General features: G+C 43.5%; 2 protein-coding genes across 2 annotated transcripts; one reads left to right on the top strand and one right to left on the bottom strand.

The window, feature by feature from the left end:
• Positions 1-1,970: 1,970 nt before the first annotated feature.
• Positions 1,971-21,117, top strand: LOC136571802 (opsin-5-like). The gene is made up of 7 exons (XM_066572430.1): positions 1,971-2,011; positions 10,552-10,866; positions 12,746-12,936; positions 13,822-13,921; positions 15,888-15,992; positions 17,319-17,542; positions 20,725-21,117. Exons 2-7 carry the CDS (start codon positions 10,761-10,763, stop codon positions 21,115-21,117), a joined length of 1,119 nt encoding a protein of 372 aa, XP_066428527.1. The 5' UTR covers positions 1,971-2,011; positions 10,552-10,760.
• Positions 21,118-47,690: 26,573 nt separating this feature from the next.
• Positions 47,691-50,645, bottom strand: LOC136571801 (protein kinase C theta type-like). Its single transcript, XM_066572428.1, has 4 exons — positions 50,418-50,645; positions 48,612-48,865; positions 48,365-48,427; positions 47,691-48,213 (listed from the first exon to the last, which is right to left on the bottom strand). Exons 1-4 carry the CDS (start codon positions 50,643-50,645, stop codon positions 47,691-47,693), a joined length of 1,068 nt encoding a protein of 355 aa, XP_066428525.1.
• Positions 50,646-53,397: the final 2,752 nt, after the last annotated feature.

The following is a 53,397-nucleotide window of genomic DNA, read 5'->3' as shown; positions in this document are numbered from 1 at the left end:
TGGCCGGCCAGCTGCCCAGCGTACAGCCATATCGCTGACTATCGTAACAAACTAACCAGATTCTTATTTGGCATCCCCAAATTTGTAAAACTACCAATTTTGACCATTAAATCCGTAAAATTTCACTTTTGTCCAACTTTTAAGGTATGCTGGCCCACTGTGCAGTAGTGGGCGGCAGTCCAGTTTCATCGTTAACAACACCTCTGCAAACGGAGGTGACGGTGGATGGGTGTCAAAGGCAATACATATAATGAGCGCTGTGAGACCAAATATCCTTCAGCCAAATGCCTGGAAATGGTTCGCACAGACACAGGGGCTTGTAATGATGGTGCCACCTGTCTCTGGATGGCAGACAGCAAAAGTTGGAGCTGCTCATGCTTGTTGGTTGTTCAGATGATCCCTTCTTCGGGTCTGTCAAGGGCATTCTGAGCTTGGTCACCTTGTATGTGTGCCCTCACGCATCCACTGTTCCCAACATCTCCTAACAATCTGGTCAGAAAGGCTCAGGTGGGGGCAGTTCATCAATGGGATAATCCAGCTTCTCACATTCCAACAATGCCCCCCTCTAAAACTCTGTTAACTGGGCAAAATTTCTTTGAGTGCATCTTAGAGGCATGTCTGGTCAACAAGCTCTACACAAGCGGAAAAAGGTCCACTACACACAAGTGGTTTATGAGAGCCTTTTTATAGGCCAACGGTGGAAGCACCTTCAGGGCCTTGTGACAAGACTGTTCATTTAATCATGCCATAACTCTAATCATTTTCATATCTGCATGAGATGTAACTGCATGCCAAGGCTTTTAGCAAAATGACAACTCTTAGATGCTTGATTTTTTTTTATAGATCTTACTCTATATAGAGTATACATATAGTGACAGCTCTAACTGTTTAAGGCCTCCTTCACATGGGCGACAAAGTCACGTGATTTTGTATCATTGCTACGATGCTACAAATCGCATGTATGAGAAGCCCATGGTTTCCTATGGGTTCCTTCACACATGAGATGTTTTGTAGCATGCTACAAAACGACACACAAACTTCGCAGGTCCGGCGATAGGCCCGCGACTCGTGAGGTATTGTAGCCCATGGTTCTCTATGGAGCCTTCCTCTCTGTTGCATTGCATCGCACGGAAACGCGGTTTGCATGCGATGCGGTGCAACTTTGACAGTAGCAGATGCTACAAGGTTGCGTGATTTTGTAGCATCACATGCGACTTTGTAGCGCTACAAAATTGCGGTATTGCTGCGAGAATATCGCAGTGATATCGTATGGTGCAATGATGCGATATCGCTGCGATTTTCTCGCAGCAATGCGGTGTCGCTCGTGTGAAGGAGGCCTAAAGGTACTAATGCCCACCATTTTAACTTTTTTCTGCTTTCAAGTAGAAAAAAAAAACCTTTTGTATAGTGTAAAACTTTTATAAAGCAGGTTAAATGAACAGAAAACAAGAAAAGAAAGTCATAAAGACGGTTGGATATATAAGCTGAATATTAAGAAATATTTGACAAATATGGAGGAGTTCTATAAAAATAGCTTTCAGGTCCTTGGTTGTAGACGTGTGGCACCTTGCTAAATCTGCCTCATTGTATCTGGTTTTCTGGGCAAATGCAAAATATGTTCTTGTTCCTCAGCACTCTCAGCCAGGATGATGTCATATTATTTGCATCTGGCATTCATGAGATCATCTTTGCTCTGATACAAGTTGCACAGCTATAAACCACTCTCTCATGAAACTAATACTGTCAACACTGAATAGTAATGTGCTATTGTCAAACACTTCAGAGTCCTTGTAATCAAAACATATGCAGGTACAGTTCCTCAGATTTCATGTCTATTGCCAATAAATCAGTCAGAGCAGAGGTTTAGAACAGGAATAGTGATTACGGCTGCCCCTACACATAAGATGCTTGTCAGCTAAACGCTCCTTCAGTTAACAGCTGTCTTACCGACACCTCCATTCACATGTACATTCAGTCAGAAGAAGAAGAAAGCCCGGAACAAAATGATCAGGTAATTGAAATGCAATTGCCCAACGCTTACTCTCCCCGGCATCTACCATTGGGGGCCACAATACACATTAGATAATTAAACCCACCAGAATTGTCTGGTTTGGCTAATCAAAATCTAGGGTTTTGCCGAACATTTTGTTTTTATATTCGTTACCCCGATTCATGTGAAAGTCAGTGTTTCCATTGAAGAGAGCCATTAAAGTAACAATAGGTCTCTTCCTGGTTCCCAAAAGTCACAAAGAAAAATAACACCCAGGGGCAGCAGCAGCCATCTTCTTCGGAGAATTCCTTTGGGGGAAGTACTATTTAACTTCTGTAGGCCATTAGGTGAGAACTTTGGGCATCCTTGACTATGGCACTTTGGCTTTGACACATACTTCGTACTGCTACTCTTTATAGGCTATGGTCCAAACCATGGGCGTAACTATAGGGGATGCAGAGGATGCGATTGCACCTGCGCCCAGGAGCCTTAGGGGGCCCATAAGGTCGCTCTTCTCCATTTAGCGAGCCGAGTACTATGAATAAAGCATTATAGTTGAGGGCCCTGTTACAGATTTTGCATTGGGGCCTAGAAGCTGTGATTTACACCTCTGGTCCAAACATATTTGGGTGCTACCCTACGAACAGAGCAAATAATTATTAAAGGGGTTTATGAGATTTCAGTCTGTTTTGTTCCAAAAACAGCACTACCCATGTCCACTGGATGTTTTTGGAGTTGAGCTGCAATACTAAACTCATCCTAAGGATATGAATGGTGGCATTTCTGGGGGGGAGGGGGAAACATTACTTTCCAATCTTATGCAAAGCCTGTGAATGGGAAACTCAAGTTTTAAGTCAGTGATGCTATAATATTACATTAACTTTCACCAGATAATTTTAACCCCTTAAGGACATGGACCTTTTTTTCCCATTTTCGTTTTTTTTATCCCCCATTTTAAAAAATCATAACTTTTATTTATCCATCGCTGCCACTGTCTGAAGGCTTGTTTTTGGATTTTTCAATGGTGCTATTTAATGTACCATATAATGTACTGAAAAACTTTCTTTTTTAAAAAAAAACCTAAGTAAAGGGAAATGGAAAAAAAAAACGAGATTCCGCCATTTTTGAGTGCATCTTGTTTCTATCGCCAAACATTTCTATACCAAACATTATAGTTTTTTTCAAATGTTTTTAATTTTAAAAGTATTTTTTGACGACATCTTTTGACTGCAATAACTTTTACTTTTCTGTCCACATAGTTGTGGGCGGGTTCATTTTGAGCGAGATGTCCTTTGGTAGAATTTTGAATACATACGACTTTTTGATCGCTTACACTGTGAACAACTTTTTAAATATTTTTCGTAACAAAGTAATTGATATGTTTCTGTAAAATTAAAACCTGCTGATTCCACTGGTAAAACTGAATAATAGCAGAACATCTCACTTTAAAGTTATTTAACCCCTTAGTGACCAAGCATTTTTTTTTTATTTTTTTTTTAAATCGTAACTCCTTTCGACATAGCTGTATGAGGGCTTGTTTTTGGGGGACGAGTTGTATTTTTCAATGGTACCACTTAATGTATCATATAATGTACTGAAAAACTTTTTAAAAAGTGGAGTAAAATGGAAAAACCCCCCGAAATTCCACCATCTTTCAGTGCGTCTTGTTTCTACGGCCCACAAACTGCAACAAAAATGACATAATAACTTGATTCTACTGGTCGATTCACTGGAAGGACACTCTGCATTATTACTGATTTAGAACCTTCAGCTTGAAATCACAAGCTGAATAACCGGCTGCAGCCTGTGTAACGGACTTTCAATGATATACACTCTGCACTCGGCTACATTTGAAGAACCCCGAAATGTAGTAAATAAAATTCCTAGAGACACCCCCAAAATCGGCCAGGGCATTTAAATTCCGCTGTCAGAATTGACTGCAGCATTTAAAGGGGTTAACAACTCCGATGAGCGGCGCGGCTTATAGGAGCTGTTGCAGGCAAGTGTTAGTGCCTCGCGATCTCCCCCTATACATACCCCATAGCTGCAGGACATAACTCTACGTCTTATAGCATTAATGGGTTAATAGACTTCCCTATGTGCCACTTTCAGTCTACAGTCTTGTGTTTTTACTGTGCTAAATATTTAATGACACCTATACAAGGTTAGAAAATCGTAGTTGCATAAAATGAACGATGAGCGAAAAGCAAATGATTCGTTCGTCCGGTCATTGGCGCATGTTTAGACTGAATGATTATCGTTCACTTTAGCTTGTTTGAACAATTTTTTTTGAACAATAAACTTTCCACCTAAAAGCATTTTTATTTGTGATATTGCAGCTAAGCCCTATTCACTGCAATCCATATTAATACAGCTCACAGTGAAATTAATAGGAGCAATACATGTATGCAGGAAGTTGACCCTGCTAGTAGTTGCTTACAGACTTTGTGGAGGCCTCATCTGTTGTGCCAGGAGTTCAGGAAACTTCCCCTATTTTGAGAGACTAAATGTGATCTATGGTAAATGGATAGATTCCTAATAATGTGAACAAAGCATCATGGGAAATTTAGATAAATCCACTTCGGTGAGATGTCACATGCAATAATCTGAAATAACTGATGTCCATTGTCATGAGTCATTGTCCTAAAATAGACTAAGGATTGACCAGTTCATTTTTCTTTTTAATTCAAATAAAATCCCATTGGCTGCTGACCAGTGACATTTGTAAGGGCTCAGTCAGACGAGTGACTGTTGTCGTGTTTTTTTTTGTTTTTTTTTAAGTGAATGTATAAGCACGTTAAAAAATCGCATCTGATAGAACTAATGGTAGTGGTCACATGTCCAATTTTTTTTTTTTTATTGTTTTTGCCATTTTACATGCGTGAAAAAAATCACACCTGTAAAAAAAAAAAAACAACAAAAAAAAAAACCAGGGTTTTCGCATATGACCGTCGGACAGAGAAAAATGTGAAACCCTTGGATGCTGTCACATTCAGGGGTTTCACCTTGTTGCTTTAAATGGAGTGGCAGCAGTGCAGGCCCTATTGAAAACATAGGGAGTACATCACGCTCCCCTGCCACCGTTGTGAACGCTATTGCAGGGGATTCCTTCATTCCTGCGGGGATAAAGGAATCCACTGCCACAGCTATGGCAGAGATCTGCGATGCTATCACATTGCTTTCAATGGGCCTGCACTGCTGCCGCACCATTGAAAGCAATGGGATAACATTAACCCCTGCAGCAATGATTTTCAGGAGAGGGGCTTGAAAAAAACCCTACCCCGAAAATCATCCATAGCTGTAGAAAAAAAAAACTTTCCTAGAAGCACTGTTCGGCTCTTCTCCCTGTCCCCGGCAGTCTTCTCTGCATTCTGGTAGCCAGGGATTGAAAAATCCCTGTATTCAGAAAGTGCTGCCTCTGATTGGCAGAGTGTGGTGACCAATCAGTGGCAGCGCTCAGTCATTCATTAAAGAAATCCCCTGCCATAGCTGTCACATCTGTGTCATGGGAGCACGATGTACCCCCTATGTTGTCAATGGGGCCGCCGGCCCCATTGACAACAAGGTGAATCCCATGGATGTGACAGCATCCAGGGGTTTCACATCCAAGGAATCCCCTGCTGCAGCTGTTACAGCCGCAACAGGGGATACCGAATGCAATATTATGTGCGTCTTAAATCTTTTTTTGCTACAGTCACGTGAGGCACAGTGTTTTATTTTCGGGAGGAGGGGTGGGGGGGGGGACACCTTATACTCGCCTGGTCCGTAGCGTCCCGATGCCTCCCGATGGTGTTTGGCGGCGCTGCAGCAAACTGCGTCCTTCCTGTCTGACATCTGAGCTGCTTCTTGGTAACAGGGCTTTAAATACCCCACCTCTAGCAAAGCAAGCGCTGTGATTGGCTCATCTAGCCCCAGCCAATCACAGCCGGCGCTCGATGAGCCAATCACAGCCACTCAGTGAATGACATCACTGAGTGGCTATGATTGGCTCATCAAGTGCCTGTTGTGATTGGCTGAGTGGGGCTTGATTAGCCAATCACAGCGCTCACTTTGCTGGAGGCGGGGTATTCAAAGCCCCATCACCAGGAAGAAGCTCAGATGTAAGACAGGAATGTATTCAAATTGGGAACATTTTGAAAAAAAAATTAATTTTTTTCACATTTTGAACTGCAATATGTCAAATATGTGCAAACATACTGTCCAATTTTTTGGAAAGATATATATTTCCATCTGTTTACTTTATTTTGAAAGCACATTGGAAAAACTTTCTTTTTTTTTTTTTTAAATTATTTAGGAATCGTACAAATTTAACATTAAGTATTAACATTTTGAGGAACAATTGTGTTTTCCTACACCAAGCCAAGATTGCAAAGGCTCATAGGTATCAGAATAATAGATACCCCCATAAAAATAACGATTTTCATTTTTTGGCAATTGTGTCATTTTAAAAACAGTTTGTTTTTTTTTGTTCAGCATCAGCACACATATGAATGAAGACTTACACCCCAAAATGGAGACCCCTGTTTGTCCTGTGTTCAGAAACATACCCATTGTGGCCCTGATCTGCTTACTGGATACATGGCTAGACCTATAATGGAGGGGGCAACCTTTGGCTTTCAGGGCACAACTGAATAAATTCCAGGCCCCATTACACACTTGTGCAGAAAAATAATCATTTACTTCCTAAAAATAATCCACCACCACCCCCGCACGCCCTTTTTAGTATTCCCTAAATCTTAGATAAAAGTAATAATGTAAACTGTGTGGCATGTCTGAAAACGGGGGCCTGGTTAGGATGGGCACATGGGGCAATAAAACCAGGTATCCCTCCTCCCATGCTTCCTGCAAACCCGGCACTTTTTTGGGTGGTATTTCTTGACCTCAGTGAGAGGAAAGGGGTGTAAAAAGTGGCGCTCTGGGAAGCTTCATAAGCTTGCTGAGGTGCGGCGGACTCAAACAGAAAGCGCTCAACAAGCTGCTCCTGGAACTGCAGGAAGGTGAGCATTCTTGGGGACGACTTGTAAATTATGTAGGCAACGATCCGAATAATGGTGGGCTCACACAACCATATGTGAAAACTGCTTGCAGAGGCTCACAGCGGATCCCAGATGTGAGCCCGGCTGTGACTGCATATGGCTGCATAATGTACTGCTCATAACTGCGTACTCACACAGGCGGTCCTGCGCAGTATACCTTTATTTGCTTGTTTATATTTCCCTGCCGTCGCTTAGTGATGATGCGGATACCCACAGCACATATGCGATGTAATTGCGTATGGGTTGTGGGTATATCTGCAACCATAGAGCACAATGGGCTCTATGTCGCGGATATCCGCGGTAAAATAGAACATGCATTCTGTTTTCTGCGAGTGAATTACGTAATTCCAACGCGCTAATGTGAACGGAATTGTGTATTCCCATGCATTTGACTGATCCGCGGTTTACCACAGATCAAACGCATGCGGAATCCGCAATTCCTATCCAGTCGAGTGAGACCGGCCTAAGGTAGATTGCAACCTTTTTATCATGTGACCGGGGACCACTCAAAAAGGCCTCCAGTCACTCCTCCAGGCTCTCTGCTACCTTTGGTGGCCAGGAACAAGGACATTTTAAATTTCACGGGTACTTCCTGCCTCCTGCGCATGGACAGAAACCGGGGAAAGTCCATGGAGGATGATCTCGTCGGGGTTCAAATGCGGAGGAGGCCTCTGGTAAGAAGTTTCAGGGAGGGGAGATTGAACTTCAACTCTTTTTAATGTTTATGTTATCACCATTATCCATTGGATAGCTGCGATCACATGACGCAGGTGCAGCCCTCGGTCACTGCTCTCGGCTACCTTTAGTAGCCAGCAGCAAGGAGATTTTAAATTTCTCGGGCCCTCTCCAGCTTCTGAGCTTGAGTCCGCATGCGCAGAAGCCAGGGAAAAGTCTGTGGATAAAGATTCCATCAGGGGACATCGCCGGAGGTATTAGTTAAGTAATTTCACCTCCCCTCACAGATTGGATCCATGACGGGAGGTGAAACTTTTACATTTAACTTTTACTAACTTTTACTTTTACATGATTTCCGTTATCCATTGGATAATGGCAATCGCGTGACCTAGGACCGTGTACTGCGGCACCCTGTGAAATCTCTATCTTTACGAGCAGGGAGGTTTAAAATTTCCTAGACTTCCTGGCTTTCTGCGCATGCACCTGACATTTTAGAATTTTTTTTTTTAATGATTGAATTTTTATTAGAGTTTTTCAAAATAAACAACATTTCACAGTTTTAAAGATGCACCTTAATAGATGAGCAATAATCATAGCAGTGTTGAGATTAAAACATAAACATAAACAAGAACATATATAAGTATAAAGACGTAAACAAAAACATCGGAGGTACATTTCCATATTTTAAAGAGGTGATTATTTTAGGGTTCTGCTAACAGATCATTTCACTTTAGAGTGGGTTCAGAATTTTAAAGCTGTGACTGGAAAAAAAGGGGGGGGGGAGAGGGGAAGAGGGGGTAGTGGTGTAAGGTTGCTTGAGGTAGGAAGGGGGGAAGGGGAGTCGATGGCTTGTGGAAGTCTCCTTTCTATCTATTCTTCACGGCCCCTTCATTTATTTCCCTGGTTCCCTTCCTCTCTATAAGGGGTTTTTGGTTGTGTAGTCCAACCAAGTTGCCCAAAAGGATGTACGGGGATGTTGGGAAACAAATCTGCGCGAGTAGGCTTTCCTCTAGGTGGAAGGTGAGTTCCACCGAGTTTCTGACCTCTGATATGGAGGGAGCTTCTTTTGATTTCCAGTGTTTAGCTTTTGCTAGACGTGCCGCTAGGATAATGTGTGAGGTGATGGCTGAATAGAAAGGGGATATTTTGTCTGTTTTCAAGAAGCAGAGAGCCAGGTGAGGGTCCGGGGGTACGTGCTGGTTAGTGACGGAGTGTATTAGGTTAAATACTAGGTTCGAAAAGGACCGTATCGTGGGGCATAACCACCACATGTGGAAGTAGGTGCCTTTTGCACCGCACTCTCTCCAGCAAGTTTCCGAGGTTGAAGGGTTCATTTTGGCTATTCTTGCCGGGGTAAGATACCAGCAGAGAAATATCTTCTGGGAAGATTCCCAGTGAGAGATGCCATGTGAAATTTTTTTTGGTCCATGATAGCGCCCGGCTCCACTCCTCCAAACTGAAAGTTTGTTTGAAGTCAAGATCCCATAGAGTCATGTGGGTTGATTTAGTTTGGGCAATCTGGGAGAATGAAGACTCGTAGAAGGTAGATATACCTCCAGAGACCTCTGTTGATAATGAAAAGAAGGTGAAGGCCGCTTTGGGGAATGTGGGCTTGTGAACATCTATGGATTGTAATGCGTACCTTAATCTTAGATGCGAGAAGCCTAGTTTATTAGGGAGTTTATGTATCTTACCTACTGTGGGGAAGTCCATAATGGTCCTCTCTCTATAGAGGTCTCCAATCTTTTTAACTCCAAATTTCTCCCAGGTCCCATATTCAAAATCCCAGAGGATGGAAGATAGAAATCTCAGTGGGAGGAGTGTGGCGGTACCTTTTCTGAGGTTGAGGAGACTAATTGGTTCCATAACTGGACCGACGCTTGAATGCTTGGTAGGGCGTGGGGCGGGAGGGGGGGGGGGGAGTAGCTCCTAAGAGGGAGATCAGGGCGGCTCCCAGAGTTGCTGCTTCTATGTTAACCCATTTCTTGGGGGATGCAGGATCCACCAATGTTTAATTTGGTCCAATGTAGCTGCGGCGAAGTATCGCTTAATGTCGGGGGCTTGCATACCTCCTAGCTTATATGGTCTTGCCAGGGTTGAGAATTTAATTCTGGCATGCGCTCCTCCCCAGATAAATTGGTTGATGAGAGCTTGGAGTTTTGATATAAAGTGGGTGGGGATCGGGATAGTAACCGTTCTAAAGACGTATAATATACGTGGGAGAATCATCATTTTAGCCGCTGCTATTCTGCCAGCCCAAGAAATAAAGGGTTTGCGTAATTTACTTAGAATGGTCGGGATGCGATGTAGAAGTGGTGTGTAGTTTTGGGAAAAGGTTAGGGAGCTAGGGAATGTTATGTTGATACCTAAACATGGCAGAGAGCCCTTATTTTAGAATTTTTAAAAAAGTCTTTTTAGTACGTTTTGTGGTACATTAAATAGTACCATTCAAAAATACAACTCATCCTGTAAAAAAACAAGCCCTCAAACTGTTACGTTTATGGATAAATGAAAATTGGGATTTAGGAAAAGGGGGAGGAAAAATCAAAAATGGGGGGAAAAAAGGGCCGCATCCTTAAGGGGTTAATGCTCAATATACTGTAACAAAATGGTACAATATTGAATGCCCTACTGTCTTATGATGTCTATTGCCTGACACAATTTTAGTTATATTTGGATTCAGCACCCTGAATTTGGGTAAGAACACTGATTTTTACACAGGAAAACATACCCTTGTAACAGTGTAATGATTAACCTCCTTCAGCTAGCAGAGTTCAGGAAATTAGCTTAGCTTCCCATGCCGAAAAAAGCTTCTAGAAGATTAAGGTTTGGCTTATGATGTAATTTCAGGTGAGAAAAGGGGTCACTCTGACTGTTCGGCCAGTGCTGAATCCCTGGCACAACAGACAACAGAAGCTTTTAAAGCACAGCAAACATGCGATGAACCTCAACACTGAATAAAGACTGATGAAGTATGGAAATTAGAACTCCCTTCCCAGCCCTCCCATAAACAACCAGCACCTTCTGGTACTTCTGCAATAGACTCACAAGGAGGGATCATGGATGTGGTCCTGAAAGACAGCTCCTTCCAACAGGCCAACACTTCCAACAATGTGAGATCATCTGATGGACAGACAGCAATTGGTATCTACCTCCTGCTCCTGGGTAAGGCTCCTTTTACACTGAGTGATGAATCATTTGCATGAGTGAATGATGACAGAGTTCGCTCATTTGCATGTGCCGATAAATTGCTTGGAATTGTGTTTTCGCATATCGTTTGCAATAATCACTGTTCACACGCAATGAGGAGCGAATGATTATCTTAATGTCTACATAAAATTAATGACGAACGAGAAGTGTACAAATTCTTGTTCAATCGTTGGCCAAGTTTAGACTCAACCAGTGCTGCGGAATAAGTTGGAGCTATACAAATAAAGATTCTTTTTATTCAACGATTATCGTTCAAATTTACACCTTCCAACGATTTTTTTAAACAATAATTGTTCCGTGTAAAAGGGCCCTAAGATAGAGAGGAAACAATGTAGCATAAGAGAAGTCAAGTAAATACGTACAATACAATATGTTAATTATATTATTGAGATAACTTCAGAAGGGTCTGTGATCCAGAGATCATCCCGATTTGCCAGATTGGAGTCAGGAAGGAATTTTTTTCCATTAAATTGAGGAAAATTGTCTTTTACTTCATTGAGGTCTTTTTCCTTTGTTTAGATTAACATTGGAGGGGGTGGGGGGTAATAGGCTGAACGAAATGGATGTCTCTTTTCACCCAAACATATTATGTTACTATAGATTTGGCTATATATATGGATATGTTGTTGCAAAATTTACTTAAATGTTAATTATAAATTTGTGAAGGTGGTGCTAGGTGTTAAAACTTGTATAATTTATATAGAAAAGTCTATCTTTATAAGTTGGGGATATTTAACTTGGGAAGGAGGTTGGGGGACACCTATTACAGGTTCGTGAACAAATTAACGCCTCTGTTTTTAAACAGGGAGGGAAATGTCAAGTATTATCACTAGCTATAAACCAAATAACTGCTTTAAAAGAGCTGTGCTAAGTTATGAAGTTATCCCCGATCCATGGGCTATATGATAACTTTATGATTGGTGGGGGTCTTACTACTGGGATCACCATGTGCACCACCACTCCATTAAAGGGGTTGTCCCGCGCCAAAACGTTTTTTTTTTCAATAGCCCCCCATTCGCGCGCGAGACAAACCCGATGCAGGGGTTTAAAAAAAACAAACCGCATAGTACTTACCCGAATCCCTGCGCTCCGGTGACTTCTTACCTTGCGAAGATGGCCGCCGGGATTTTCACCCACGGTGGACCGCAGGTCTTCTCCCATGGTGCACCGTGGGCTCTGTGCGTACCATTGCCGATTCCAGCCTCCTGATTGGCTGGAATCGGCACACGTGACGGGGCGGAGCTACGAGGAGCCGCTCTCCAGCACGAGCGGCCCCATTCAGAAGGGAGAAGACCGGACTGCGCAAGCGCGTCTAATTGGGAGATTAGACGCTGAAATTAGACGGCACCATGGAGACGAGGACGCTAGCAACGGAACAGGTAAGTGAATAACTTCTGTATGGCTCATATTTAATGCACGATGTATATTACAAAGTGCATTAATATGGCCATACAGAAGTGTATACCCCCACTTGCTTTTGCGGGACAACCCCTTTAAGTTCAATGGGAGCATCAGAAATTGTAACTGCAAGTGCTCAGCAATCTCCAATGCTCCTATTAAAGTGAATGGAGCAGTGGTGCACATTCGTAACCTCTCCTCCATTCATGAGATAACCTTTTGGGACCTCATTCTCAGGATCGGTGGGGTTCCCAGCAGTTGGAACCCCACCAATCAGAAGAAATCTTTGAGTTGTTTTCAAAAAACATGAAAGGTGTTGCCCTGTAAATACCGGAATGCTGATTTGAAAAGTTAAAATGACTTGAACCTATCTAGGATACATAGTCAATTATAGATATAATGATGTTGTGTCTGGGATTAATTCTACTGTCTGCAGGCTGGTTCTCCTGGTTGGGAAATGGAGCTGTAATCTGCATTATGTGTAGACGCAGGAGGACATTGGACTCCCAGGATCTCCTGACATTTAACCTTGCTGTATCCGATGCTGGAATCTCCATTTTTGGCTACTCTCGAGGAATTGTTCATCTGTTTCATGGACTAGAGACAGCTGATTTCTGGACCTGCAGTGTAAGGAGCTATATATATGTTTTTCTGCTTGAAATATCAAATAGTTTGATCTAATTCTTACATCAGGAGCCTTGTCTTCAGAGCCACATGGGTGCAGAAAGTCTTGAGTTTTCTTATTTCCTCCTCTGTAGATAATCTCAGCAACTTCCAATACTTTAAAGTATTTTACAAGCTGTGAGCGATTTAGGTGCACCATTTTGCTACACATATAATACCAGTACCTTATATGTGCCCATATGAGCTCATCAGTGCTACCATGCTCTAAAAATATTTCCTAAAACCAGGCTTGGTTGAATGTAAAAGAAAGCTAGGCCCACAAGATATCAGTGAAGTTACTGTTGCTGGAGATGCATCACAAAAGCAATCTATCTTTTGAGGTATGAGCTTTTGAAGTTACAGGTATAAGGCTTGATGCTGTATTATTGATGGACTCTGATATGTCCCCTTAATTCAAATGAAGGGTTATCATGGGTGCAAATCATATATATATCTGTGTGTGTTTACAAATGTCTACACATATTTTCAACTACTCCATCCAACATGGATGTAATAGTGACTTGAATACACTCAAGGCACGCATGATAACACTTTTTGTGACAGACATCATTTACTCAGTAGCATACACTATTTTTCATATTTGTTATGTTCTCTAAGGGTCCTTTATAGATTTTATTTAGTTGCACCAACCAATATGACATCTTCTATTCCAGCCTCTACCTACTCAGCTTTGGTAATCCCAAAACAATGCAGACAATGGTTCAAACTACATTATTTTGAGCACCAAATACATATTTATGTCTTGGCTAAAACATGGAAATAAACCAAGTATATGACCTTGTCTGAAAGTTATACAATCTGCCCTGATTATCATTCCTATCTTATTAGGTTGATGGCTTTCTGATCCTCCTCTTTGGCCTGATTAGCATTAACACACTTACAGCAATCAGCTTCCTTCGTTATGTCAAGGGATGCCAACCACATCGAGGTATGGTAGTATTATTACTTAAGCAGCAGTTCTGACTTAACCTGTGTCTCCCTATCAGTATCTCCCTTGACTAGAATCACTACTAGATGTGCTTAGCTGTATAGTAACAAACGTTTTATTATCATATTGATTGCAATTCGCATGAGCATCTGGTGTTTGTCATTGAAACTCTTATGAGCTGTACAGTATGTGAGTACATTTTATACTTATTGTTACCCCGAGTCTCTATCAGCTACATCCTCCTCCTTCTCCTCCAGCTTTCTAAAACTCAACATAGAGAAAACCGAATTTATCATATTTAGAAATTGATAGCAGTAACACATCTCACAAAAGGTGGGACATGGGTGATGAAAAGCTGGAAAGGTAAGTGGTACTATTGATAAACACTTGAAGGGTCAACATTTAAATAAGTCACATGACTGTGTATATAAATAGAGCATTCTGAGAGGCAGAGTCTCTCAGAAGCAAAGATGGTCAGAGGTTCACCAATCTATGAAAAACTGCATCTGAAAATTGTGGAACAATTTTAGAAAAATATTCCTCTGTGTAAAATGGTGATGTCTTTGATTATCCCATCATCTACAAAAAAAAAAAATCCTCAAAAGATTCAGAGAATCTGGAGAAATTGATGTGCTCAAAGGACAAGGCCAATGGTCAATATTGGATGCTCGAGATCCACAGGCGTCACTGCATTAAAAACAGGCATGATTCTGTAATGCAAACCACTGCATTGGCTCAGGAAATACTTCCAAAAGTCATTGTCTGCAAACATAGTTCACTGTGCAAGTTAAGGGCGCCCACCCACTGGCGTTCTTTTTTCACTGCGAAATTCGCAGGTTTTTTTTTTCTGCAGGGGGTCTATGGGACTTGTAATGTAAAAATCGCGATCGCGCAAAATCGCGATTTATCGCGATTTTGCGCAATCGCTATTTTATCTTTGCATGTCCCATAGTCCAAAGACCCCTGCAGAAAAAAAAAAACGCGAATTTCGCAGTAAAAAAACGCTAGTGGGTGGGCACCCTAAACCTGTATTATGCAAAGAAGCAGCCATATATCAACAGAATGCAAAAAACGACAGCATCTTTTATGTGTCAAGGCTTATTTGAAATGGATTAAGACAAAATGGTAAATTGTTCTGTGGTCACCTAAGTCAAAATTTGAAATTCTTTTTGGAAACTATGGCTGCCATGTTCTGCGGATCCAAGAGGATAGGAACCATCCAGTTTATCAGTGCACAGTTCAAAAGCCTACATCTCTGATGGTATGGGGTTGCATTAGTGCCTATGGCATGGGCAGCTTACACCTCTTGATGAGCAGTATATAGAGGTTTTAGAACAATTACTCCCATCCACGCGTCTCTTTGAGGGAAGGCCATCCTTATTTCAGCAAGACAAATTTAAACAAAAAACTGCATCCATCACAACAGCATGGCTTTGCAGAAAAAAAGAGTCCTGGTGTTGAACCAGCCGTCTGCACCCCAGACCTTTCACAAATAGAAAACATTTGGCACATTATGAAACAAAAAATCTGGCAAAGACGACCCAGGACTGTTGAGCAGCTAGAATTCTACATTAGACAAGAATTGGAAAACCTTCCTCCTCAAAACTCCAGCAATTGGTCTCCTCACATCCCAGATGTATACAGACTGTTGTAGAAAGAAGAGGGGATGCTACACAATGGTGGATATGGCCCTGTTTCAACTTTGTGAGATGTGTTGTTGCCATCAATTTCTAAATAAGTTAATTTTTGTGAAATGAAATAGAAAAGTGCCTCCCTTCCACCATCTATGTGTTTAATTACATGTTACGCAACTTCGCAACTTATTTTGGAATCGAGGTTGTACTTATACTCATTCATATGTACAGCACCCTGGTGCTTTAATATAAACAAAAAAAAGAATTATTAGGCATTTTCATTCTTAAATGCAAATAACTAAACAAAAGGCTTTGTTCTTTCTATTTCTTAGCTTACAAGGTGGATAAAGACTTCATTTCAGTGGCCATTCTTGTTATCTGGATGTCTGCTCTTATCTGGTCTGGATCTCCAATTTTGGGCTGGGGCAGCTTCATAGGTATAAAACTAAAAATACACCTGGCAAGAAGAACAGAGAGCTGAACTCGAGATCTTTCTTAGATAGTTGATTTTTGCATCATGGTTTGCCTCTGTTTTCATCTAACATATCCATAGACTATCATAAGTGAAACGTATGCTAAAAGGATGCCCTTTTTGGCATACATTTAGCCAGTATGTATTGAGAAACTTTTGCCGCAACTGTATTAAAAAATGTAGTCCGCTTTACTTTTCAATACAAGTGAATGCAAAAAAAAGTACAATATCTGCAAATCTGCAGGGAACTACGCCTGGGTCAGACATTCAGTAGAATTGTCCTGCTGGACGTAATGCCCAAGTATGATCTGATGGCACCTTTTAGTGTTTAGGCAAGGTGACCGTTATGCCAATTCACTAATTCTCTATTTACTGTATAATTAATAAACACTTTTTCTTAAAGTAAGTGGAATGGGGGTGGGAGGGACTTCCTGTCTATTTCTGATCAATATAAAATATACTCATACTTTTTATAATGATGGTCTACAGTTCTGTAGCAGCTGCAACATAGAACTATATGCCACCACTTTTTAGGTAGAGCAAGAAATACTACATGTTCTACAACCTAAGGTGAATGTATAGTAGAAAATTTTTATTATGGTAAGAACAATTTTTCCATTGAAGCCATTATTATTACTTCCATTAAAAAATGATTGTCTGTTGACCACTTACTGTATAATAAGTGGAGAAGAAGAAACCTGAAGGGAATGGCCCAAAGGTGCACTGAGTATTGATCTGGATGCCCAGTAGTACCGTAGTCAAATATTCTGTACCTTTTATGGCTGCCAATGTTCAAGCCATGACTGAATCTCGCTTTGTTTTTTTAATAAATTTTGTTACTATATATTAAATCACTCACAATGAACACATCCGATTGTCTTTGTGACTATTTCTAGCTTTTCACTACATTCCTGAAACTTTTCAACTTTCAGTCATAAACAAGAAGTATTTTTTTTACATATCTCTGAAAATGACTTAACAAAAAAGAGCGAGAGCCACGTATGGTCCAGAGCATTAAGGCAGCAGTATGCAGTCCTAAGCTCTCGCTTACAAGCTGAAGGTTGCGAGTTCAATCCCCGCATGGTTCAGGTAGCCGGCTCAAGGTTTACTCAGCCTTCCATCCTTCCGAGCTTGGTAAAATGCGTACCCAGCTTGGTGGGGGGGCTAATAAATAAATTACTTGAAAACGCTGCAGAATAAGTTGGTGATATACAAATAACAAGATTTATTTTTAATTTTATAGATGTATAAGTCTATTATGAATCATCCTTAGTCCTATTTATCTCTACAGAAAGCACATATGGTACCTGTGAAATAGACTGGTCTCTTGCCACAAGCTCCACACCATACAAATTTTACGTCATTGGCATCTTCTTTTCGGGCTTCTTCGTGCCAGTGATGATAATGATTTTCTGCTATGTGTCAATCATTAGAACTGTTCACCAAAGCCACAGAAGTTCACATGGTGGGAACATCAGTCGTCGACAACTCACAATGGAAAGGGACATCACTCGGGTAATATTAAAATATTATCAATATCATTAGATTATTTGCCATCTTAGACGTAACATGAGAACTATAGTAGAAATGTAAATGTAAATGCTACAAAAATGTTCATTTAGAAAGTCTAATAACAATAGTGCAAGTTCACTCTTGGGATGTTGATCATCCTGTATAATGGTTGAGTACTTTGGGTTCTGAGCTTAAATTTTAGTAACTTCTGTTGATTAATTACACATGTCAAAACTTTTCCTAGTCAAAGGGTATTGGCTGTTAATATCACCTCGCTTCTTTTAAACTACCAATATGTTTATAGCATTCATTTGTCAGTGCATCATTAATATACTCCTTAATGGTTAAACTGGTGAATGTTAGGAACTCCCACTATACTGCTGCCAGATCCAGAATTTGGGAAATCATAGACTATGCCTGGCATTCAGTTGAAAAGGACTTCTGGGGGAGCAATGTCTAACAGCTGCTCTCAGCCATCGAACATTGCTACAAGCACTTCAATATTCTGACTAGTTGAGGGCAGATGACAAATCGCATCTCAAAGATGCGAGTCACAGTATTTAAAGGGGTTCCCCACTTTAGGGTGTGTTTAGAGAGAAGAATTCAATGTGGATTTTTCCATATGAAATCTACCTCTAAAAACTGCAGCATAAATCTGCAGCAACTGGATGAATGGGCAAACCGTGTACGATATTCCTGTCATGGATTGTGTGCAGAAATTACGTGGAATCCATGTCAAGAAGTGACAGGTCCCTACTTTTCTTTTTTTTACTGCACACACATTTGCATGCAAAAAAATCTGCACTGTATACATAGGTTTCTCTTGAAAGTAATAGGATGTGGATTTGCTGCACTTGAACTGCGTTAACGTTAAAAATAACTGGAATAATTAAGTGTATTCTAAAACTTTTGACCGGTAGTGACATAAATTGTATATATAAATAAAATATCCATGAACATATAAATAATGTCACAAGATACTGCACATACAAATACAGTATCTCTATATACCTTACCTACAAAAAATACCACCATATAGTGTACATATAGAAGCCTTTTAATACTGCACACACACATATGACCCTATACTATTTATATATGACATATGACATTTAACAAGATATGAACATTTCAATTAATATCAATACAAAACCTATGGCCAAATAATAGTGTAACACAACAATACATAGCTATTTAAGTCTATATACTGTATGTACACATATAAATAATATGTATATCTATGTATAGGTATACCATAAATGTACAGATGTGTGTGTATATATGTGTATGTATGTGTGTGTGTGTATATATACAGTTAGGGCCAGAAATATTTGGACAGTGACACAAGTTTTGTTATGTTAGCTGTTTACAAAAACATGTTCAGAAATACAATTATATATATAATATGGGCTGAAAGTGCACACTCCCAGCTGCAATATGAGAGTTTCCACATCCAAATCGGAGAAAGGGTTTAGGAATCATAGCTCTGTAATGCATAGCCCCCTCTTTTTCAAGGGACCAAAAGTAATTGGACAATGGACTCTAAGGGCTGCAATTAACTCAGAAGACGTCTCCCTCGTTAACCTGTAATCAATTAAGTAGTTAAAAGGTCTGGGGTTGATTCCAGGTGTGTGGGTTTGGATTTGGAAGCTGTTGCTGTGACCAGACAACATGTGGTCAAAGGAACTCTCAATTGAGGTGGAGCAGAACATCCTGAGGCTGAAAAAAAAGAAAAAATCCATCAGAGAGATAGCAGACATGCTTGGAGTAGCAAAATCAACAGTCGGGTACATTCTGAGAAAAAAGGAATTCACTGGTGAGCTTGGGAACTCAAAAAGGCCTGGGCGTCCACGGAAGACAACGGTGGTGGATGATCGCCGCATACTTTCTTTGGTGAAGAAGAACCCGTTCCCAACATCAACTGAAGTCCAGAACACTCTCAGGGAAGTCGGTGTATCTGTCTCTAAGTCAACAGTAAAGAGAAGACTCCATGAAAGTAAATACAAAGGGTTCACATCTAGATGCAAACCATTCATCAATTCCAAAAATAGACAGGCCAGAGTTAAATTTGCCGAACAACACCTCAAGAAGCCAGCCCAGTTCTGGAAAAGTATTCTATGGACAGATGAGACAAAGATCAACCTGTACCAGAATGATGGGAAGAAAAAAGTTTGCAGAAGAAAGGGAACGGCACATGATCCAAGACACACCACATCCTCTGTAAAACATGGTGGAGGCAACGTGATGGCATGGGCATGCATGGCTTTCAATGGCACTGGGTCACTTGTGTTTATTGATGACATAACAGCAGACAAGAGTAGCCGGATGAATTCTGAAGTGTACCGGGATATACTTTCAGCCCAGATTCAGCCAAATGCTGCAAAGTTGATCGGACGGCGCTTCACAGTACAGATGGACAATGACCCCAAGCATACAGCCAAAGCTACCCAGGAGTTCATGAGTGCAAAAAAGTGGAACATTCTGCAATGGCCAAGTCAATCACCAGATCTTAACCCAATTGAGCATGCATTTCACTTGCTCAAATCCAGACTTCAGACGGAAAGACCCACAAACAAGCAAGACCTGAAGGCTGCGGCTGTAAAGGCCTGGCAAAGCATTAAGAAGGAGGAAACCCAGCGTTTGGTGATGTCCATGGGTTCCAGACTTAAAGCAGTGATTGCCTCCAAAGGATTCGCAACAAAATATTGAACCAAAAAATATTTTGTTTGGGTTATGTTTATTTGTCCAATTACTTTTGAGCTCCTAAAATGTGGAGTGTTTGTAAAGAAATGTGTACAATTCCTACATTTTCTATCAAATATTTTTGCTCAACCCTTTAAATTAAACGTTACAATCTGCACTTGAATTCTGTTGTAGAGGTTTCATTTCAAATTCAATGCGGTGACATGCAGAGCCCAACTCGCGAAAATTGTTACTGTCCAAATATTTCTGGCCCTAACTGTATGTATGTATATGTATATATGTATGTATATATATGTATGTATGTGTATATATATATACACGCACACAGATACTGTTCATTCACATACATACAGTCTTATACATTTACAGCCAATAGAAAAGCCCCAGTGAGAAATAGGGTGATATAGCAATATATCCGAGAGGATAATTTATTTTCTTTTTGCCACAAAAATACCATTTTATGTGTTTCTTCTACTCCATAGGTGTCACTTGTTATCTGCACAGCCTTTGTGCTAGCATGGTCTCCATATGCTGTTATTTCTATGTGGTCCGCTTGTGGTTGTCAAGTACCGGCCCTCACCACAGTGGTAGCCACACTCTTTGCCAAGTCTGCAAGTTTCTACAATCCGATGATATACTTGGGCCTTAGCCCAAACTTTCGACATGAACTCCGTGCCTTGCTTTGTTGCATACAGCAAAAGAAAGATTTGCCTTTACATTGTGAATCACCAGAAAAACCCTATGAAGATAGTATGAGACAGTCCGAGGACTGTAGCCAAACCTATAGAAGGACAGAAAACAGTTTGATCCCTAACAGTTCTTCATCACAAGAGACGGATATTGCAACTGAAGTGTCAGAAAATGTAAGAATATGAAAAGATCTGACTATCGAGAAAAATTAAATATCCTGAGAAGGAATTGCTGATATACCGCTGTGTTCACTTCTTAGGGTACTTTGACACGGACCCATAGTTGTCCCAATGATTACTCAAAAGAGCGATTACGGACTACTGTTGTCCTGTGTAAACATGGTACCTTACAGGGCAAGTCAGCAAATATCTATCACTTGTTGGATTCACTTGGTTGGCTCAGCTAAAAACCAAGCAACTGTCGCCCTGTTTAAACAGGCAGTCATTGATCTACGAATAAGTGCCTGCTTATTCTGAATGGAGGTGGGTGGCTGCAAGAGATCTCTGGCGCGCTCCATTTCCATTCAGGAGCAATAATCTTTGGGATGACAGTCGTTCCGTGTAAAGGCAACCTAAGTGTTTCCTACACTGAGTGCCAACTGAGGTTCTCTGCACAGCTGTGTGTGTGTGTGTGTGGGGGGGGGGGGGGCAAAATGCAGTGCTAAGTCAGCACTGTAGTAGTTGCATTCTTAGGATCGGTGGAGATCTCAGAGGTCGGACCTTCACCGACCATAAAATGATGGCGTAGCCTAAAGATATTCCAAATGAAGAAGATGGAACAATACCTCTGCAGCGCCACCTATTGAATGGCAGCTTTCCTTCAAATCAATGTACAACTCTTTAAACAAGTCTTTAAAACAATGATTGGGAATAGGAAACTAAGCCATAAAAACCATACACAGACAGCTGTTACCGGTTGTTTGCCCCTCATCAGTGTGCAGTAGGTTTCTGGCTTAGCCAGTCAGAGGCATGGGTGGCGTTGCAGCGGTATCGTTCCATCTTTATTTGCATATATTACCCAGAGGAGCATGCATAGCCTTGGAAGTCTCCTCACCCACCTCCCTTTCTGGGTGCTCTCCTTGCAGAGAGATGATGTGTCCCCCCCTTCCCCCTTCCCCGATCCACTCACCTACTAGGTGTCTTCACACACCACCTCTGTGCTCTCCTTAAGGAGAGACGACACCTTAGAGACATTCCCTCACCTTTCAAAATGGGAATAGTCTTTATATATTAGAAAGACCTTAGGCAATGTAGTAAAATAAAATATATGTATACTATTCCTAAGTCTATATTTCATTGTACTTTTGTAATCTTAATCATATGATGAAAAGTCTTTCAACCTTGTAATATAGATTGGGATTCAGTTTCTCACCAGTTTCAAGATTTAAATTTGAATGTAAGCAAAAATGATTTCATTAAGTAATATCAAAGCAATTTAATTATGGGTAATGCTCAGTGAGTAAAGCGTAATAGTAACATAAATCTCTCCTGTCATGGGCTTCAGGCTAATGGCTTTTATCTATGTACTGTAGCAAATTACAGTTGTGTGAAAGTCTATATCTTTACTTTTTTGGCCCCTGTACGCATATCAAGCACAGATCTTGTAGGTTACAGATCTCTGTAGCCGCAACTCTGGAACCAGGATGTGTTGGTGGTGCGGCCGGAAACTTCACAGAAGTGCAAGTCAGTCCGGTTTTCAAGTTGACCGTTAAAATCAATTCTTAATTATTATAAAATACCACATGTTTTTGTACTTAATTTGAATCCCCATAAATTGCATGTTGCTGCAGTTTTGGCTCATATCACGGATGTGTTTTGGCCACCTGGTGGCTGGTATGTGTGACCATACCCGGAAAATTGTGCGGACCTAAATTACAAAGTATAGTAGTGTATCTTACCTACTGCTTGTAACAATTAGCTGATACAAGGTTATATTGTTAAGTTTATGTTGTTATATAAGTTTATATTTAGGTTCCCGTAAAATATGGAGAAGTCTAAGTAATAGTTGAGTGGGACTAACAGCACCACAAGGTAAACTAAATTTTGCTGTGTTTTTTAGGGGATATAATAACTGATTGTGGCATTTTTTGTGGACAGAAGAAAACCACAATTTGAGAATCATAGGATTATTAAAAAATTACAGTGCTTAGTCTAATACTAATGCTCTAAAACATCGAAAAGCAGCCTGTATTTACCAATCCAATAAGCTTAGATCAGCTTCTGATCTAATTTATCATTTGAGAGGTAGTCTGAATTGGACACCCCCCTATATCATTATGAGTTGACATTTAGTATTAAATGACTCCCATCAGAATCAATACACCATCTATGTGTAATAATGCAGAGAAGACACATGACCCAAACTCATTCCCAGGAGAATTGCCCTCTTTTATTTCTCTTGGAATGATAGAGGAGCTTTCTGCACTCAGGTTGGGGTTAAATTTCCAAGTAATTTTCTCCGCAGCTCACATTTACAAGTCTTTGTAATTGTGTAAAGAGAAATGTACACACATGGGTTTTACAGTGAATAGAGGTGTACCTGAGATGTTCAGTACTACATATGGTAGTTATTAGGAAACGTTTGGGTGGTCAAGTCTTAAAACAATGGAACTAACAATGTAAATCTGAAATCTATAATAATGCCGAGACTATGAAAGCTTTCTGTCTAGCTCTAGTCATTAAATCCTGGGATAAAAGTACATACAGAAGGGAATTGTTTGCTCCTAGTTAGTTTCTATAGATGCATTTTGTTTAGTACAACAGATACATCATACATTTACAAATTACCCACAAGAGTTATTGCCGACTATACAAATAAATATAGATATGTTTCTAGCAATATCTGTAGCTGTTGGTTGGCTAAAGCAGCTGAATGTGATATCCATCAACGCTGTAATATCATATTCAACACTCGCCTACAGTCGAGTACAGGACCAGGGTCAGGGTATGCTCTCCGGGAGCCCAAGGCTGGCGTTTCAGAATGTGTCCAGTGTCAGTCTAGGACACACTAGCAAACTACATTCTGGGTGCCCTCTGTTCAGATACATGCAAATAATACCTGATCCCCCATCACAAAGGCCGGGTCAACGCATTTTTCATACATTGCAATAGAAAGGTGGCTTGAGGTATATGGGAATGTAGTGGGAGGAATTGGTGGAGTCCAGTTTACCTGATAGGTGAGGATCCCAGAAGACCCCGGAGGCATTTATGGTATTTCCTGGAAAGAGAAAGATCATATATAACAGCCGCAATGTAGCTAAAAATGGTATGCAGTTTTATCCCAAACGGCGGTTTTCAAATTGATTGTTAATGGCTGTATAGCAGCCCAGATTCAGGATGGTGCAGCAATGACAAAAGCAGGCACAGGTGGCACAAAAATAACTTTACTGAATAATAGTTGAATAATAAACAGTATCGTGCTACATAGGAGGTTGCATGTATCTTTAACCCGTTAATACCACAGGACATAAGTTTATGTCCTTGCTGGGTGGTACTTAATGCAACAGGACCTAAACTTGCGTCCTGTGTATGGCATAGGCTCAGAAGTGACCTTGTACTATCCCACAGTGGGAGGCGGCTCTGACTGATAGCCTATCTCCCGCTGCAACAACAGAGATTAGTGAGAACATTGATCCCTGCTGTTAACCACGTACATGCTGGGGCCAATGTACATCATGGCATGTAAAGGGTTAACAGAGGCAATATAATTGCAAAGAGCCAATGGATTACGATGGCAACCAGAAACCATACACTGGTGTCAAGGCCTGCCATGGCCTGTGATTGCTATTGTGAGCAACAGCAATTGCAATACAGAAGCACTGTAATGCATTATCATAGCAATCAGAGCTTTTATAGTTTAAGTCCCCTACATAAAAATAAAAATGGTGTAAAATTAAAAGTTTTAAAAAAATCCTTTTTTGCGCACTTTTCCATTTGTGTAACAAAAAATGTTAAGAAAACCCACATATTTCGTATTATCACATCCGTAATGACCTGTACGATAAATTAAATATGCTATTTAATCTGCACAGCAAAAAGCGTAATAAAAAAACCCTTAAACAATGAAAGCAAAATGCTTAATTTGATCATTTTACCTCTAAAAAAAATAAAAAATAAAAAATCAAAAAAGCCATATGTCCCCAAAAATTGGACCAATAAAAACTACACCTCGTTACGCAAAAAACAAGCCCTTAGAGAGCTCTGTCCATGGGAAAATAAAAAAGGTTATGGGACTTTGAATTCAACGATGTAAAAATAAAAAGGTTTTTAATTGTACAAAAGTAGAATAGCTTAAAATAATAATTTTGGTATCTTCGTAACTGTACCACCCGCAGAAAAACCGCTGCCTTATATCGCGCTCACCCGTGTGTAGGTAGAAGAATAGGATTCATTTTTGTTTTTTTTTTTCCCCGCCATCCCAAAAAATTAATAAGTTTTACAATACATTATATGTACCAAATAATGGTACCAATAAAAGTTACAGTTTGCGACACACAAAAAAAACCAAGACTCATATGGCCATTTTGATAGAAAAATAAAATAGTTATGGCTTTTGGAAGGTGGAGATGAAAATCCCCCAAATATCGATGTGCCCTTGTGGTCAAAATAGGCTGTGTCCTTAAGGGGTTAATGTTGCATAATAAAGTTTTAGCATAAACTCTAAAAGCAACAGTACTCCAATTTCACAGGGCATCACATTGCATCTCTCACCAGCCTGTACAACAGTTCCTCATAAGGCACATGGCGTTCTTATCACTTCTTCACAAAACTATGACCGTCTTTTGTTACTTTTCAATAATGCGGCATGACTGCTAAATACACCATCATCAATATGGCCATAGTAGCAGTGTTCCTTAACTACTGGACACAATCACATGTCTTAAATATCATCCATATTTCCCGAGGGTGTCGTGTTATCATCATACTACCAGTTTTTCTGATTCCCAGGACTACTATAAGTATGGGCTGCTCAAGAAACAGATTGTACAGTCTGTACTACAGCAGTCTGTGTTAGTAGTGGTGGCGCTGTTCCATTTAATTTCACATAACAGATAATAATGAGCAATTGGAGGAATAATTGGTTCCTGGCAATATTGGGTCAATCCTACAAAAATCATTGGGGATTAAAGTCTATGGGAGTAAAATCAGTTTCACTAATTTGCTCTCCAGAAGGTCTACAATGTAGCAAAAGCCGCTGAAACTGCATGGGAATACAGCCACACATCTGGGGAACACTGTGCTCCTTTCAAAAATTGGTCAAAATAGTGTACAGTGGTGTTGGGGATCAATTGTAGCAGTCAGTAGTCACTGAAAACAAAAGAAAGTTCACATAGGGTCTCCTAGATCAAATATTGCACCAAGGAAGACAGCAGGTGTGATGCTTGTTTTAAAACCAAAGTCATACATTTTACGGGAAGAAATTCTGTCATTAACAGAATACTCAAGCACAGGTCTACACCAAGGAAAAGCTGTAGAGCTACCAATACTTGAACTATGCAAGACAGCAGTTGTGGAGCTTGCTTTAAAATCAATGTCATAAATTTTGCAAAGGACAAATTCTACCAGGTGAACAGAACAGTTAAGCACGGGCCTTCTCCAAGGAACAGCTGTAGAGCTGCAGCTGTGTCTTGTATTTTAAAAACTTTTCATTTTGGGAGAAGGAGAGCAACAACACTTGGACGGCACAGTGTGGTCTTTGATATAAATCTATGCTCAGTCACATGTGAGTAACAATTGCTAGCCTGCTAACTAATTGGAATCTGCTGTGGGGGTGCAGAAGTCAGGTGAAATCCATGCCTGGTTTATTTTTATAAACGTCAAGTGATCCACATTGTCTGACAGTTATCACACCCCCAGCTGTGCTGAACACCAGTTCTGATAACACACTAGCAGCAGGGAAGGCAAGCATGTTGTGCAAGTTCTGGCCACTTGTCTAGTTTAAGGCCTTTTTACACGGGATGAGTGTTGGGCAAACGATGCCCAACACTCATCTCTGTGTATGCTCGCTCCCGTGTTGTTACACAGTAGTGAGTATCACTGGATCACTCACAGCATGGCTGTAGGGGTCTGGAGCGGCTGGAAGAGAGTTCTCTCTCTGCTGTCTCTCCACCCCTCTCCATTCACTGTAAGCAGTAGCCGTTCAGTACTGAATGGCTGCAGTAGCCGTTCAGTACTGAATGGCTGCTGTGTACACTGAATGATCGTCGTTGAGGATTTTAAGTACCTATGGGGGATGGCCCACATTCCTCGGGTTCAGGCTTTAAAAGTGGCCTTTGGCTGGTCCCACCATTCACCTAAAATAGCTGGGGTTAGTGATGAATGTGTGTAGCCCCCTCTCCTGCCTTTGGACCTATATTATCCCCCTCTTCTTCCTTCTCTATACTTCTCCCATGGATGGAGAAACGTGTTGGAGAAGGCGCGTCTCTTTCTTGCCCAAAGCCACCCTCCCTGTGGTGTTGAGTAATGGTGCACTGGCTAGACAGTTGGAAGATTGGTATCCCACCTTCTGTGACAACAACACGTCATTGTCCCTGAGGCCCTGTAGCATCTGTTTCGGCAGACAGGTTGTACTAATCATGACTGACCTTTTTGGTTGCTTCCTTAAAGCAGGCTAAAAGGGCACATATGTTTTTGATCTGTATCCACTCCACAGATGTCAAGTGATCGACCTCCACACAGCGGTATACACAATGAGGTACTCTGTTATCGCTCTCTACTACTGGCTTAGTCTTTGCAACGTGGAATTCCACTGTGTAGGCACATTACAGATGAGACGGTTGGGTGATAGCCCAAACCGTTGCTGCACCTCGGACAGACGATAGGCAGCTGACTATGAATGCCAAAACTGCAAGCACAGTTTCCTGGCCTTTTCTAGACCTGGATGTAAATCGAAGAAATTCTTTAGGGAGTGCTGTGCTAACAGGTTAATCACGTGGCAAGCAATATATGTGTGTGAGCTTGCTAAGGTGAAGGGCTGCCAGCAGGTTGGCCCCATTGTCACATATGACCTTGCCTGGCTTTAGATTGAGCAGTGTCAGCCACGTGTCAGCAGTCAACAGCTCTTCAGCTGTGGGGCTGCACTCCCCTATACATATCAGCTTTATGACAGCATTTTGGTGTTTACCACTTGCATTGCTGTGTGGAGGTCAGATTTTGTCACATACAGATATCTGTGCCGATGTGGAGGGTATAGAAAGGGGGTGTGAAGAGGTGGAGGAAAAGGTGACAGGCAAGGATGAATGTCCCATAACCCTTGGAAGTGCCATGAAATAGGGACCACCACTTTCGGCTTTATGCCCGACCCCCAGGACATTGACCCAGTTTGCTGTTAAAGATATGTAACGCCCCTGGACATGCTTGCTGGTCAGGTGCACCCTGCCACTGACATTGTTCTTCAATGCCAAGAACATGTTATCACTCATATGGCGGTGCAGGGCAGGGATGGTTTTTTGGGCAAAGAAATGGCGGCTGGATATCTGGCTCTGTGGATTAGCACAGAGCATCATGTGGTGGAAGGCATCTGTATCCACCAGCTTGAAGGGTAGCACTGCCATTGCAAGTAGCTGTGCAATGCTTGTGTTCATGCTCTGTGCTCTTGGATGGTTGGAGATGGAGGGATGGCTGCTGACATGGGACACACTGGAATATGGGGTAGATGTCAATGTTTGTCAAGATGATGGTGGGGGATCAATCTCTGCTCTCCGTTTACTGATCCTGGCTCTGGAGCCTGCAGCCCGCTTGTCATTAGTGGAGGAGAGGCCTGAAGAAGTTGTGCTACTGCCCCTGCACAATACTGCTCAGAGGCTACTACATGACCAGGGAGGGAAATGGAGGAACAGGCAGTGGAAGAGGAAGCAGGATGTGTCTGACTCTTTGCCTTTTGGCCCAGTTGCGCTCTCTAAGATTCCACGTTGGAATCTGCCATGTGAACATACCCTGAAGTGGTACCATTAAAAAGGTACAACTCATCCCATAAAAAGCAAGCCCTCATACAGCTATATGCACAAAAACACAATGTAAAGGGAAAGAAAAGTAGCACAAGATGGTGCAAAATATTCCAGTCCTTAAGGGGTTAAGACTAAGGTGATCTGATCTGACTAGCCACATGCGGCCAAGTCACTCCCACCCACAGCAGCCAATAGCAGCAAGATCTGTCAGTAAATTGTGCAGCCATTGGTCACTTTGAGTGGCCGGCTGTGTTCTATAACCTTAGTCTAATGCCTCATTCAGGAGACCATATGTGAGTAACACCTGAGAATCTTGGCTGCAGCTCTCATTGGACAACATGTGGACATTAATCCATGCTCTGTCCGACCGGCGCATGCCATATTCTCGGCTGTTCTTTTCCTCTCCCTCCCAGTCCCATTACTTAAGTAGTGATGTGGCTGCAGGCTGCATAGATCCATAGAGCCAGCAGTCAATGAATCCGGATACCCACGGTGTGGACTGTGCCCAGAGAGTGGAGTACTGATTGCAGGTACTGAAGCGTTGCAGAGGGGTAATGCAGCAGGAAGTACCACAACACATGGCACTGTGTGGGAGAAGGAGTTCCCCACCCCGCCTCAGAAGAAGCCAGCAAGTGCCTAGTGGTCAATCACACTGACAGTGATATCATCACGCTGGGGGCATGGCTAAATCTAGCAAAATAGTGAAGCAAAGCTGGGACACTGACAAATGGCCCAGCATAGCAGGACAGCGATTGGAACTTGGCACTGTCCCACCGGATCCAGGACAGCTGGGGCTTATGATGTTGGGTGACATTGGCATTTCAATTGTGGAACACACATATGCAATTCATGTGCCAAATTCAAATAAGGCCTCATTCACATAATAGTATTTTCAGTCAGTATTTTGCAACAGTATTTCTAGATCAAAACCAGCAGTAGATACAAAATACGGAATCTTTCTATTATCCTTTTTTCCCTGTATGTTTTTCACTCCTACTTTTGGCTTAAAAAGACAGATGTGAAATACTACAGTGTGAAAATGGCCTCAAAGGGGTTTGTCCAGGGTTATAAAAAAGGAGGTCTCTGCTGTATTCACAGAAATAGCGCGTTTTCTGTCCACGGGTTGCGTCCGGTATTGCAGTCCAGCTCTATTTACTTGAATAGAGCTACAAGAGATACAATAGTAGACACAGTCTATAGGCAGATGTGGCACTGGGTAAAAGATATCATACTTCTTGGGCACAAAGATCTGGTACCGTGTTAGCCAGTAGAGCAAAATGTGATTGTTCTCAGTAAGAGAAACGACGTAATCTTGTAGATATGATACCTTTTAATGGCTAACAAAAATACATGATGTAATAATAGCGAGCTTTCGTACCAACGCAGGGGTACTTCTTCAGGCTTATGGGTTCTTCAGATCCAATCCATAAGCCTGAAGAAGTACCCCTGCGTTGGTACGAAAGCTCGCTATTATTACATCATGTATTTTTGTTAGCCATTAAAAGGTATCATATCTACAAGATTACGTCGTTTCTCTTACTGATCATACTTCTTGGGCACACACGCTCGGGAATTTGTGGTGTGCTGCACGGTCCTCTGGGTCTCAGTAAGAGATCACTAAAGCTAAAAGGACAGTAACCACTCCTGCCCATGAAATCTGACCCACCCGTGGACATGAGGCCATAGTCTGAGGAAAGCTAGGTTGAACCTGTCCTTGAGGAAAGCAGGATGAGAGCGACTACTCCTACTATTGCTACAGCTATTGTTATAGTGACTGCTACAACTACTGCTAATGGTGTGAAGGACATTGCATTTCTTTTGTTTGCTGAATAAACCAGCACGATTAGACTATTACCATTACCATTTGCCCGGTGGTTAATCCGCGAAGCGCTACAATACATACATATATACTGTACATATAAAATGAATTGTCCTGACTCATCAACTAATAGCCGAAACTACTGAAATTAGAAACATAAGATTTATACAGTAGCTTCTTTATATAATATGCAGATCCACTAAAACCTCATGTCCGCGGGCGGGTCAGACACCACCCCCGTGGAAGCCCGTAGCGGGATCTGACCCTGCCTGCAGCCATGGTTATTTTCTCACCTGTCCGGATGCGGTGAGACAAAGTCACGCGATTTTGTATCATTGCTACGATGCTACAAATCGCATGTATGAGAAGCCAATGGTTTCCTATAGGTTCCTTCACACATGAGAAGTTTTGTAGCATGCTACAAAACGACACACAAACTTCGCAGGTTCGGCGATATGCCCCCGACGCGCTAGGTTTTGTAGCCCATATTTCTCTATGGAGCCTTCCTCTCTGCATCGCACGAAAACGCAGTTTGCATGCGATGCGGTGCAACTTTGAGAGTAGCAGATGATACAAAGTCGAGTGATTTTGTAGCGTCACTTGCGTCTTTGTAGCACTACAAAATCGCAGTATTGCTGCGAGAAAATCGCTGAGATATCATACAGTGCAGCGATGCGATATCGCTGCGATTTTCTCGCAGCCATGCGGTGGCGCCCATGTGAAGGAGGCCATAATGTGTATATATAAGGTTATATGAAGCACCTATAATGCAGCTCGTAAAGAATTACAGTCTCACTTCTTGCTGCATCTCCTACAGTGTGTAATGGAGGTAGGACAGGGTAATCTGGGGTTGTGGCTGTAATGGCATAGAGCAGCAGCTGGAAAGGCTTCACAGAGGGAGAAAGCTCCCTCTGTGTCGCTTTGTTGTCATGGCAACAGGACACAAGTGGGGGGTGTTGGTTGTGGGAGTGTATCTTGTCGCCACCCCCTAGTTCCAGTGGCGTCAAGATACAATAATACCGCTGAAATGTTTAATGTGCTTCATGAAAATGGGGAAAAGAAGAGCAAAAGAGGGTTTTTTTTGGTACACTATAGATTTAGTCAGTGGCAAAGCAGGACGCCTATATCTGGCATCCTGTTGCCATGACGACGGAGCAACAGAGAGGGAGCTCCCTCCCTCTGTGAAGCCTTTCCACCTCTCCACGGAGCTGCTGCTCTCTGCAGCTCCCTTAAGGTGGCTGAGGGTGTGAATAAAAGCAGCCAATCAGCAGCTAGCACATAGCTCTGGGCACAGTAGTGAGGGTGTGTATGTGGCTGCCAATAAGAAGCTCTGGGTGTTCCCTTCACCTCAGCCCGTCTCCACCCATCAGCTTGGTGGTGACAAGATACAAGAATACCTATCTGATTCCCCAGCGTTGCCCGTGTATTTTATTTTTAGACACAAAAAGAGTTTAAATATGTGTGTGTATATATATGTGTGCACTGATTTAATATATTACTATATGAGGAAGAAGAGGTCATCTGTGTAATATATTAGTATATGAGCAGGAGGTCATCTGTGTAATATCTTACTGCATGAAGAGGAGGAAGTTGTCTGTGTAAGATATTATCTGAGGAGCAGGAGGTCTGTGTAATACTGGTGTAATTAAAAATCTAAAACTCACCGACTTCCCCTGTAATTGTTGTTGCCAATAGTAACCAATCACAGCTCAGTTTTCACTTGTTATACTGCTGAGGTTAAATTAAAGCTGTGCTGTGATTGGTTTCTTTGGGCCCTGCCCTCACTGCAGGGTTACTATAGTGTTTTTAGGGCATATTTACACAAATGTATTTGCGTTGTGTATTGCTTACGGAAAATTTTCACAGCAGGGAATAGAATCCATTGATTTCAATCCATTGCGCGTATTTTGCGTGCAAAATTTCTTTTCGAAACAAAATCCGCAGCATGTTCTACTTCCCCGTGCAGGAGGACAGCACATATTTACCTAATTAAACTAACTGCTAATTGCAATAAATGGCAGCAATGTTGCTTTTTTTTTTGCGCACATGATTTTCACGCACAAAAAGTACAGTGGAACCCGCATAGGACTCTCTGAAGCTGCCCTCGCACGCCACTCACTCAGGTTGTAAACGGAGTATAAGGGGACTTTCACACGTAGCAGATGTTTTACGAATTTGTATGAACAGCCGCAGTATTTGGTGCATTTTTGACACCGATCCGCGTCTGGTACAACCCTTTAGTGCTTCTTCAGACGATTATGATTTCAAAACGTGTTGTGGACGTGAAAATCATAACTGCAAAACGTGACAAAATGAAGCCATTGAGAATAAGACTTTTCACAGGTTCGTACGCAAATATGCTCTGTAGCTGCGAGTAAATTTGCGCATGAGCTCATCTGAAGAAGCCCTTGGGCTTTTCTCACACTCACAGCTTTTTACCGCTAATAGTGCTGCGCCCTGAATGCAGCGCTAATTGCGGTACTACACTCCTATTGATTGTAATGGTGCTTTGCAGGCCTGCACTTGAATGCGGCGTTAGAAACGAGTGCTGTCTGTTCTACTTCTATGTGTCTACGCACTTTTTAACGCACCTCATCACTCATTGATAGGGTGCATTAAAAAGCTCAGTCAAGCACTGTACAATGCGTTCAAAATCACAGTAAAAATGCTGTGATTTTGAGCGCCGTTTTCTGAATGCATGTATGAGAGCAGAATTAAATTGAAGGGGTGAAATCTGCTGCGGATGATCATTGAAAATCTGCACTAGAGATGTGGATTGTGACTCAGCTTCAGCGGCTTCAAAAATGGGCAGCTAAAGTAATAAATGGAATGGGCGGACTACAATACCCAGGGAGGCTATCAATATGGAGGTTGAGTTCAGACAAAAAAACGAGACCGCTCAGTGTAAAAACAATCCCTCCCCTAGAAGAAGTTGGTGGAATCAGATGAAACTTTCTTTGTGTGATTGTAACGTTATGTGTAACTTATGTTATAAGTAAGTAATTACATATCAGAGCAAAAGGAGAATTTATTGTGGAGAACTGACCCCTTGAAGGGAGGCTCTAGTCCCCTGTTGTACCACCTCTAGCTTGGATACAAGATGTGATACAGGCGAGTATGGAGGCTCTAGTACTCTGTTGTACCGCCTTTAGCTTGGATATAAGATGTGATATGGGTGGGCATGGAGGCTCTAGCACCCTGCTGTGCCACGTCTAGCTTGTATACAAGATGTGATACCGGCAGACATGATGTCTCTAGTACGCTGTTATACCACCTATAGCTTGGATACAAGATGTGATCTTGGCAGGCATGGAGGCTCTAGTACCCTGTTGTACCACCTACAGCTTGGAAACAAGATGTGATACGGGCAACCATGGAGGCTCTAGTACCCTGTTGTACCACCTCTAGCTTGGATACAAGATGTGTTACAGGCAGGCATGGAGGTTCTAGTACCCTGTTGTACCACCTCTAGCTTGGATACAAGATGTGATACAGGTAGGCATGGAGGCTCTAGTACCCTGTTGTACCGCCTTTAGCTTGGATACAAGATGTGATACAGGCAGGCATGGAGGTTCTAGTACCCTGTTGTACCACCTCTAGCTTGGATACAAGATGTGATACAGGCAGGCATGGAGGCTCTAGTACCCTGTTGTACCACCTCTAGCTTGGATACAAGATGTGATACAGGCAGGCATGGAGGCTCTAGTACCCTGTTGTACCACCTCTAGCTCGGATACAAGATGTGATACAGGCAGGCATGGAGGGTCTAGTACCCTGTTGTACCGCCTTTAGCTTGGATACAAGATGTGATACAGGCAGGCATGGAGGGTCTAGAACCCTGTTGTACCGCCTTTAGCTTGGATACAAGATGTGATACAGGCAGGCATGGAAGCTCTAGTACCCTGTCGTACCACTTCTAGCTTGGATACAAGATGTGATACGGGCAGGCATTAGGGCCCTAGCACCCTGTTGTACCACGTCTAGCTTGTATACAAGATGTGATACCGGCAGACATGATGGCTCTAGTACCCTGTTGTACCGCCTCTATCTTGGATACAAGATGTGATATCGGCAGACATGATGACTCTAGTACCGTTGTTCCGCCTTTAGCTTGGATACAAGATGTGATCTTGGCAGGCATGGAGGCTCTAGTACCCTGTTGTACCACCTCTAGTGGAAATGTGTGCACCTGGACTCCTCCTCTCCTTCTGTGGAACTATGGAGGAGAGGTCAGGGGGGAGGATCCCGGGTGCACACACTGACGTCTGTTTGTGCACCCGTAGCAGCACCTCTCTTGGTACCATTTAGGCTGTGTTCACACAGGGCGGATTTGCCATGGAAACTCCGTGCGGAGTTTCGCTGTGGCACATCCGCCTGCAGCCGCTAATCCTGGGATTAGCCAGCCATGTGAATGAGATTTGTCAAAAATCTTGTCCACACAGGATGGCTAATCCGTTGCGGAGGAGCCAGCCGCAACAGAAAAGCATGGGGCCCAGCCACTCCAAAACCCACGGCTAGGTGCCGCGGGTTTTGAAGCTGCGCTTGCCCGGTAGAAGCCCAGCCTTAGGAGTACATATGACTTTTTGATTGCTTTTTATTACATTTTTTCTTGTGCAATCGAAAAAGCACAATTCTGACATTGTATATTGTTCTGCTGACGACGTTCACTTTGCGGCGTAAATAATGCGTTACTTTGATAGATCGGACTTTTATGGACGCAGCGGTACAAACATGGCATCTAACAAGGTGAGAAAGATGCTGTCCCACAGAGCACATGAGCCAGGGGATGTAGCGTATCGCTATTGTGGCCCACAGAACAAATGCCACACGTCATTTTTGTAATGGAAAAAAATCCCTTCCCAAAAAATGGTCCAATTGTGTTTTTTTTCCCATTTCATCCCAATTTCTAGAAGTCCTCCAATACATTATACGGTCCGCTCAAGGGATTGTCAGCACAAGCATGCCTATTAAACAGCCCCACAGCGCTGACGGCCTGGCACCCAGCAGCCGCACGTACTGTATGCTCGTCAGACCCAGCAGGGATTCTAGATTTTGCAAAAACTTACTTTTAACGACTTCCACAAAGTATGCAAGTAGGCCCGCCTGGAGTCACGGAGCCTGGCCGCTTATGTCCACATTACTCCGTCCGGCCTCTCAGTACACCCCCAGTGCTCCGTCGCCCCCCACTTGCCACCTACATCAGCGTTAGCAGCAGTGCAATACTACACTTGAGCTGTGACGCTCTCTGGGGCCCCCGGAATCAGACATGTGCTCTCTTGTCGACTGCTCCGGTAATTCTTGTTTATTATACTGCTGAGGTAAAATAAAATGCTGAGCTGTGATTGGTTTCTTGTTCTTATACTGCTGAGGTAAAATGAAAGCTGCACTGTGATTGGTTGCTATTTCTTATTCCGCTGAGGTGAAATATAAGCTGTGCTGTGATTGGTTGCTATTTCCTATATTGTTGAGGTAAAATATAAGCTGCCCTGTGATTGGTTGCTTTTTCTTATACTGTCAAGGTAAAATGAAAGCTGTGCTGTGATTGGTTGCTATTTCTTATGCTGCTGAGGTAAAATAAAAGCTGCGCTGTGATTGGTTGCAAGAGCTCAGCTTTCATTTCTTGTATTGCTGAGGTAAATAAAAGCTGCGTTTTGATTGGTTTCTTATACTGCTGAGGTAACATGAAAGCTGCGCTGTGACTGGTTGTTATGGGCAACACAGATCTTCTTTTGGACAGCTTTCACAACAGTGCGGTCCGGGGCTCATTGTTGTGGCCACTCTGTGAATTCCAGGACTGCTAATCATAAAATTCCTGTGCACCACAGCATATATCACCTAGTACAGTGGTGGCGAACCTGCGGCACACAGAGCCCTCCCTGCTGGCACGCGTTGCCGCCGGCCGCTCACCACATCAGTGAATACCAGCTGGGGCCGCGGCTCCCCTGCTGGTATTCACTCACTGCGCTGCTAGCGGTGCTGATCCCGGCCACACTGTGAAGTCAGTGGGCAGCTGGGATCCTCCTCCCCCATCCCCCGACATCTTCTCTTAGGTTCCACGAGAGCAGGGGGAGGAGGCGTCCAGCAGCACACTGACATCACAGTGTGTGCCAGGATGCATATTAACTTTTTCCACACCACTTCTGCCCTATTCAGCAATTCCAGCGACCTGATTGGTTGTATGGGTTGGCTGATTCCCCGAACAACCAATCAGGTTGCTGGAATTGCTCAATAGGGCAGAAGGGGTGTGGAAAAAGTTAATATGCTGGCGGATCAGCGCAGAGCAGCAACACTGGGTAAAGGAGGGCTGGAGCTTCCACAAGTAGGAGGAGGTAATTATGTGGGTCTCAGGGGGGGTGTCACTATCATAGTGGGGGCCACTGGGGGCTGTCACTATCATGCTAGCGGCCGCTGTGGAGTGTCACTTTCATGCTGGGGGCCGCTGTGGGGAGGGGGGGGTCACTATTTACGCAGGGGCCGCTGTGTGTGTGTGTGGGCAGGGGGGGGGGGCACTATTACTGCTGAAGCAGCTAGAGGTGGGGTCAGTATTATTGCTGGGGCCGCTGGGGGGTGTCAATATTACCACCTGGGGGGCTGTGTGCGTCACTATTACCACTGGGGGTCACTAGTATCGCTGTGACCACTGGAGGGGCACTATTACCATTGTGGGATGTGACTATTACTGCTGGGGCCGCTATGGGATATCACTATTACTGCTGGGGCCGCTATGGGATATCACTATTACTGCTGGGGCCGCTATGGGATATCACTATTACTGCTGGGGCCGCTATGGGATATCACTATTACTGCTGGGGCCGCTATGGGATATCACTATTAATGCTGGGGCCGCTATGGGATATCACTATTAATGCTGGGGCCACTATGGGATATCACTATTACCGCTCAGGCCACTGTGGGAGGTCACTATTACCATTGGGGCCGCTGTGGGGGGACACTATAACCGTTGGGGGTTCTGTGGGATGTGACTATCACCGCTGGGGCCGCTGTGGGACGTCACTATTACTGCTGAGGCAGCTAGAGGTGGGGTCAGTATTATTGCTGGGGCTTCTGGTGGGGGGGAGGGGGGGGTCAATATTACCGCCTGGGGGGCTGTGTGCGTCACCATTACCACTGGGGGGTCACTAGTATCGCTGTGACCACTGGAGGGGCACTATTACCACTGTGGGATGTGACTATTACTGCTGGGGCCGCTATGGGATATCACTATTACTGCTCGGGCCGCTGTGGGATGTCACTATTACCACTGGGGCCGCTTTGGGGGGTCACTATAACCGCTGGGGGTTCTGTGGGATGTCACTATCACCGCTGGGGCTGCTGTGGGATGTCACTCTTACTGCTCAGACAGCTAGAGGTGGGGTCAGTATTATTGCTGGGGCCACTAGGGGGGTGTCAATATTACCACCTGGGGGGCTGTGTGCATCACTATTACCACTAGGGGGTCACTAGTATCGCTGTGACCACTGGAGGGGCACTATTACCGCTGTGGGATGTCACGATGACCGCTGGAGCCGCTGTGGGATGTCATGATCACCGCTGGGGCTGCTGTAGGATGTCACGATCACCGCTGGGGCCGCTGTGGGGTGTCAGTATTACCGATGGGGGTGTGTGTGTGTCACTATTACCACTGTGGGGTCACTAGTATCGCTGTGGCCACTGGGGGGGACACTATTACTGCTGTGGCGGCTGTGGGATGTCACTATTACCGCTGGGGCAGCTATGGGATATCACTATTACCGCTGTGGCCGCTGTGCGATGTCCCTATTACCGCTAGGGCCGCTATGTGGGGGTCACTATAACCGCTGGGGGTTCTGTGGGATGTCCCTATCACCGCTGGAGCCGCTATGGGATGTCACTATTACCGCTGGGGGTTCTGTGGGATGTCACTATCACCGCTGGGGCCGCTATGGGATATCACTATTACTGCTGGGGGTTCTGTGGGATGTCACTATCACCCCTGGGGCCGCTGTTAGGGGTCACTATTACCACTGGAGGTTCTGTGGAATATCACTATTACCGCTGGGGCCGCTGTTGGGGGTCACTATTACCGCTGGTGGTTCTGTAGGATGTCACTATTAACCCCAAGGTTTATTTACATGTGGTGGAAATGGGCAGGGCTGTTTCAAAATAGACAGGGTGCAGATTTGGACTGCTTTTTGGATGTGGAAATGCCGCATGAAGGACATGGCATGGAGGCTCCAGTATCTTGTTGTACCACCTCTAGCTTGGATACAAGATGTGATATAGGTGGGTAGGGAGGCTTTAGTACCCTGTTGTACCACTTTTAGCTTGGATACAAGATGTGATACAGGTGGGCAGGGAGGCTCTAGTACCCTGTTGTACTGCCTCTAGCTTGGATACAAGATGTGATACTGGCAGGCATGGAGGCTCTAGTACCCTGTTGTACCACCTCTAGCTTCTATACATGATGTGATATGGGCATGCAGGCTCTAGTAGCTTATTGTACCGCCTCTAGCATGGATATCTCCTGTATAGAATTACATATGTACAACTGGTGTAAGTTATACATCCTGTATATAGTGATATGGACCATGCTGGTATAACCTGGGTATCTCCTGTAGGCTGAATGCCCACAGCCATATTTGCACCGTGGGCTCTGGAGCAAGTGTTTGCCTCCGTATCCTGCAGCAAATACTCCACACAGGACATGCAAGGAAAATGCTTGCTTTGCCCACGAGCGGAAATCAACTGCGATTTTTTTATTTTTTTATTTTTTATTTTTTCCCCCCCGCTCGCAGGGGAAAATCGCAGCATGTTCTATGCTAGTGCGAGGCTCTCACGGATAGCTTCCATTGGAGTCAATGGAAGCCATCCATCCCGCTGCGAGTCGCAGCAGATCCGCGTCATCGCTGGCGTGACTCTCAGCACAGTGCACGAGCGGTGGCGCGTCAGCTGGCACATCTGCTGCCCATAGAGAAGACGCCAGACAGCTAAGCTGGAGGTCACCGCCAGGGCACAGGGTCTGATTCTACTGCGAGATTTCGCAGCCTGAATCCAACCCAGCTGTGGGCATTTGACTGTACAGCATTGCAGACTTTACACACAGTTAAAAAATGGGTACAGGTGGGGGAGGGGGGCCTGGGCTGAACTTTTGCACCTGGGCCCTTGAGCCTTTCCCTGGTGGTAACAGTTAGATAGTGTCCTAGTACCAAGCAAATAGTGGACTGGTATCAAGCAAGTAGCAGAATGGTACCAGTAAACTATTACCCTGCCATCAATCAAGTAGTAGAATGATACCAGGTAGAAAATGGATTGGTACCAAACAGGTAGTGAAATGACATCAGATGGGTAGTGCACAGATACCAAGCCAGAAGTACAGTAGAGCTGGGCCAGACAGATGATGGATTGGCTCCAAGCAAATGGAATGGTACTGGGGAAATAATGGACTGGTTGTAAGAAAGTAGTAAAATGGTGCCAGGGAAATAGTGATAGTAAAAGTCATAACAAGCAAACAGTGGATTGCTACCAAGCAAGTAGAATGGTTTCTGGCATACACTGGACCGGTATCAAGCAAGTAGTAGAATAATGTCATGGAAACTGTTGACTGGTATCAAGCAAGTAGTAGAATTGTCCAAGGGCAGACAGGGGACTGCTATTACGTAAGTAGGAAAGTGGTATCAGAAGCATAATGAACAGGTACCAAGCAAGTAGTAGAATGGTACCAGGCAGACAGGGGACTGCTATTACGTAAGTAGTAAAGTGGTATCAGAAGCATAATGAACCAAGCAAGAAGTAGAATTGTATCAGACAGATATTTTAGATTGGTTCTAAGCAAGTAGAATTGTACAAGATTATAGTGGGCAGGCATCGGGCAAGCGGTAGAATGGCGCCAGGGAAACAGTGGACAGGTATCAAGCAAGTAGTTGAATGGTGCTAAATAGATTGTAGACTGGTACTAGGCAACTGGAACCAAAGTAAAATAGTATCTTTCCTCTTCCTAGGGCCTAATTCTTATGCCACCTCGGGAAGTTTAATGCCTCCTGTTACCTGAAGACCCGTTACTGATTTAAGCTGTGATACACGATGTGTAAATTCGCAGAGTCGTCCGTCTAAGAGAACCCGTATCTGTTGGTGTTCACAGAGGATCTCCATCTGGAATGAGAACAAGTCTGTTATGCATCCAGTAACAGAGCTGAGTTGACGGCATTTAACTTAAAAAGTTCTTTCAGAAATTAAGGTTTTGTCTAATCTCTTTAATAATCTGCGCTGTTGCTGGTTCTGGATTTTGTGATGCTTGAAGTAATATCTAATACTATTTGTACTTTTACCATAAAGCTGTCTCCAGGAGTGAAAGGAAAATATGGATTTTTTTTTTCTCTTCTGCACCGCAAATTCCTAGAAACTTGGCATTTTAGAGTATAGATCTGTCTTGGAAGTTGACTGTCAGTAGAATTACAGTGTACAAGGAGCGGGCCCTCAGCCTAGGAAACAGCGGGGTAGAGTTTGGGCCTTGTCACAGGGCTCTACCATCTCCCAATCTGAGGGTAGCATGGGACCTGTCCAAGTAACCGAGGGTAGGCCTTTCAAAGGGGTAACCCAATTTGTGGTTTACTTTAGCAGTTTGTTGTCACCGGTGACGCCAACGTTCCTTCCTCTGTGGTGAATCTAGATGTTGAAATAAATGGTCCACACTTACAAGGAACGTTTAAATAGCAAAACTGGGAACAGTCGGCAGTGCTCCTTTACTTGCAGAAACTTATTTACAGTTCAATAACGATATAAACTCACGCCAGCAGGAACATTTGTGCAAAAATCAGAAAGTGGTGCGACTGGGAGGAAATCACAGGTGCACAGAGGAATCTACAGTCCTAGTTATCTGCAGGGCTCTGTACCCAGTACAAAACTCCTTCCGCTCTCTCTTCAACTCTCTACCAGTCAGCACTCCTAGTGTGCAGACACTCCACACTGCAATTGTGGTTACTTATGCTCTCCATCAAACAGTGGTTTAGAACGCCACTGGCATCTCCTGGGTACAGCTATCCCAGGGAAAACTGAGGTTATCTTTCCACCTCTTCCATTTATAGCCACACAGGACCGATGGTGTCTGTGTGGCTCACTCGCAGCTCAGGCTAGAAGGGCCTGACTAACCGCTAGACTGGAAAGGACTCAAGACCCATACAAACACCTTGCACTCACATATATAAAACCTGATCACGTGACCAACAACAAGATACATTTCTTTGACATCCTCGCATACCAGACAGTTAACTCATTCAGTGCTGCAGAAGTGCAATACACATCATATTAATGCAACATGAAAGTCACTGACAATACATAGGCACGAGACAAATGCATTCATACATTATGGAGAGGTCCCATTAACTCCGGGCCACTACAGAAGAGCAACATCTTCCCCTGCATCTTTAGGGCTGCACAGCCAACTGACTGTAAAGCTTTATATAGAACAGCATTAAGCAGCGCTGGACATGCGATACTTTTCTCTTCCCCGACATATAAAAGCAGTGCAAAATTGTGGTTGTTTCTGACTTTGTCTCTGGGTGCAGGTCAGAGCGCACAGTCCATTTTTACATAACTATATCTGCACCGGCTAGAAATAAGATGAAAGGCAACAGAGGGAACATCGTTAAAGTGGTTCTGTCAGTAAAATAAAAAAAAATGCATACTCACCCACATCCTGCCCTGCATCCCTGTATAGTTAAAACCTGTAAAAATAAGAGCAAAAAAAAAACAACTCGCCTAATCCCTTGTTTTTCTCCCTCCGCTGTTTGCCTGCCGCGTGCAGGGTCAGCTCCAGCGGCTCCTGCGTGCTTCTCGCGTCCTGGCCGCGTCCAACCTCTGCGGTCCACGGAGAGTTGACGGTGAGTGCGCATGCGCGCCGGGTTCACTCAAGCTGAAGGGAGTCCATTTTAGTTTTTTAGAAACGATTATTCCTTCTAGTATGTTCCCAAGAGACACAGGGGTATTCTTCCTGACATTTCCAAAGGAGCTACCACAATCTGAAGGGTCTCTCACTGGGATAAATCATAACTCCTTGTTATTCCATGGTTGGTTCATCTTCAGGAACATGCTCAGAAGATTCTGCAAGCCAAGGTCTGATGAACTTGTCCCTTTCCTTTCATTTATCTGGAACGGACACCGTAGCCCTCAGGGTCAGAGGGAATCTTGCACTAATCCAGCTTCTTCTTGGAGGGAATGAAGACTGTACAGGTCTTGGACAACTGTCGGTCTGTTCTGTCGGTGAAGCTAGCTTCACTGCATTTCTGTGCATGGTGGGAGGAGCATACACCGCCTCTCCTTTGAAATAGCCAATGTGTAGCTAAATGTAGCGGGCCGGGTTGCTTTATTCAATTTAGGCCCCATTGGCCTTAAAGGAATTGATGGGCAGTTGTCCAGAGTCGGTTGGTAAGGTGTACTATAATCCACAGCTGATGAAGATCTAGGTGCACTGACACTTGTACATTCTTGAGATGTCACCTTAGGGGTTTGTCCCATGATGCAGCAAATGCTTGAGTTTTTCTTTTATATTGGTATAATTCTCCACTAGCACGATGGGTGCTCACAGATTGGGGCGATTTCTCCTGGGGTTGGAATCCAAAGCGAAGTTATGGAATTTGCAGCACGTATTAGCCTCGCAATTTTTGCGCATGTAATACGCAGTGAATAGAACCCATTGATTTTAATAGGTTTGTTCACATGAGCGTATTTTTTCACATCATGATCGATTGCATGAAACAAACTTACGGCACGCTCTATTTATATGCGTAGTACGCACCGCAATAGGCCATTGAAGTAAATAGGCAAGCATGAATATGCACAGCAAATAAATAGGGCCCTTCTACGTATTTTTTTGCGTATGCAAATTCGCACACACAAAAACCCCATTCAGAAGCGAATAAAATATGTGGGCGTAAGATTTTCACGTAAATACATAGCGTATCTATGCGACCGAAATATAATTGTACCCATGTGAATGAGCCCTTAGTGTTGTGATGATGTGTTTTTTTGTTTTTTCTCTCCTCCATTTTTAATTTGTGTAGTAAAGCCCACGCCTTTAATCAAAAGCAATCAACATTTTCCTTGAGGGAAACTCATATTCCACGTTGTCACTCTGGCTTTCTCAATAGATGGCAGAATGCAGTTTACTGCAATTTGTATCCTGGAAATGTGGCATACAGCTTGATCAGCAGTAATCCACGGGCGCACTAACATATTTCACGTTGACCATATAGCAAGTGAGCTTCTGTGCTTTCAAATGCCAGGGTTGAATTTTAGTTGCAGTCTGGCCCTGGTGGTATAGTAAAGGTCATTACAAATGCGGTCATACCTCTTAGGCCTCCCTCACACAGACGTTTTTGTACAGCGTTTAGCGCTGCCTTTTCAGCGCTGTGCTAACCGCTGTACAAGGCTCCCATTCATTTCAATGGGGCTGTTCACAGAAGCGTCTTCAACGCTGTGCTTTGACAGCGATGCATGTTTTATCTCTAGCCATTTTCAGGCCTGCATTGCACATTAAAATGAATGTGTAGCGTTAGCAGCGCTGCTGAAAGCACGGCACTGAGTTGCTTTGGGCAGCGCTAAATGCAACGCTAGCTGCACTGTCAAAAAAAAAAGTTATAAACACTGTAGCTGCCGCCATCGGATAACCTAGCCAAAATGCTGGCATAATGCATGCTAGCACTGCTGGAATCACAGTAAACGCAGCGTTTTTCAACGCTGTGTTTACTGCAAACGCCTGTGTGAGGGAGGCCTTAGAGATGAGCAAATCTTTGAAAAAGTTTGGTGCGGTCACTTTTCCAAACTTCATTAAAATGTTTGGTTCAGTCCGAATCCATTCAAATTGAACCTGCAGTTCATAAAAACCCTTGAAACTAGTTTTGGACACTAGTAAGATGTAGTAGTGGTGTCGTCCTGAAGCATGGTGGCTCAGTGTTTAATACTGTTGCCTTGCAGTGCTGGAGTACTGGGTTCAAATCTGACCAAGGATAACCTCTGCATGGGATTTTACAAACTCTATGCAGAAGTCCTCCTTGGTCAGATTTGAACCTAGAACCCCAGAACTGCAAGGCAACGGCACTTGAGAGCGCTTTAGCAGACCACCACCACCACCGCAGTCACCACCCTTAAATACCAATTTTGAGGATTTTTTATGAACTTCTTGTCTGGCTAAAATGAATCCCCTGAGATTCGGGTTTGTGCAGGACCAAACTTTTAGTAAAGTTTGAGCAGAATTCTGATGCTATGGTTTCGGTTCACTCATTTGTGCCTGTTATGTGTGTACATACTGAAGGATATTTATATGTAGACGGTCTTCTGGGTATACAAACGTTCTTCTTTGTACCTGTATGAGGTTATTGAAACTGCCTTCTTTACTAGTATTCCCTCTTTTTCCTCCTTCCATAAGCATCGTATATTCTATTGTTATTGGCCTTATTTTTATATTCCTATATATTTACCTCACATGGAGTCTGTTTGTAAGCAGAATATTATACTCAAACCAAATGGAGTTTATTTCAAGATTTTACACACGAAAATAGCACATACTGAACTAATTAACTTAAAGGGGTTTACAAGTGAAAAATACTACTGATGACTTATCTGAATAGGTCATCAGTAGTTGATCGGCTGGGATCCGTCGTTCGGGACCCCGACCGATCAGCTGTGTGGACGCATACTGAGTTGTAGTGTCAGAACATCTGGATACTGCAGGTTGGGCTCTGCTACTCCATTGTGTGGAGCGAACTAATCCCTACAGACAAATATCTGACCTACAGACGTCTCCAGGTACGACTAGAATGAATCCATCTTATATAAGACCACAGTGTGATTGCTATATAAGAGCACATTCACATATTTGCCAATTTGGTCAAAATTTCACCAAACACATAGAAAATCCTGGGAAAAGTATGATGTATGAATATACCATAAAAGAGTAAATCAAGTTCAACTTCTAAAGAGTCAGTGCCCGGGCAGCACCCGCTGTAATACAGCCTGGACATAACACATTAGAAGGACTGGGCTGTTTTACCTGGTGATCGTAGTAGAAAACACCAGGGAGCATGACCCATTCATGGGGAAACTACATAGACATCCAGTGGAAATAAAGACACGGACACAAAGATATAAGAGAAAGAAGCTTTTATTTGTGGTTATAGGCAACTGTACATTTAGTGTTGGGAAATTTTAAGGCCAAGTTGATCGAGAAAAAGGCAAAAAACCCCTTGAGGTACGAGCCAATTGTCCTCAAAGGTACGTTCACATGTAGCAGAAATACGGCAGATTCATGGAAAATGTGCAGCATTTCCGCATCAGAAAACCACATCAGAATTTGCACCATTGGTTCAGTCTGCAACGCCGACCCTTTCACCTCTGATTACTGAGCCCTCAGCGCAGCGCACATTCCTCACCTGGAAACCGCTACTGAGCGCCGCTGTCACTGGCCAGGTGAGGTGGAAGTAGACGCATCACCTGACCAGCGGCAGCGGTGGCCACGGGCTCAGTAGTGGTGGCCGGGTGAAGGATGTGCTCTGCAGTGATGGCTCAGTATCCGAGGTGAGAGGGTCGGCGTTGCAGACTGAAATCAGCTGCAGATCTGGAGCTTAAGCACTCAAATTCTCACCAACAATGTGGATTTTGATGTGAAATGCTACAGATTTTTCCACTGTGTAAAAACCATAGCATTTCCGCTACGTGCCAACGTGCCCAAGGGGAAAAAATCCTTCCTGATGCCAAATATGGCAATCAGAGCAAGTCCCAGGATCAAAGCCGATATTTAACCTGACTTTATAAAGTATTTTGTTTTCTTTTCCTAAATCTGAATATATAATCTGTTATTACTATTTACCATGTGTGTGAAATATAAAGTGTATCAAGCTACACCTATTTAAAGACTGTGTTGATCCAGAGGAAGGCGAAAACCCCCTTGAGGAAAGAGCCAATTATCCTGTTTTAAGGGGGAAAAATTCCTTCCTGACCCCAAATATGGCGACCAGAATAAATCTCAGGATCAAGCGGCAGCCGCTCACCTCCCTGGTATATGTGATGTCAGCTAGAAAGTCTACAAAGCTAAAGATATTTTTGTATAGATTAAGATTATTTAATTTTTTGGGCTATTTCCCTATAAATAAAACCTAACCCTATTTAAGGCTGTGAGATGATCCAAAGGAAGGCAAAAACCTCCTTGAGGTATGAGCCAATTGTCCTCAAGTTGGAAAAATTCCTTCCTGACCCCAAATATGGCGATCAGAACAAGTCCCAGGATCAAAGCCGAAATCTACACCTATCAGTGTGTGTATGCGTGTGTCTATGTATGTGCCTATACTTGTGTCTAATCTTCATGTATGTGGTGTACTACTTACCCGGCCGGTGCTGAGGTCTTACTAGTAACCAGGAGTTCAGGGATAATAGTCACTCGGGCTATTTTTCCTGAACTCGCCAGTTACCAATCAAGCACAGGCCGCTCCTGGGGGTGAAGACGGTCTTCAGGAGAGGATGATGTCCGATGCCAGACGATTATAGATGATGCCAAGGTTGAGGGAGCGTGGTGGAAATACGCAGCACAGTTGATGTAGAGAGGATGTTTCAGGCAAGCCAAGGTCTTCTACAGCAGCAGAGTCGCGGGTTCAGGAGACAGTTGGCACGGGCTGAGCCTACAAGACATAAGAGAGGAAATGTTTTTACATTTTACGTTGCTAAAGTATGTGGTTTTGTTACAATATATGGATATAATGGTAGGTGTCCTGTGTGTATAAGTATGTATAGGTGTACCAATATGTATGTGTACGTGTGTATAGAGGGTACTTACCAGATGGTTGTGGCTTCCTTCACAATTGGATTCTTCTTGTCATCCTAAGAAGATGCAGAGACATAGTAAGTAAGAGGGAGAAGACTGCAGACCTGACATGGTGACATGAAGCAGGATTATTATATGACACCAGAGGAACAATGATGATGAACACAGAGGTCAGACAGAAAATCATCATCCCTGAAGAAGGAAGATCTTACTGGGTCCAGCTTGGTGAAGTGAACGAGAATCCGGTCACGGGGTGAAGGGGTGTGCCATCCTCCGGCCACTGCAGGTTTTCATTCTCCAGAACTCTGCTGAATGGCTTGAATGGTGGCTGTTCTCTCTTCAGCTCCAAGTTCTTCCAATTCATGGTGTTAAAGAACGGGTGATCTCTAATGTCCTCATACACGCCCAGCCTCTTCTCAGGATTGTTGCACAGAAGTCTCTCCAGAAGATCTTTTAAGCCTGCATCGAGCCAAGATGGAAATCTGGGATCCTTTCCATAGTAGAAAGGGGACTGTCCTGCCGCCATCCAGGATACGACAATCCCCAGGCTCCACCAGTCGACTGCTGCGTCGTATGTCTTCCCAAGAAGCACCTCTGGGGCCATATACTGAAGTGTGCCTGTCCTTCCTGTTATCTTATTGGACGGGGTGACGCCGTCTCGGGCCAGCCCCAGGTCGATCAGGCGGATGTGCCCAGCGCTGTCCAGCATAATGTTTTCTGGCTTTATATCTCTGCAATGAAAAAAGAAAAGAGAAATGCAAATCAGTGGAGATACAGGAGACTTAGCAATGTAGTGCAGCAAAACCGGGACTAATGCAGGACTCTGGGAAAGCTGCGGCACTATTACAAGGGAGCAGAGAAATGTGGGAAAGTTCTGCTTACCGGTGGACGATGGTGCGTTGGTGCAAGAACTGGAGGCCGCATACAATCTCCGCTGTGTAGAATCTGACGGAGAGAAGAGTGTAGTATCAATGACATGAAATCAGTTCCCTGACATGTCACCAATGTGTCTGTCACCCCTAGAAGAGAAGAGCTGCTGTTTATGGCAGCCTGTACGCCCTCCATTCTTCTATATCTCCCGTCATGTCACCCTCAGTATTTTCCGTCTCCTGATCAGTCATTTACTTACCTCACACTGCTGATGTCCAAGCGGCCGCACATCCTGATCAGGGTTGCCAGGCTCCCTCCGGACAGATACTCCATGACGAAGTAGGCTTGGTCTGCAGACTGCTGGGCGGCATACAGATGGCATATGAAGGGGCAGTCTTGGGCCTTCAGGAGAATCCGTCGCTCTCTCATTAGTGCAATTGGGTTGCTCCTTCTTCTGTCGACAACCTTGATGGCCATGAAGGTGTTTCTTCCGGGGAATGATGCCAGGACCACCTCAAGAAAAGAAGAAGCAAATGATGACTGACAGCGGCCAGAGGGGAAGATCCTATACATTTATCAGTAGGGGTTTAGGCTATTCTGCTGCCTACGGCTTGGTCCACACATAGCAGATCTGCACCAACATCCGCAGGTAACACACAGATTTCATCCTGCTGCAGATTTACAATCCGCACCGCAGGTCATTGTGCACAGGGGATTCTTTCTGCAGTGTGTGGAGGAGATTTCTTCTAGTCCTGGAAAACGTTGCTACGGATTTTCCACAGCAGAATTGGTTGCAGAAAATCCACATTTCTTCTTCCCGTGAGGCCTCCTTCACACGACTGTACGCATTTTTATGTACGCCCATAGGCAGCGTGTATTCGCATGAGTCTTTGAGACTATAAAGTCCTGATCTTGATTAGCGTATTTGCACGGCGATCGCGTTAGTCTATGGACAGTAAAAAAAAAATTAGTTTCAGCTCCTCTTACGGATTGGATCCATAGGGGGAGCTGAGAATACTCACCCCCCGTTCTCCGCGATGTCCGGCGTCTTCCTAGTCCTCCCTGGACCTGTCGCCGGCATCTGTGCATGTGCACCAGATGCATTACGTCACGCGTAAGTGCAGAGGGCCAGAAGGCCTGGGAAATTTATAAACTCCCCGTTCCAGGCTAGTATAATTAGCCGAGAGCAGGGAGCTGTCACCCAGAGACGCTGTATGTGGTTCCCAGTCACATGATCGCTGCTATCCAATAGATAACAGCGATCATGTAAAAGTTTAAAAAAGGTGAAAAACTGTGGGGTCAAAATACTCCTGACCCCCCTCAGTGAATACATTAAGGAGTGTAGTTTTTAAGATGGGGTCATTTATGGGGGTGTTTATCATTCTGACACCTATGAGCAATCTTGGCTTGGTGCAGGAAAATAAAGTGTTCCTCAAAATGTTAATAATTAATGTTACATTTGTATGTCTCCTAAATGGTTAAAAAAAAAAAAACGAAAGTTTTTCCAATGTGCGCCCAGAATAAAGTAAACAGATGGAAAAATATATCTTATCAAAAATTTCTATATTATGTTAGCACATATTTGAGTTTTAAATGTGAAAAAATGAAGTTTTTTTTCAAAATTTTCCCAATTTTGGCGTTTTAATAAATATACACAAATTCTATCGGTTTATTTTTTCCACCTACATGAAGTACAACATGTGGCGAAAAAACAATGTCAGAATCACTTGAATATGCAAAACCTTTACGGTGTTAATCCATGTTAAAGTGACACATGTCAGATTCCCAAAATTTGGCCTGGTCATGAAGGTGCAAACAGGCTTGGTCCCTAAAGGGTTAAGGGTATGTTCACATGTAGCGGAATTGGTGAGGATTTTAATTTAATTTTTTTGGTGTGGATCTGCACAGAAATTTGCAACATGTGAATGTATCCTAAACCTCTTATGGGGATTAAATGGCTGATAACAGAAGACAGTAGTTTGCATTCAGTTACACAGCAAATGGAAATACAATATAATTAGGGTCCCCCTGCCATTACCAGAGAATCAGAAGTTATTGAACTTACCTTGCTGAAGCTTCCTCTACCCAAGATCTGAAGGGTGGTGAGGCGATTGATGTAAAATCCAGAGTCTGATGGTCCGGGGTCCTGGCTGGTGCCCGGTGTTGGCTCCTCATCCTTTATTATTATGGCATTCTCTCCGCTCCTCCTCTTCTTCCTCTCCGTGAGTCTACTCTCACTCTCCATCTCTCTCTTCCTCTTCTCTCTGTCTCCACCATGTCCAGTGGACACCATTATTCACAATCCAGTAGCCGTCGATCCAATCGCTGCCGCTAACAGTTGAAAGTAAATGGCAGTTGGCCGAGTGGAGGTCAAAGGTCATAGAAGCTGCTGCTGGCATGTGCCCTGCTCTGCCATATACACAGTGATGTGGGCACTGAGTGATGACCCAGTGCCCAGACATGGAGAAATTCATGGCTGGGTCTTCCAGTGCCACATTATTAGTAGATGGGGCAGGGTTGGCACTTCATGTCTAGGTTGGCAGTGGTGCCCATGGTTCATCAGAAACTGCAGGAGTTTTACACAGACCATATTTTTGTACAAGTTTTGTGCATTGCGATACGCATAGAAATACAATCCATTTTTTACAATGGGTGTATTTACATGTGCGATTCTTTTTTTTCTTTTTAAGCATCGTTATTGGCCAAATTACACAGCACAAGAAAACACAGATAACAAGCAGATTCAAGGAACAGCAATCAGAAAACAAGAAAAGAGTATTTCCACAACATCAGAAAATCAAAAAAGACATATACATATTCCTCAATCAGGGTGACTACCCACTAGCGTTTTTTCTGGTTCCTTTTTTTTCCAGATGTCTATGGGACTTTCTAATGTTAAATTGGAACACACCAAAAATGCAAGTTGCCGTTGTTGCGTTTTTGGTGCGTTGCGATTTTAACATTAGAAGGTCCCATAGACATCTGGACCTGTGAATTCGCAGCGAAAAAAAAAACGCTAGTGGGTAGTCACCCTAATACAGAAGCAGCAAAAACGAGACCAGCGGTTCCCAACTGGGGAACCATAAAAAAAGCTGCACTTGACTGCAAATCAAAGCAAGTAATGGACATCCAATGTGAAAGGACCCGGCAGCATTTTACTGCTTTGTAAACATTGGCTCTGCCGGCAGAGACCGCGTATGGCTGCGTGTACACTGCGCATGCTCACGTATCACACGGACATGCGCAGTGTGACTTTTTTTTTCATTCCCCGCTGTGTTTGAGAGGGGGGATGTGTATAAAAGGCTGTCCATGCACAATGTGTTGCATATGGACAGCATTGCATATGCTGCCTATACCAATGTATAGGGCTCACGCTGCGTGGTACTTTTTCCACTTGCAAGGCCATGGTCATTTGGGCCGACTGCGCACGCAAATACGCCCGTGTGAAGCCGGCCTTTGCTGTCCATACTAATCATTCACAGCTCAGCTTTTACTTCACAAGAGGAGATTCAGAATTGAAAGCTGAACTTTGACTGGTTGCCCTGGACAACAAGGACAGTCGTAGGGTATGTCCACGCGGGCCGGAATGTCTGCAGCAGATCCATAAAATCTGCTTTAAAAATCTGTGAACAAAAAGTGAGCAATATCTTAGCAATCAGCACAGCCCTTTCAGGAGGTGGGGATTTTTAAATCCCCGCCTGCTGAAAGAGCTTAATAGCAGTGCAGGGGGGCCAGCCGGAGGACGCGTCTGAGCGCCGGAGAGGTGAGTAATTTTTTATTCTTTTTTTTTTTTTTTACACTTATTGCTGATTATCAGGGAAGGGCTTATATTTCAAGCCCTTCTCTGATAATCATACTGCGGGGCTTGGCAGAAACCATTGCTTTCAATGGTATCGGCAGCAGTGCTGATCCCATTGAAAGCAATGGGATAGAATGCCGCGGACTTCTGCCACAGCTGTCACAGCTGTAGCAGAAGTCCCCGCCATTCTCCATCTCTTTTCAATTAGGCAAGCGCTGCTGCCGCTGGCCCCATTGAAAAGACTGGCGATATCCTGGCGTGATGCCGTTTTTTTTCTCGCACTGCGCCGCTTCTTCCTTTATTTTTGTTCGTGTGAATAAAACAGCACGATTAGACTATTACTATTTGCCCGGTGGTTAATCCGCGAAGCGCTACAATACATACATATATACTGTACATATAAAATGAATTGTCCTGACTCATCAACTAATCGCCGAAACTACTGAAGTTAGAAACATAAGATTTATACAGTAGCTTCTTTATATAATATGCAGATCCACTAAGACCTCATGTCCGCGGGCGGGTCAGACTCCACCCCCGCGGGAGACGGCAGCGGGATCTGACCCTGCCTGCAGCCATGGTTATTTTCTCACCTGTCCGGATGCGGTGAGGGTCTTCTCCATTCCGGCTGGACCTTCTTTTCTTCTGCACTTCGGAGTGTGCGATGCATTTATTTTTTTTACTCTCCTGCTCTCCCGTGGTTTCAGCTGTGGGTGTGCCGCGCATTGGATGGCTTCCATTGCTGTGTTCCTGCAGAAAATGGAGCATGCTCCTATTTGTTTTCTGGACCAAAAGGTCCGCAAATCAAATCCACATGCTTTAATTGATTTGCGGACGCTTAGTCATCCCAATAGGTGACTTGATTTGCAGATCTCTCGCACAAGTGCCCCGCAAATCAAACCCGCCTGTGGACATTGGACCTAAGAAAGGTTGTTCTTTAATTCAACCCCTTAAGGGGTGAAAAGTGGGGGTCACAATTTGTATGGGAAAACCACATCTGATGCATCTATAAAATTTGGAAAAATAATTTATTGAACAGTTAATTAAACACGTGTTTTACCGATTGCCGAAAAAAACCCCGAAATATTTGCCCGGCTGCTACTAATTTGCACAAACTGCCATAAATACGAAGTCCTGACATATCAGCAAAATAGTCAGCAGAACTGTTATAATTATTTTCATCACTATCATAAGATAAAGTGGCAAAATCATCCCAGTGATTCATCATGTGCTGCAATATCTCCTC

This window comes from Eleutherodactylus coqui, chromosome 6, assembly GCF_035609145.1.
Source record: "Eleutherodactylus coqui strain aEleCoq1 chromosome 6, aEleCoq1.hap1, whole genome shotgun sequence".
Classification (NCBI taxonomy): Eukaryota; Metazoa; Chordata; class Amphibia; order Anura; family Eleutherodactylidae; genus Eleutherodactylus; species Eleutherodactylus coqui.
The sequence above is the reverse complement of the archived record's forward strand: the minus strand, read 5'-3'. Positions and strand labels throughout refer to the sequence as shown.

Excerpts from the sequence above, each read along its gene's own strand:
- LOC136571802 (XM_066572430.1), top strand. The coding sequence starts at position 10,761 with ATGGATGTGGTCCTGAAAGACAGCTCCTTCCAACAGGCCAACACTTCC. Across the intron at positions 12,937-13,821 it reads CTGATTTCTGGACCTGCAGT|GTTGATGGCTTTCTGATCCT; the intron begins GTAAGGAGCTAT and ends CTATCTTATTAG. Across the intron at positions 17,543-20,724 it reads TGGAAAGGGACATCACTCGG|GTGTCACTTGTTATCTGCAC; the intron begins GTAATATTAAAA and ends TCTACTCCATAG.
- LOC136571801 (XM_066572428.1), bottom strand. The coding sequence starts at position 50,645 with ATGGTGTCCACTGGACATGGTGGAGACAGAGAGAAGAGGAAGAGAGAG. Across the intron at positions 48,866-50,417 it reads GTAGAGGAAGCTTCAGCAAG|GTGGTCCTGGCATCATTCCC; the intron begins GTAAGTTCAATA and ends TCTTTTCTTGAG. Across the intron at positions 48,428-48,611 it reads TTGGACATCAGCAGTGTGAG|ATTCTACACAGCGGAGATTG; the intron begins GTAAGTAAATGA and ends TCTCTCCGTCAG.